Here is a 72,089-nt window from a genome sequence, read left to right on the forward strand (position 1 = left end):
ACAGTCTACATTGTACCGACAGTCTATATTATTATTTTAGTTAGTTTTTGCGCCAATATCATTGGACGTTGAGACCCCACGTGACCATCCTTAAAACAGTGATCGACCGATAAAAGTTGATTGAAAAAGTTGATTGACCGATCCATCTATAAATAGATCGGGAAAAAACCGCGGCAGAGCATCAGAGCATGTTAGTCATTTGAGCGTTTGATTCAGAAGGGCACTGAAATAAACAGTCAAGCGTCTAGCGTGATCTTGATTGTAAACAATCGCAGACGAGACGAGTCGAAATGGCTGACAGGTTTGCTTCTCTGTCAGTGGATGAAAAAGACAGAATCTTTAACAATGCAGATGCGGCAAACACGAAACACAAAACCAAGAAAAATAATAAAACAGTTATAGCCTTTAGATTTCGGTCGATGCATGGTTTTATTGACCGAAGAAAAATTATCAACCTCGGACTTCGTCCTCGGTCGATAATTTTTCTTCGGTTAATAAAACCATGCATCGACCTCATCAAAAGGCTATAATTGTATATTGTACCGACAGTCTATATTGTACCGACAGTCTATATTGTACTGACAGTCTATACTGTACCGACAGTCTATATTGTACTGATAATCTATATTGTACTGACAGTCTATATTGTACCGACAGTCTATATTGTACCGACAGTCTATATTGTACCGACAGTCTATATTGTACTGACAGTCTATACTGTACCGACAGTCTATATTGTACTGACAGTCTATACTGTACCGACAGTCTATATTGTACTGACAGTCTATATTGTACTGACAGTCTATATTGTACCGACAGTCTATATTGTACCGACAGTCTATATTGTACTGACAGTCTATACTGTACCGACAGTCTATATTGTACTGACAGTCTATACTGTACCGACAGTCTATATTGTACTGATAATCTATATTGTACTGACAGTCCATATTGTACCGACAGTCTATATTGTACCGACAGTCTATATTGTACCGACAGTCTATATTGTACCGACATTCTATATTGTACCGACAGTCTATATTGTACCGACAGTCTATATTGTACCGACAATCTATATTGTACCGACAGTCTATATTGTACTGACAGTCTATATTGTACCGACAGTCTATATTGTACTGACAGTCTATATTGTACTGAGAGTCTACATTGTACCGACAGTCTATATTGTACCGACAGTCTATATTGTACCGACAATCTATATTGTACCGACAGTCTATATTGTACTGACAGTCTATATTGTACCGACAGTCTATATTGTACCGACAGTCTATATTGTACTGACAGTCTATATTGTACCGACAGTCTATTGTACTGACAGTCTATACTCTACTGACAGTCTATATTGTACCGACAGTCTATATTGTACCGACAGTATATATTGTACTGACAGTCTATATTGTACCGACAGTCTATATTGTACTGACAGTCTACATTGTACTGACAGTCTATATTGTACCGACAGTCTATATTGTACCGACAGTCTATATTGTACTGACAGTCTATATTGTACCGACATTCTTTATTGTACCGACAGTATATATTGTACTGACAGTCTATATTGTACCGACAGTCTATATTGTACTGACAGTCTATATTGTACTGACAGTCTATACTCTACTGACAGTCTATATTGTACTGACAGTCTATATTGTTCAGACAGTTTATATTGTACTGACAGTCTATATTGTACTGACAGTCTATATTGTACCGACAGTCTATATTGTACTGACAGTCTATATTGTACCGACAGTCTTTATTGTACTGACAGTCTACATTGTACCGACAGTCTTTATTGTACCGACAGTCTATATTGTACTGACAGTCTATATTGTACCGACAGTCTACTATTGTACCGACAGTCTATATTGTACTGACAGTCTATATTGTACCGACAGTCTATATTGTACTCACAGTCTATATTGTACCGACAGTCTATATTGTACTGACAGTCTATATTGTACTGACAGTCTACATTGTACCGACAGTCTATATTGTACCGACAGTCTATTGTACCGACAGTATATATTGTACTGACAGTCTATATTGTACTGACAGTCTATATTGTACAGACAGTCTATATTGTACTGACAGTCTATATTGTACTGACAGTCTACATTGTACCGACAGTCTATATTGTACTGACAGTCTATATTGTACAGACAGTCTATATTGTACTGACAGTCTATATTGTATTGACAGTCTATATTGTACTGACAGTCTATATTGTACCGACAGTCTATATTGTACTGACAGTCTACATTGTACTGACAGTCTATATTGTACCGACAGTCTATATTGTACCGACAGTCTGTTGTACCGACAGTCTATATTGTACCGACAGTCTATATTGTACCGACAGTCTATATTCTACCGACAGTCTATATTGTACCGACAGTCTATATTGTACTGACAGTCTATATTGTACCGACAGTCTATTGTACTGACAGTCTACATTGTACCGCAGTCTATATTGTACTGACAGTCTATATTGTACTAACAGTCTATATTGTACTGACAGTCTATATTGTACTGACAGTCTATTGTACCGACAGTCTATATTGTACTGACAATCTATATTGTACCGACAGTCTATATTGTACTGACAGTCTATATTGTACCGACAGTCTATATTGTACTGACAGTCTATATTGTACCGACAGTCTATATTGTACTGACAGTCTATATTGTACCGACAATCTACATTGTACTGACAGTCTATATTGTACCGACAGTCTATATTGTACTGACAGTCTATATTGTACCGACAGTCTATATTGTACTGACAGTCTACATTGTACCGACAGTCTATTGTACTGACAGTCTACATTGTACCGACAGTCTATATTGTACCGACAGTCTATATTGTACTGACAGTCTATTGTACAGACAGTCTATATTGTACCGACAGTCTATATTGTACCGACAGTCTATATTGTACTGACAGTCTATATTGTACCGACAGTCTATATTGTACCGACAGTCTATATTGTACCGACAGTCTATATTGTACTGACAGTCTATATTGTACTGACAGTCTATATTGTACTGACAGTCTACATTGTACCGACAGTCTATATTGTACCGACAGTCTATATTGTACTGACAGTCTATACTGTACCGACAGTCTATATTGTACTGATAATCTATATTGTACTGACAGTCTATATTGTACCGACAGTCTATATTGTACCGACAGTCTATATTGTACCGACAGTCTATATTGTACTGACAGTCTATATTGTACTGACAGTCTATATTGTACTGACAGTCTATATTGTACCGACAGTCTATATTGTACCGACAGTCTATATTGTACTGACAGTCTATACTGTACCGACAGTCTATATTGTACTGACAGTCTATACTGTACCGACAGTCTATATTGTACTGATAATCTATATTGTACTGACAGTCCATATTGTACCGACAGTCTATATTGTACCGACAGTCTATATTGTACCGACAGTCTATATTGTACCGACATTCTATATTGTACCGACAGTATATATTGTACAGACAGTCTATATTGTACCGACAGTCTATATTGTACCGACAGTCTATATTGTACCGACAGTCTATATTGTACCGACAGTCTATATTGTACTGACAGTCTATATTGTACCGACAGTCTATTGTACTGACAGTCTATACTCTACTGACAGTCTATATTGTACCGACAGTCTATATTGTACCGACAGTATATATTGTACTGACAGTCTATATTGTACCGACAGTCTATATTGTACCGACAGTCTATATTGTACCGACAGTCTATATTGTACTGACAGTCTATATTGTACTGACAGTCTATATTGTACTGACAGTCTACATTGTACCGACAGTCTATATTATTATTTTAGTTAGTTTTTGCGCCAATATCATTGGACGTTGAGACCCCACGTGACCATCCTTAAAACAGTGATCGACCGATAAAAGTTGATTGAAAAAGTTGATTGACCGATCCATCTATAAATAGATCGGGAAAAAACCGCGGCAGAGCATCAGAGCATGTTAGTCATTTGAGCGTTTGATTCAGAAGGGCACTGAAATAAACAGTCAAGCGTCTAGCGTGATCTTGATTGTAAACAATCGCAGACGAGACGAGTCGAAATGGCTGACAGGTTTGCTTCTCTGTCAGTGGATGAAAAAGACAGAATCTTTAACAATGCAGATGCGGCAAACACGAAAACACAAAACCAAGAAAAATAATAAAACAGTTATAGCCTTTAGATTTCGGTCGATGCATGGTTTTATTGACCGAAGAAAAATTATCAACCTCGGACTTCGTCCTCGGTCGATAATTTTTCTTCGGTTAATAAAACCATGCATCGACCTCATCAAAAGGCTATAATTGTATATTGTACCGACAGTCTATATTGTACCGACAGTCTATATTGTACTGACAGTCTATACTGTACCGACAGTCTATACTGTACCGACAGTCTATATTGTACTGACAGTCTATATTGTACTGACAGTCTATATTGTACCGACAGTCTATATTGTACCGACAGTCTATATTGTACTGACAGTCTATACTGTACCGACAGTCTATATTGTACTGACAGTCTATACTGTACCGACAGTCTATATTGTACTGATAATCTATATTGTACTGACAGTCCATATTGTACCGACAGTCTATATTGTACCGACAGTCTATATTGTACCGACAGTCTATATTGTACCGACATTCTATATTGTACCGACAGTCTATATTGTACCGACAGTCTATATTGTACCGACAATCTATATTGTACCGACAGTCTATATTGTACTGACAGTCTATATTGTACCGACAGTCTATATTGTACTGACAGTCTATATTGTACTGAGAGTCTACATTGTACCGACAGTCTATATTGTACCGACAGTCTATATTGTACCGACAATCTATATTGTACCGACAGTCTATATTGTACTGACAGTCTATATTGTACCGACAGTCTATATTGTACCGACAGTCTATATTGTACTGACAGTCTATATTGTACCGACAGTCTATTGTACTGACAGTCTATACTCTACTGACAGTCTATATTGTACCGACAGTCTATATTGTACCGACAGTATATATTGTACTGACAGTCTATATTGTACCGACAGTCTATATTGTACTGACAGTCTACATTGTACTGACAGTCTATATTGTACCGACAGTCTATATTGTACCGACAGTCTATATTGTACTGACAGTCTATATTGTACCGACATTCTTTATTGTACCGACAGTATATATTGTACTGACAGTCTATATTGTACCGACAGTCTATATTGTACTGACAGTCTATATTGTACTGACAGTCTATACTCTACTGACAGTCTATATTGTACTGACAGTCTATATTGTTCAGACAGTTTATATTGTACTGACAGTCTATATTGTACTGACAGTCTATATTGTACCGACAGTCTATATTGTACTGACAGTCTATATTGTACCGACAGTCTTTATTGTACTGACAGTCTACATTGTACCGACAGTCTTTATTGTACCGACAGTCTATATTGTACTGACAGTCTATATTGTACCGACAGTCTACTATTGTACCGACAGTCTATATTGTACTGACAGTCTATATTGTACCGACAGTCTATATTGTACTCACAGTCTATATTGTACCGACAGTCTATATTGTACTGACAGTCTATATTGTACTGACAGTCTACATTGTACCGACAGTCTATATTGTACCGACAGTCTATTGTACCGACAGTATATATTGTACTGACAGTCTATATTGTACTGACAGTCTATATTGTACAGACAGTCTATATTGTACTGACAGTCTATATTGTACTGACAGTCTACATTGTACCGACAGTCTATATTGTACTGACAGTCTATATTGTACAGACAGTCTATATTGTACTGACAGTCTATATTGTATTGACAGTCTATATTGTACTGACAGTCTATATTGTACCGACAGTCTATATTGTACTGACAGTCTACATTGTACTGACAGTCTATATTGTACCGACAGTCTATATTGTACCGACAGTCTGTTGTACCGACAGTCTATATTGTACCGACAGTCTATATTGTACCGACAGTCTATATTCTACCGACAGTCTATATTGTACCGACAGTCTATATTGTACCGACAGTCTATATTCTACCGACAGTCTATATTGTACCGACAGTCTATATTGTACCGACAGTCTATATTGTACCGACAGTCTATATTGTACTGACAGTCTACATTGTACCAACAGTCTATATTGTACAGACAGTCTATATTGTACCGACAGTCTATATTGTACTGACAGTCTACATTGTACCGACAGTCTATTGTACTGACAGTCTACATTGTACCGACAGTCTATATTGTACCGACAGTCTATATTGTACTGACAGTCTATTGTACAGACAGTCTATATTGTACCGACAGTCTATATTGTACTGACAGTCTATATTGCACCGACAGTCTATTGTACTGACAGTCTACATTGTACCGCAGTCTATATTGTACTGACAGTCTATATTGTACTGACAGTCTATATTGTACCGACAGTCTACATTGTACAGACAGTCTATATTGTACTGACAGTATATATTGTACCGACAGTCTATATTGTACTGACAGTATATATTGTACCGACAGTCTATATTGTACCGACAGTCTATATTGTACCGACAGTCTATATTGTACTGACAGTATATATTGTACCGACAGTCTATATTGTACTGACAGTATATATTGTACCGACAGTCTATATTATACCGACAGTCTATATTGTACCGACAGTCTATATTGTACAGACAGTTTACATTGTACCGACAGTATATATTGTACCGACAGTCTATATTATACTGATAATCTATATTGTACTGACAGTCTATATTGTACAGACAGTCTATATAGTACCGACAGTATATATTGTACCGACAGTCTATATTGTACCGACAGTATATATTGTACCGACAGTCTATATTGTACCGACAGTCTTTATTGTACCGACAGTCTATATTGTACAGACAGTCTATATTGTACGGACAGTATATATTGTACCGACAGTCTATATTGTACCGACAGTCTATATTGTACCAACAGTCTATATTGTACTGACAGTCTATATTGTACCGACAGTCTATATTGTACTGATGACCTATGTTGTACCGACAGTCTACATTGTACTGACAGTCTATATTGTACCGAGAGTCTATATTGTACCGACAGTCTATATTGTACCAACAGTCTATATTGTACCGACAGTCTATATTGTACCGACAGTCTATATTGTACCGACAGTCTATATTGTACTGACAGTCTATATTGTACCGACAGTCTATATTGTACCGACAGTCTATATTGTACTGATAGTCTATATTGTACCGACAGTCTATATTGTACCGACAGTCTATATTGTACTGACAGTCTATTGTACAGACAGTCTATATTGTACCGACAGTCTATATTGTACCGACAGTCTATATTGTACTGACAGTCTATATTGTACCGACAGTCTATTGTACTGACAGTCTACATTGTACCGCAGTCTATATTGTACTGACAGTCTATATTGTACTAACAGTCTATATTGTACTGACAGTCTATATTGTACTGACAGTCTATTGTACCGACAGTCTATATTGTACTGACAATCTATATTGTACCGACAGTCTATATTGTACTGACAGTCTATATTGTACCGACAGTCTATATTGTACTGACAGTCTATATTGTACCGACAGTCTATATTGTACTGACAGTCTATATTGTACCGACAATCTACATTGTACTGACAGTCTATATTGTACCGACAGTCTATATTGTACTGACAGTCTATATTGTACCGACAGTCTATATTGTACTGACAGTCTACATTGTACCGACAGTCTATTGTACTGACAGTCTACATTGTACCGACAGTCTATATTGTACCGACAGTCTATATTGTACTGACAGTCTATTGTACAGACAGTCTATATTGTACCGACAGTCTATATTGTACCGACAGTCTATATTGTACTGACAGTCTATATTGTACCGACAGTCTATATTGTACCGACAGTCTATATTGTACCGACAGTCTATATTGTACTGACAGTCTATATTGTACTGACAGTCTATATTGTACTGACAGTCTACATTGTACCGACAGTCTATATTGTACCGACAGTCTATATTGTACTGACAGTCTATACTGTACCGACAGTCTATATTGTACTGATAATCTATATTGTACTGACAGTCTATATTGTACCGACAGTCTATATTGTACCGACAGTCTATATTGTACCGACAGTCTATATTGTACTGACAGTCTATATTGTACTGACAGTCTATATTGTACTGACAGTCTATATTGTACCGACAGTCTATATTGTACCGACAGTCTATATTGTACTGACAGTCTATACTGTACCGACAGTCTATATTGTACTGACAGTCTATACTGTACCGACAGTCTATATTGTACTGATAATCTATATTGTACTGACAGTCCATATTGTACCGACAGTCTATATTGTACCGACAGTCTATATTGTACCGACAGTCTATATTGTACCGACATTCTATATTGTACCGACAGTATATATTGTACAGACAGTCTATATTGTACCGACAGTCTATATTGTACCGACAGTCTATATTGTACCGACAGTCTATATTGTACCGACAGTCTATATTGTACTGACAGTCTATATTGTACCGACAGTCTATTGTACTGACAGTCTATACTCTACTGACAGTCTATATTGTACCGACAGTCTATATTGTACCGACAGTATATATTGTACTGACAGTCTATATTGTACCGACAGTCTATATTGTACCGACAGTCTATATTGTACCGACAGTCTATATTGTACTGACAGTCTATATTGTACTGACAGTCTATATTGTACTGACAGTCTACATTGTACCGACAGTCTATATTATTATTTTAGTTAGTTTTTGCGCCAATATCATTGGACGTTGAGACCCCACGTGACCATCCTTAAAACAGTGATCGACCGATAAAAGTTGATTGAAAAAGTTGATTGACCGATCCATCTATAAATAGATCGGGAAAAAACCGCGGCAGAGCATCAGAGCATGTTAGTCATTTGAGCGTTTGATTCAGAAGGGCACTGAAATAAACAGTCAAGCGTCTAGCGTGATCTTGATTGTAAACAATCGCAGACGAGACGAGTCGAAATGGCTGACAGGTTTGCTTCTCTGTCAGTGGATGAAAAAGACAGAATCTTTAACAATGCAGATGCGGCAAACACGAAAACACAAAACCAAGAAAAATAATAAAACAGTTATAGCCTTTAGATTTCGGTCGATGCATGGTTTTATTGACCGAAGAAAAATTATCAACCTCGGACTTCGTCCTCGGTCGATAATTTTTCTTCGGTTAATAAAACCATGCATCGACCTCATCAAAAGGCTATAATTGTATATTGTACCGACAGTCTATATTGTACCGACAGTCTATATTGTACTGACAGTCTATACTGTACCGACAGTCTATATTGTACTGATAATCTATATTGTACTGACAGTCTATATTGTACCGACAGTCTATATTGTACCGACAGTCTATATTGTACCGACAGTCTATATTGTACTGACAGTCTATACTGTACCGACAGTCTATATTGTACTGACAGTCTATACTGTACCGACAGTCTATATTGTACTGACAGTCTATATTGTACTGACAGTCTATATTGTACCGACAGTCTATATTGTACCGACAGTCTATATTGTACTGACAGTCTATACTGTACCGACAGTCTATATTGTACTGACAGTCTATACTGTACCGACAGTCTATATTGTACTGATAATCTATATTGTACTGACAGTCCATATTGTACCGACAGTCTATATTGTACCGACAGTCTATATTGTACCGACAGTCTATATTGTACCGACATTCTATATTGTACCGACAGTCTATATTGTACCGACAGTCTATATTGTACCGACAATCTATATTGTACCGACAGTCTATATTGTACTGACAGTCTATATTGTACCGACAGTCTATATTGTACTGACAGTCTATATTGTACTGAGAGTCTACATTGTACCGACAGTCTATATTGTACCGACAGTCTATATTGTACCGACAATCTATATTGTACCGACAGTCTATATTGTACTGACAGTCTATATTGTACCGACAGTCTATATTGTACCGACAGTCTATATTGTACTGACAGTCTATATTGTACCGACAGTCTATTGTACTGACAGTCTATACTCTACTGACAGTCTATATTGTACCGACAGTCTATATTGTACCGACAGTATATATTGTACTGACAGTCTATATTGTACCGACAGTCTATATTGTACTGACAGTCTACATTGTACTGACAGTCTATATTGTACCGACAGTCTATATTGTACCGACAGTCTATATTGTACCGACAGTCTATATTGTACTGACAGTCTATATTGTACCGACATTCTTTATTGTACCGACAGTATATATTGTACTGACAGTCTATATTGTACCGACAGTCTATATTGTACTGACAGTCTATATTGTACTGACAGTCTATACTCTACTGACAGTCTATATTGTACTGACAGTCTATATTGTTCAGACAGTTTATATTGTACTGACAGTCTATATTGTACATACAGTCCATATTTGACAAAGAGAACAATAGGTACTCGTACAGGAAATCTATTTGGTAGAGATAACAATGGGTACTTGTACAGACAGTCTATATTTGGTAGAGATAACAATGGGTACTTGTACAGACCGTCTATATATGGTGGAGATAACAATGGGTACTTGTACAGTCTATATTTAGTAGAGATAACAATAAGTACTTTAGACAGTCTATATTTGGTAGATATAACAATGGGTACTTGTACAGACAGTCTATATTTGGTAGAGATAACAATGGGTACTTGTACAGACAGTCTATATTTAGTAGAGATAACAATGGGTACTTGTACAGTCTATATTTGGTAGAGATAACAATGGGTACTTGTACAGTCTATATTTGGTAGAGATAACAATGGGTACTTGTACAGACAGTCTATATTTGGTAGAGATAACAATGGGTACTTTAGACAGTCTATATTTGGTAGAGATAACAATGGGTACTTTAGACAGTCTATATTTGGTAGAGATAACAATGGGTACTTGTACAGTCTATATTTGGTAGATATAACAATGGGTACTTGTACAGACAGTCTATATTTAGTAGAGATAACAATGGGTACTTGTACAGTCTATATTTGGTAGAGATAACAATGGGTACTTGTACAGTCTATATTTGGTAGAGATAACAATGGGTACTTGTACAGACAGTCTATATTTGGTAGAGATAACAATGGGTACTTGTACAGACAGTCTATATTTAGTAGAGATAACAATGGGTACTTTAGACAGTCTATATTTGGTAGATATAACAATGGGTACTTGTACAGACAGTCTATATTTGGTAGAGATAACAATGGGTACTTGTACAGACAGTCTATATTTGGTTGAGATAACAATGGGTACTTGCACAGTCTATATTTGGTAGAGTTAGCAATGGGTACTTGTACAGACAGTCTATATTTGGTTGAGATAACAATGGGTACTTGTACAGTCTATATTTGGTAGAGATAACAATGGGTACTTGTACAGTCTATATTTGGTAGAGATAACAATGGGTACTTGTACAGACAGTCTATATTTGGTGGAGATAACAATGGGTACTTGTACAGACAGTCTATATTTGGTAGAGATAACAATGGGTACTTGTACAGACAGTCTATATTTGGTGGAGATAACAATGGGTACTTGTACAGACAGTCTATATTTGGTAGAGATAACAATGGGTACTTGTACAGACAGTCTATATTTGGTAGAGATAACAATGGGTACTTGTACAGTCTATATTTGGTAGAGATAACAATGGGTACTTGTACAGTCTATATTTGGTAGAGATAACAATGGGTACTTGTACAGACAGTCTGTATTTGGTAGAGATAACAATGGGTACTTGTACAGACAGTCTATATTTGGTAGAGATAACAATGGGTACTTGTACAGTCTATATTTGGTGGAGATAACAATGGGTACTTGTACAGACAGTCTATATTTGGTAGGGATAACAATGGGTACTTGTACAGACAGTCTATATTTGGTAGAGATAACAATGGGTACTTGTACAGACAGTCTATATTTGGCGGAGATAACAATGGGTACTTGTACAGACAGTCTATATTTGGTAGAGATAACAATGGGTACTTGTACAGACAGTCTATATTTGGTAGAGATAACAATGGGTACTTGTACAGACAGTCTATATTTGGTAGAGATAACAATGGTTACTTGTAGAGACAGTCTATATTTGGTAGAGATAACAATGGGTACTTGTACAGATAGTCTATATTTGGTGGAGATAACAATGGGTAGTGTTACAGACAGTCTATATTTGGTGGAGATAACAATGGGTACTTGTACAGACACTCTATATTTGGTAGAGATAACAATGGGTACTTGTACAGTCTATATTTGGTGGAGATAACAATGGGTACTTGTACAGACAGTCTATATTTGGTAGGGATAACAATGGGTACTTGTACAGACAGTCTATATTTGGTAGAGATAACAATGGGTACTTGTACAGACAGTCTATATTTGGCGGAGATAACAATGGGTACTTGTACAGACAGTCTATATTTGGTAGGGATAACAATGGGTACTTGTACAGACAGTCTATATTTGGTACAATCTAATTAAAATTAGATTTGTAATTTCCGTTCCTCTACGATACACTGCAATACAAGATTTGCAGTCATTTCGATCGCGGATTTTGCTGTATATGTTGCATAATTCGTAGATTGGGGAATAATTTGGTCATACCCGCCTACACTGTGGGCGAATTAGCAAAAAATGAGAAGTGTTTTTCCCGTCAGTTATCCTTGCAAGTTATAGCCAATTTATCATATTGTTCCGTGGTCGGGTTATTTTCCTTGAAGGACAGCATTATCATATCAAAAAAGAAAAAACATAGCTCAACCGTTCTTCCGATCCCGTCTTCGGCGTTCATTTTCTATAGAAATTATCGTTGTCCGAGTGGAAAATTCATCGACGCCCAGGTGTAAGCATCGGCGCCCGGTCAGTACGATTGAACCCGGTGTATACATTGTACCCGTGCACGTGGAAAACCTTACCTAGGCACTGCCTACGTGAGTGCAACCCACAGCGGCATAGACCCTGCATGACTAGACACGTCATGCATTTCCTTGACCCGTAATGTGCTTTACAGCCACAGTACTCAAAGGTAAGTTTATTTAACTAAAAATTATATCAATAAAGTATTTAATATCTTTAAACTATTTACTATAAATACAATACATGTACATTAAATTAATATAATAGTATTTTGAATATATTGCCAGTAACATACACGTGTCCAGGTTCTACGTCTGAACCAGGCGTAGTTCATAGTAAACGTGCTTGTAACAGCTTCAAATTGGAAAGACATTTTGTCAGAAAGAACAGATGCTCAGAAATATAACTTACAGAAAATTTCATCGCGAAAATCTGTAATTCAAACACAATTGTCTGTTCAGTTGGACATTTGTACTTTTAATCGCCGCGCTACAAGTTTTGCTAGTAACTTGGGCCGTTTTCGTTTTTGCGGTCCAAACCGGTTGGACCAGTTGGACCGGTGTTGTTCGTTTATGAAATAAGGACGGACCTGGTGATTTTATCTTGTTTTCAGACTAGTCTTGACAAAGACTTCCTAGGCCTGTATTAACATTTGCCGGCCCGTAAAGATATATGTTATGAAATATTACATTTAATAAACGAACAGGCCCCTTATGTTACAATACCGGACGTATTGCATCAATTTTTTGTACTTTCCAACGAGGAAATACTTTTTCTTTTTGCATTTGTATGATGTTTCATGACTAAATCAATGCGTCTTGGACGAAAATATTTTTTTAGAGTTAACTTCAGAGTGATTCTGGCTATTTTAAGTAACAAAACTATACTTCAGTTGGCGTATACTATGCAAGTTGGTGGTTTCTAAACCTGTTTATCAACGCCTCCTTCACATGTTAATAAAGCTTAATATGATACAATGTGATTTTCTTAAGATGTTCCGTCTTTCAAATTAAAAATGAGAAATTAATTATATACTTAAGATCAAACTTACCTTATCATTCAACTACTGATATCAAACTACGATAAGACCCTGACAGGGAAGTGTTAATCTAGTCCATATCTCGCTAGCAACCGTTCAATTACCCCTTTCGTAGATTAACGATGTGTAGAACTCTTTACCGACGTATGTGGAATTTATTCTTCCTTACAACGGTGGCATATCATTGTCGATTTATTATGCCACGCCATGAAAAGGTGGGGAGGGGGACTTACCCATGTCCGTCCCGTCCCGTCCCCGTCCCGTCCCGTCCCGTCCCCGTCCCCGTCCCCGCAACTAGCTAATCTCTGGAAATACTGTTGCGATCCTCACCAAACTGTAAAACTGTGTTTCTGGGTGTCAAGTGGTAGCGGGGCATTTATGTCTTCCAGACATTTTCTAAATGTTTTCCCTGTTTCGGGCTCATATACATATAACGTATTTGTAACATATAAAGAAATTACCGACAACTTAACGTATTAAACACACAATTGTAGAATTTTATAACAAAATGCATAATAATAAATTGCAAAATACTGTATACCTTTCAAGGCTAAACCTCGATATTCTAGGCTTTTTTTGGTAACGACATTCATTTTTTTATACACAACCTAATACATATCCTTGACTCCTGGAGTCTATGTAGTCTTCAAAACATTATTATGCACTATTCATACAAATTTTCGCCACTGAACTTCATCTCTCCCAGAATGCAATGCGATTCAATCGAGAAAAGATTTTTTTTTTTCCAGACATTTTTGCTTTGTCAGAATCAGGGAACTTTCGTCACATCTGTAATTTGATGAAGACCCTATCATCACTTTCTATTAAGGATAGAACTAGACGATAAAATGATATAATTTTATTATCTTAAAATCATGGGGAATTTACAATCGGGAACCGTCGGCACTTTCCGTAAACGAGAAAATACCCCGAGGTATGGCGTATCGGGGAATGAATGCCGTTGTCATGTCTGTTAGTTTCCCTTTAAAACGTTCACTTTGCTCATTTTCAAGTAAATAAAACATACTATCGTTTATCAGTGTGAGACTCGTTATCAGGAACCAGGGCGGAAGTAGGAGGGGCGGGTCGGGTCAGAGACACCGGAAGTAGCGAGTTGTGAACATTACTCCCGGATGTACGGGGCAGGGCTCGGTTATATTATTTACAGATGTTTTTTTAGAGTTGTAGTTGTAAGACCCCACTAGATTGTTACATCATAAATAAACTTACTAGTATTAATTGTTGGAGCAAATTAATATCTTATCATAGGTTTATAATAAAATAAAAAGTGCCGGAAGGACAACTCCGACATGACTCCGTCCGATGTCTATGCAGCAAAGGCCCAGAAAACCGAGTGGAGTCAGAAATCTTATTAACAGTAAATTCGACTTTCGAACAAAAATTAATTTCGGAAACCCACTGTGATCCACACACAGCGTATAAATAGATAATATAACAATACCAAGTTTTAGGGAATCGCGTGTAGTGAATCACAATTCAAACAAGGATTAAACAAACGAATGATATACTGTATATATATATATAACATACATGTATCACCTGGCTAGGCGATTGGGTGCCGTAGATCGTTAGTTCGAGGCCCGGTCAGGGCACGAGTCAAAAAGTTGTCTTCCTTCGTCATTTGTGTTGCTAAGTTAGATATATACATAACATAAGTATACTTTTACATGCATGCATTCGCGCGCGTACACACATACATGTATGAATAAACGAGCATCAGAAATGGGTATCGAGATTTAAACCCTAGAACAAATGTTCTGGACCAACCAGTACGAAATTTATAGGAAGTCAAGTTGTATCATTATCTCTAATAGGAAATAGCCTTGAAAAAATAAGAACTTCCCAGAGTTAGAAAATAGATGTAGTGATTTTGCGAAAGGATGTACTGGATTTGAGACAAGTGTATAAGAGTGCGCGATAGATTGTGCACCTCCCCCCCCCCCCCCCCCTTTTTTTTTTTTCAAATGTTAAGATTTTTTTTCTTCTTCAAATTGGTATAAAGCCAATTTTATTCCGGACCCTTACAACATAATTTAGATTTCGGAGGTAATTTCAGCACGGGTAACATCTAGAAGTGACGAGTGAAAATTCTATGGTGGCTTATAAGAAATTCACACTCCAACATACATCGTATAGACCACAATATCTACTCTGTAAAAAGATATTTTTTCTGGGTGACTAATCGAAAAAAAAAATGCACGTTTCTCAAATAAATCGTTCCGCTCATTGACATCGGGTTAAGATTTGGATCACGGCGCTGACGACAGCTCGAATGCGCGTGATGAGAGCGAGTTTGACGGAGCCTATTGGTTATCTATGGTTAGCGATGATGGATGCGTGATATGTAAACACATAGATATAGATGGTAGCCGCTGTATCCCCTCCGCCTCTCAGTTCGCAGAGCGGGACTGTAACTGATGCTGAGCCTCCGGTTTACCAGATACCCAGTACCAGAATTTATACACACTGTAAATAAGTGTTTCTTTATGCGTTCCTGACATGGCGACTATTGCTAGATTGTGACATGGCAAAATGGAAGTGATAGTTGTGGTGGTTTTCTTTGTTCTACTACAAACTGAAGGTAAGTTTATCGATATTAACACCTGCCGATATTATCGGAACTATAAGGACACCAGAGTTCATATGATATGACTTGATGCAAATGTTCACCATGGCGACTGGACACAAAGTTCCCCGTGATGTATCGGTTTAGACATGATTTAATGTATAGACAGACTACACATATTTGAATTGGTGACACCATTTCAATAATTGATGACGTTTATGTGCATAATTGAATTTATGACGTCACGTATAAAATCAAATTCCTACCGTAACGCTTGATGTCACATACATAATGGAATTGATGATATCGTATATAATGAGTTGATGACATCATGAACATATTTGACTAATTCAAGATCATCAAATTTGGTGATATCACGTATTTAATTGATCGATGACGTCACATATATAACTGGTGACGTCACGTACAGACTAATTTGACCCAATTGTCATTTTCGCCTTGTAGTAACCAACGCGGAATGTGAGGGGTGTACATACGGATGTTGTAGGACAGACCGAGGGGACGAGGAATGCTGTACGGCCATAGTCCCCGTGTTCGGTGTCATCGCTGCTGTGATGTCATGTGGTGTCGTCATAGCTATTGTCGCCATCGTCTGCTGCTGTCGACGTCAACGACCGGACGTCTCCAAGAAAGGGTCACAACCGTCTCCTGACGGACCAGCGTCCAGGACAGCACTAGGTACTGGTATGATGTGGTCAGAGATTCGTCATGAAATTGAATTTTATTTTATTCATAAGTAAATAATGTCTTAGCGATGAGAAATATACGGTCGGAGGCGAAGATCGTCTCTGTTAAAGGCAAATTAACTTGATGCCATGAATTTGATTTAAGTGATATACAGATGATCTGACATATGTTTAAAAAAACGAGTGTCATACCAAATCTTATCAATCAAGTTTGAAATGGACACAGGTAGGATCACCTGTATATAGACAACGTAAAGAATAATATAATAAAAAAGTTGTGGGTAAATGTATTAAATGTACATATATATATATATATACAGTATATATGTAAATGTAACTTGAAAGTTTGGCGTTAACTTTCAATTTAATTTATTTGATTCTTTTTACAAAAAAAATAGCATATAAAAGAGAACATATTATACAACATTCAACACAATATTTATTGTGTCAATAAGTATAAGACTCTTTTGAACAAAACTTTATAAATTTCCACAGATTATGTAAAATTTTGATATTAGTAATATTCATTAGCTCTTAAAACTTAAGAATATTTGGCCATGTATCATAATATTTTTTTTCTATAAATGACTTTCTTTCAATCATAAAAAAATGATATGGTAGCATATAGTAAAATAAATTCGTCACCATTTTTCACGAGTATCACAGCATGGACATATTCTATTTTGATGTTCCACATTTTCCAACTAGACAATAATGATCATCATCATTAAAATTTCAATTTTTTTTTCAAAATTTAAATAATTTTTTATAACTTCTATATAGCACTGTTAAAATGTTCATACTAATGAAATGAATGATTTTTTTTATATCTGATGAGAAGTTAGAAATATATCGCATCACTCGACATACTAGTCAGAAACTAACATCACTGCAAAGCGCGTGGACTACACGTGAGGACATCTAAATGGCAACCATTCACGTGGTAATTGAATACCTAAATAAAGCCGCACGTGAGCCACACGTTTTTCCATAGTTGTGATTGCTGTAATAAGTTCACCACAAAATCTGGATCTAGTTTGGTGTGAACCGAACGGTCGTAAATGAGGGAGCGGACTTTCTCTCGAACCAGATGGCCCGCTTTATGTAAACACAAATCCGATCGACCCAGTCGTTATTATACTGGGCCCCGAGATAAAAGGGAGAGTATATACATTCCTCGTGGCTATTACTGGTGTCCGGTGTCATCAGTAGTTAGCGATGTATATATTTCATGGACAATGAAAAACAAATTTTATCTCGGCAGCCGCTCTGATTACTTTCATATGAGGAAGTTGTGCTGATTTCTTATAAATACAGTATACTATATCAAAACGTTTGTTTTGTGGTAATAGCTTTGTTCAAATAAAACTGTCGGCTTATATTTACTGAAATATTAATAATTCATTTATATTCTTATTTATATAATTGTGATTTAAATCGAAGATAATTATTTTACAAAATCAAAACTGTTTTAGTTTTAAACTAGATTAATTGAAATTAAAATGATTGTTTTGATTTATGTGCACGAAGAAATATGTCACTCAAAAAAGTCTTTTTCGGGGTAAATCAACAGATAGATTTATTATCTAAATAATTCCAATTAGATACGATAGAATGTTAGAGCACTTGCCACGTAACCTCAGTTGAAGGTCAGGGGTGTGTGGTTCGACTCTCCATGCCCGTGTCGGTTTGAGTTTCTCAGGAAGCTGAGAAACGGGCCGGTCTGTGCTGTCGTGACTGTAACCTTGGGCAAGACATTTTACCCTAATTGCTCTGTATGGTTTGCGACGTGCCTCCGGTATGTTGTTCAGTGAGGTAGTCACCAACTACTACAAGGAGATATCGTCGCAAAATGACCCGGACTGTTTACGGGGCCGCGGCGATATACCCACCAAACAAACAAACAAACAAAACTGTGTCTCGAAAGCATAAATAGGCGTTGTCTAATTGTGTTGTTGCTTACTTTGATTGACAGGTACAGCCAGCCAGAGGTACCCCCTGATGCCCCTCAGAGACTGTGATGGTAGAGTTACCCACTCTTCACCATGGACAGACATCGAGGGTCGCGACAGCTGGTCCATGGGGATAGCTCCAGGACACACCCTCGTCCCCACACCCACGGGGTCAACGTACAGCATCAGAACTAGCACAGTAGTCGACTTACCCTCCTATCAACAAAACTTCTCCGTCTTCTAAACTCTTCTACAACTGGTTTTAACCTAGCCCGATTTTTCTCTGGCCCTGACACCATATGTACACCAGACATGGTGTCAGGACCAGAGGAAACTCGGGCTACACCAGACATGGTGTCAGGACCAGAGGAAACTCGGGCTACACCAGACATGGTGTCAGGGCCAGAGGAAACTCGGGCTACACCAGACATTGTTCCAGGACCAGAGGAAACTCGGGCTACACCAGACATGGTGTCAGGGCCAGATGAAACTCGGGCTAGTCGTAACCACGAGCCGCAAAACTCGCATTGGTGGACTGTTCAAAACCATATTAAGCGGAATTTTGGCTAAACTCTCCAGGTCACGAGGAACCATTTACTTGTACATTGATCAATTGTATGATTGATCTTAACATAACATTAGACTTTCATTATTCGGTGCATCAATTGCAATTGGTTATAATGGGAATTGTGTGTCATCAGTAAGAGGAAAATCTGCCAATTGTTAAGTCTTCATTTTTGGAAAACCTTTTCCCTAGTTCCGTTGAACGTGTATGAAAATGTCGAATGCATAAAATCGTGTAGGTTACCGCTAGTGTGAATGTGAGTAAAACTGATGAAGATATCACGGACATTCTCTGTAGAAAAATCACCAATAAGTGGGCGTAAGTTATTTCCTTATTTCATCAATAAGCATATCATTTCATAAGTATAGTAATATATTTGGGTAAAAAGAACAAGTTAGAAGCATATACCCTTAAATCATATTGAGTCATTGCCTTAGTCAAATAGCATTAAACGTGTATTTATTTAGTATCTTATCTGGTCTAGTGACCAACGTATGGAACCTGTGTTGTAACGAGTCTAGTGACCAATGTGCTGAGCCTGTGTTGTAGCTTGTCTAATGACCAACGTATGGAGCCTGTGTTGTAACGAGTCTAGTGACCAATGTGCTGAACCTGTGTTGTAGCTTGTCTAATGACCAACGTATGGAACCTGTGTTGTAACGAGTCTAGTGACCAATGTGCTGAGCCTGTGTTGTAGCTTGTCTAATGACCAACGTATGGAGCCTGTGTTGTAACGAGTCTAGTGACCAATGTGCTGAGCCTGTGTTGTAGCTTGTCTAATGACCAACGTATGGAGCCTGTGTTGTAGTCAACGTATCGAGTCTTTGTTGTAACGTGTCAAATGGCTAATGTACTGAATCTGTGTTGCAACTAGTCTAATCACCAACGTATGGAGCCTGTATTGTAATGTGTCAAATGGCTAATGTACTTTGTTGTAGCTATAGTCTAATCACCAACTATGTAGCCTGTGTTGTAACGAGTCTATTGACCAACGTGTGGAGCCTGTGTTGTAACGAGTCTATTGACCAACGTATGGAGCCTGTGTTGTAATGTGTCTTATCACCAAGGTATGGAGCCTGTGTTTTGGCTTGTCTAAAGACCAACGTACAGAGCCTGTGTTTAGGCTGATCTAAAGACCGACGTATAGAGCCTGTGTTTAGGCTGGTCAAATGACCAACGTACAGAGACTGTGTTGTAACGAGTCTATTGACCAACGTACAGAGCCTGTGTTGTAATGAGTCTATTGACCAACGTGTGGAGACTGTGTTGTAACGAGTCTATTGACCAACGTGTGGAGCCTGTGTTGTAATGAGTCTATTGACCAATGTATAGAGCCTGTGTTGTAACTAGTCTATTGACCAACGTGTGGAGCCTGTGTTGTAACGAGTCTATTGACCAACGTATGGAACCTATGTTTTGGCTGATCTATTGACCAACGTATTGGGCCTGTGTTTTGGGTGCTCTAACAACTTATGTATGGGGCCTGTGTTTTAGCTTGTCTAATGACCAACGTATAGAGCCTGTGTTTTAGCTTGTCTAAAGACCAACGTATAGAGCCTGTGTTTTGGCTGATCTATTGACCAACGTATTGGGCCTGTGTTTTGGCTGATCTATTGAACAACGTATTGGGCCTGTGTTTTGGGTGATCTAACAACTTAAGTATGGGGCCTGTGTTTTGACTGGTCTAATGACCAACGTACAGAGCCTGTGTTTTGACTGGTCTAATGACCAACGTACAGAGCCTGTGTTTTGGCTGGTCTAATGACCAACGTACAGAGCCTGTGTTTTGACTGGTCTAATGACCAACGTACAGAGCCTGTGTTTTGACTGGTCTAATGACCAACGTACAGAGCCTGTGTTTTGGCTGGTGTAATGACCAACGTACAGAGCCTGTGTTTTGACTGGTCTAATGACCAACGTTCAGAGGCTGTGTTTTGACTGGTCTGATGACCAACGTACAGAGGCTGTGTTTTGACTGGTCTAATGACCAACGTACAGAGCGCCTGTGTTTAGACTGGTCTAATGACCAACGTACAAAGGCTGTGTTTTAACTGGTCTAATGACAAACGTATTGAGCCTCTGTTTTGACTGGTCTAATGACCAACGTACAGAGGCTGTGTTTTGACTGGTCTAATGACCAACGTACAGAGGCTGTGTTTTGACTGGTCTAATGACCAACGTACAGAGCCTGTGTTTTGACTGGTCTAATGACCAACGTACAGAGGCTGTGTTTTGACTGGTCTAATGACCAACGTACAGAGCGCCTGTGTTTAGACTGGTCTAATGACCAACGTACAGAGGCTGTGTTTTGACTGGTCTAATGACAAACGTATTGAGCCTGTGTTTTGACTGGTCTAATGACAAACGTACAGAGCCTGTGTTTACACTGGTCTAATGACCAACGTACAGAGCCTGTGTTTAGGCTGGAGTAACCACCAACGCGTGGAGTCTGTTGTAGCGACGCTATAATTACTAATACACTAGCCTTTTTAACTTTTGCATCCCCCATTTTTAAAGCAGATAACTTATCAAAATATTTCACAAGCCTTGGCTAAATATCAAATCTCTTGTACGATTAAACATCATTTCACAAGCACAAAGAGTCCAGTCTACTATACCTGCAGGGAGTTAGGCGCGCATTTGATGATAAACTTGGCCTTTTGATTAAAGCTTTAATCATCATAATTCATCATTTAAGTTCCGTTGAAATATTGAATGGACGACAAGAAAATGACTTCTCTATATGAGAATATTTCTGTATGAAACAAGTTTTTTGGAGATTGACATACAAATACCATATGCATATGAATTGTATTACTAATGTTAATATATAGTATTTATCTCAATCAATGCGTGTATGAGGACAAAGGTACGCATGTAAAGTATGTTAGCGTGGAGCCGAGCGTATGTGTAGTTTGTGGATGAATGTAGGAAATATTTTATTTATAATGAATCAATTTTCATGCATAGTTCAAATGATTATGAAAATATATTTTCAACATTAACAAAATGATGTTTGTTTTTTTGTCTTTTATAAACACGCAGTGTGGTATCTAACTACGATTCATTCAGTGGTATATGACCACAATTCATTCACTGTGGTATCTGACCACGACTCATTCACTGTGGTATCTGACCACAAGTCATTCACTGTGGTATATGACCACAATTCATTCACTGTGGTATCTGACCACGACTCATTCACCGTGGTATCTGACCACGATTCATTCACTGTGGTATCTGACCACGATTCATTCACTGTGGTATCTGACCACGATTCATTCACTGTGGTATCTGACCACGATTCATTCACTGTGGTATCTGACCACGATTCATTTCACTGTGGTATCTGACCACGATTCATTCACCGTGATATCTGACCACAATTCATTCAATGTGGTATCTGACCACGATTTATTCACTGTGGTATCTGACCACGATTTATTCACTGTGGTACTGACCAACGTTTCATTCCCACTGTGGTAACTGGTACCAACAATCATCCACTGTGGTATCTGACCCACGTTTCATCCACTGTGGTAATCGGACCACGAACTCATCCTGTGGTATATGACATATTCATTCACCGTGGTATCTACCCACGAATTCATTCACAGGCTGGTCTAATGACAAACGTACGATGGCCGACAAGAGCCTGGCAAAATGAAATGAAAAAACTGTAACACTTTTTTTCATGGTACATTTTTTTCACATCTTTTTGTACCATTGTATGGTACAGAAAGATGTGAAAGCGAAGCTGAAATGAGTCTGTCGCTTTTGTATCTTTTTGTACCAAAAAGCGGCCGAAAACAGCCATGGTACAGAAACATATGAAACGGCCAGACATAAGGGTGACTGAGTTTGACAAATGACTCCCAGATAAAACTGTCATCACATAGCCGGAATGTCTGGCTACTAAATGATCCAATCGTCATTTATATTGATGTGGGCCTGCAAAATGGTCAATTTTCTATTTTAACTTTTAAATGACTTTTCATTTTAAAAATAACGTGTTTAATATTTTTTCCAGTGAGGAATTATCCGTACTTACATTGTCAATGTATCCAATCTGCCTCAACTTCTCGAGTACAAGAAACTATAAACACCGATGGGGTCCGTTTTGGGGAAATGGGACCGTCAATTTTATTACGTAATAAAAACTTCTCGAGTAAAAGAAACAGTAGACACCGATGGGTTTCGTTATTACGCTTTTAGCAGTGAAATATCGAAAATTAATCATTCTATAAAAGTGGAAAATGGAAAAAGTTAAAAGATGATCCGGTATATTTTGCTATGAAAATGTAATAAACAGCATATATAACAGCATCTTCAATAATACCAAATGTATTTCACTCATGTAACTAATATTTTGATATTTTTCACGAATGCACAAATATCAAAATATTAGCCCCACTCGTAAAATATAGTTGTTTTACTGAAGACATCGAGGAATATATATATATATTGTAAGACCATTAGAGAAATGCTGTAATGTTTTTTTCAATCGTTCAATTGTTTATCTCTAAAATGGAAATGATAACATTATACAAGTTTAATTTAATAATTCTTAGCCCCAAGGTACACCCCAATACACTATACTTTCGACTCGATTTGTGTCCTCTGAAGTGATTTATACACTTTTCGGCTTGTTGTGACGGTGTTATCAAACCTTTGCTATTCGGGGTCAGCCCTGGTCATGGTGTTGGATGACGACATTCCCGATGTTCTGATGGTACAGTTTTTTCACATCTTTTTGTACCACGAATGGTACAAAAAGATATGAAAAAACTGTAACGTTTTTTTCTTGGTACACTTTTTTCATATCTTTTTTTACCAAAAATGGTACAAAAAGAAATGAACAAAGTGTAACGCGGTACAAAACCTTTCACATCATTTTGCCGGCTGATACCGGCTATTGGTACATAAACATGTGAATGTAAGCTGTGTTTTTTCCTGAGTAGTTTGTAATCTTTCTGTAACACATATAGTACAAAATGATTTGAATTTTCACATCTTTTTGTACCATGGTACACTTTTCTATGGTACAAAAAGATATGAAAAAAACTGTACCATTGAAAAAAATGTTACAGTTTTTTTCATTTCATTTTGCCAGGCTCTTGTCGGCCATCATACAAACGTATAGAGTCTGTGTTTTGGCTGGTGTAATGGTCTAATGACCAGCGTACAGAGGCTGTGTTTAGGCTGGTCTAATGACCAACGTATAGAGCCTGTGTTTAGGCTGGAGTAACCACCAACGCGTGGAGTCTGTGTTGTAGCGACGCTATAATTACTAATACACTAGCCTTTTTAACTTTTGCATCCCTCATTTTTAAAGCAGATAACTTATCAAAATATTTCACAAGCCTTGGCTAAATATCAAATCTCTTGTACGATTAAACATCATTTCACAAGCACAAAGAGTCCAGTCTACTATACCTACAGGGAGTTAGGCGCGCATTAGATGATAAACTTTGCCTTTTGATTAAAGCTTTAATCATCATAATTTATCATTTAAATTCCGTTGAAATATTGAATGGGCGACAAGAAAATGACTTCTCTATATGAGTGTATTTTTGTATGAAACAAGTTTTTTTGAAGATTGACATACAAATACCATATCCACATGAATTGTATTACTAATGTTAATATATAGTATTTATCTCGATCAATGCGTGTATGAGGACAAAGGTACGCATGTAAAGTATGTTAGCGTGGAGACGAGCGTATGTGTAGTTTGTGGATGAATGTAGGAAATATTTTATTTATAATGATATCAATTTTCATGCATATTTCAAATGATTATGAAAATATATTTTCAACATTAACAAAATGCTGTTTGTTTTTTGTCTTTTATAAACAAGCAGTGTGGTATCTAACTACGATTCATTCACTGTGATACCTGACCACGATTCATTCACTGTGGTATCTGACCACGATTCATTCAGTGGTATCTGACCACGATTCATTAACTGTGGTATCTGACCACGATTCATTCAATGTGGTATCTGACCACGATTCATTCACTGTTGAATCTGACCACGACTCATTCACTGTGGTATCTGACCACAATTCATTCACTGTTGAATCTGACCACGATTCATTCACAGTGGTATCTGACCACGATTCATTCACTGTGGTATCTGACCACGATTTATTCACCGTGATATCTGACCACGATTCATTCACTGTGATATCCGACCATGATTCATCCACTGTGGTATCTGACCACAATTCATTCACCTTGGTATCTGACCACGATTCATTCACTGTGGTATCTGACCACGATTCATCACTGTGGTATCTGACCACGATTCATTCAGTGATATCTGACCACGATTCATTCACTGTGGTATCTGACCACGATTCATTCACTGTGGTATCTGACCACGATTCATTCACTGTTGAATCTGACCACGATTCATTCACTGTGGTATCTGACCACGATTCATTCACTGTGGTATCTGACCACGATTCATTCACTGTTGAATCTGACCACGATTCATTCACTGTTGAATCTGACCACGATTCATTCACTGTGGTATCTGACCACGATTCATTCACTGTGGTATCTGACCACGATTTATTCACTGTTGAATCTGACCACGATTCATTCACTGTGGTATCTGACCACGATTCATTCACTGTGGTATCTGACCACGATTCATTCACTGTTGAATCTGACCACGATTCATTCACTGTGGTATCTGACCACGATTCATTCACTGTGGTATCTGACCACAATTCATTCACCGTGGTATCTGACCACGATTCATTCACTGTGGTATTTGACCACGATTCATTCACTGTGTACCTGACCACGATTCATTCACCGTGGTATCTGACCACGATTCATTCACTGTGGTATCTGACCACGATTCATTCACTGTGGTATCTGACCACAATTCATTCACTGTGGTTACTGACCACGATTCATTCACTGTGTACCTGACCTCGATTTATTCACTGTGGTATGTGACCACGATTTATTCACTGTGGTATGTGACCACGATTTATTCACTTGTATCTGACCACGATTCATTCACCGTGGTATCTGACCACAATTCATTCACTGCGTTTTCTGACCACGATTCATTCACTGTGGTATCTGACCACGATTCATTCACTGTGGTATCTGACCACGATTCATTCACTGTGATATCTGACCACGATTCATTTACTGAGGTATCTGACCACGATTCATTCACCGTGGTATCTTACCACAATTCATTCACTGTGGTTACTGACCTCGATTTATTCACTGTGGTATGTGACCACGATTTATTCACTGTGGTATGTGACCACGATTTATTCACTGTGGTATCTGATGACGATTTATTCACCTTGGTGTGTGACGACGATTCATTAACTGTGGTATCTGACCACGATTCATTCACTGTGGTATCTGACCACGATTCATTCACTGTGGTATCTGACCACGATTCATTCACCGTGGTATCTGACCACGATTCATTCACTGTGGAGTCTGACCATGATTCATTCACTGTGGTATCTGACCACGATTTATTCACTGAGGTACAAACTCGTATTTAGCAAGAATATGATGGTACTTTTTTCAGTGGCAATGATGGCGACCATAATGAAATTGACATCTTGACATGGTCTTCATTTGCGGAATTTAGTTGATGGTCCAATGACTGGGATGTTGGTTATATGGACGTTAAAGTTTTGTGTTTAGCTCAGTTCTTCAAAAAAGTATCAATTGAGGGTTAAAGGGTGCTATGTTAATTTCCAAGTTTTTGTGATTTCAATATTTGAGGTTGCCGATTGGAATAACTTTTGTGTGTATAGTCAGAGAATTAATATCAAATACAGTTATGATACTATATATATGCAGTCTCTATCAATCAATGCTTCATTCCAATTGAAGTCTGGAATTGCTATATTTCTACAAAAAATACAATAACACCATTTGTCAGGGATCAATTGTCCTAAACATGAGACAAAAGCTGCCACTTGAAGATATAACACCATTTGGTACTAAAGTTATTTTATTTCATAACTTATATTTATTTGGTTAAATATTGCATTTGAATCTCACTCTGTAATGTGTAAGCAAAAATTCAGATATAGTCATCTAAATACTAGATAATATTCAAATTAGCTGAATTTTGATATGTTCAGTTGATTCAAACTGAATCATAAAACTATAAAATATGATTTTAATAACTCCTTACGCCCCAATAAAATTTTATAGGGGGAGGGGTGTCTGTTTGTCCGTCTGTGATTGTGTACACGGTATATCATGAGCTCCAAGACAGATTAAGTTGATATTTCACACCAGGAAACCACACACACATTCAGCTTCTACACCTGGTTAGATTTCAGCGGTCATCGGTCAAGTTTGACAGTACAAGTTTTTAGTATAACATGATATTGACCTCATCAACGATTATTTATTGATAAATACTTCCGCAGAAAATTAAAGAACAACAACTTCTAGAGTGATATTATGAATTTATTTACAATGCAATGAAACTGATTCAGGATTATGACAGCAAATGTTGTCCTGTAATTAAACAGATCAACTCATGTACATTACTAACCCAAGTTTCCTCTGGCCCTGGCACCACATCTGGTGTAGGCTATACCAGATACAGTGTCAGGGTCAGAGGAAACTCTGGCTATACTAGACATGGTGTCAGGGTCAGAGGAAACTCTGGCTATACTAGACATGGTGTCAGGGTCAGAGGAAACTCTGGTTATACTAGACATGGTGTCAGGACCAGAGGAAACTCGGGCTATACCAGACATGGTGTCAGGGTCAGAGGAAACTCTGGCTACACCAGACATGGTGTCAGGGTCAGAGGAAACTCAGGCTAGTACATTATGTACCTGAAGAGATCTGATATTTGGTGCCAAAAAAAAGAGAAAAGATTCTAAAAACAATATATATATGCATACATGTACTATATAATATATAGCATACATATATCTATATTGTTTTTCTTCCTTTTCTCTAGTATCATATTCCTATGGCTCAACATACTGTACAAAACCTCAACTATACCATGTATAACCGTCTGTCTCTTATTCTCGGCCGATCGGCTGTGTAGCTATCATTATTCCACTGACTGAATAAAATGAAGGGAGGTAACTATGATAGATCAGAATGTCTCTCTCTAAAAGTACCTTCAGCAGAATATGTCCCTGTGCGATTTTTTGTGTGTTATCACACTGAAGGTCTGACAGTGGTCAAACAGATTGGTGTTTATATACAGGTAAATTTGTAATTGTTGTGGAATAGGTTGTTCAGACAAATATTCATACTTCGAGACAAGTGGTTTAAATTCCCTTCTTTTCTTTTTAAATTTTTCCCTTGTTTTATTAATTTTCCTTTTGGTTTAAATAATAAAATCCTGATGTTACAATAATACATGTCATAATCAAGTATTTTAAAACAAAAGAATTTCTTTGTCAAATAAAAATGTCTGACGGAGGTTTATTAATGTGTAGTTTCTGCAATTTAAAAAACTTGAATTGAGTTTCCTAGGTGATGCAACTGATTCACCCACCAGTTTACATACGGTGTATTGTCTAGTCCTCCTGATCTGTATTACACCTGTTTTATAAATAGCATTCTCTCATTCTGAATCTAAATATAGATATATTTGTCTCTGTTTCTTGTCTGCTGCTTATTCCTTTGGCATTCCTTGGTTCCTGCGCAGAATTTCCCCAGGGCTAGGGTAGGGACGCTGTTGGAACAGAGGTCCGGATGCTGTGATGTCTGCACCAGTTTTAGCTTCTCCTCGTCTGTCAAGTCCAGTCGACCATGTTCCTCTGTGGAGGCAAAACAATTTGTTACAGATAACTTGTGAAGCAGTAGCAACCTTGAATGTATTTATATAAACGTCCACAAAAAAACTCATAATAAACCAAGATAAGTGAATTACAGTCCACCATGGAATGTGAAATTATATAGCATTCTGTTCTCATTCATAATATTAACTATTTTTATATGACACTACCTCACCTAGTTGGAATTGGTGCCATTCCCCAAATATGAAGTTCCAGTGACAAGTAGTGTAGGAGATAGAGCTCAGAAAAGTTTTTTCTTTGATGTAGGTCAAAGGTATAAAACAAACCAGGTCACAGTGACCTACTTTTGCTACATGACACCCACCTCAGAACATTATGTAATTGCAGTAACAAGTGGTGTAGGAGGTAAAGTTCGAACATGATAAAGTGTGGAAGGATGGATGGACAGGTGGACATAATACAAACCCCAGTTACCATGGAGACATAAAAACATATTCTTTTCCAAAGTGACCAATTTATCTACCTACCACCTCTTACTGAACTATTATTATATGTACTGCTTCTTTCTCATATTTTTTGTTTGTAATTAGCACTCATTATTTCAATTAGGAATTAGAATTCTGGTTTTGTTATTATGTCGGTATCATTTCTTTCCAGGCTTTTACTGGTTTTGATGACAGTACAAACTTACAAGAAAATTTATCTTTTCAACAAAATCATACCTGGGAACCTCAGAATATGAGGCTGGGTCCATTGGATCAAGCTCCTCCTTTTGTCTGCGCCCACCTCTTCCACGACCTCGACCTTGGTCCCGCTGACCTCGACTTCTCGACTGCTTTTCTTCCATCTCCTCCTCATCCTCAGAATCCGAGTCACTAGATGACGGGCTCTGTGAGAACAAAACACACTTGTGCTACAAATGGACTAGAATCTGAACACACATTGCTACAACTTTGTATCAGAACATGTATTTCAGATCTCAAAATTAAGTCTGGGTTAATAAATTGATTGCCTTTAAATTATTAAAGTAATATTCTAACTCATTAAAAGCAGTATGCCTACTAAGAGATAAATTTTGATTAAAATTGTACATAAGAACTGTATCTTTAGGTTCAGAAATAAAATCTGGTACATGTATATAAATTGCCTTTTAAAAGCAGTTACTTTTTTTTTAAATTGATCATTTCAAGTACATTTCTAGACTCGCTGAACTGTGTTACTGTACTGGTTGCTACCTTGATGTGTGAAGCACAAGGGTGTAAGCTACCTCACTGTTTAAGAACAACTTAAGGGTGTATGCTGCCTAAATGTTTTAAGTACATCTTAAGGGTGCATGCTACCTCACTGTTTTGAGACCAACTTAGGTGTGTATACTACTTCACTGTTTGAAGTACAACTTAAGGGTGTATGCTACCTCACTATTTGAGATACAAATAAAAAATGTAGGCTATTACTATTTAAAGATAACTTAAAGATGTATGCTACCTAAATGTTTTGTTGTACTTTGATTATAATGAAAGGAGCTTATTACACCACTGATCAATGTGATCATAATGATTGTGTTAATATCCTGCAGCAACATGAATAGGAGAGTATCGTATTGAACACCCTTGGCTAGCGAAGTTGCTCTAGCATTAGACGGGTTAAAGTTAATATAATAAAGCAAGCTTTAATATATACCAAATCACTCTCCGATTTTGTCTCCATATCCTCCTCACTGTCATAACCATCCAGACGAGTAGAAATGTCCATCGATACATCTAAAAAAAAAAGAAAATAGAATCTGAATTAATCTTAATACAATATACCTAGATTGTGTAAGGGAAACAAAATATCATCGAGGAGAATGTTATTAGAAAAATCGCTTCATGCGTCGTCAGCAATATTTGAAAATAATTAGCCAATCAGGCATATGCAGTTCTATTTTACCATTTTTTGAAAAAAAAAGAAAATAAAAATTCTTGTGGAAAAAATAATGACAAAACAGTTAAATATTATGTGATGAAAGTAAAATTCCTTTAAATGTTTAAAGTTTAATTCTTATTACAGAGGTCAATACTTATTGTATTTATTTCAAAGCTTCTGGCTGATATTGAACCTGGGACCTCTGGCTAACTAATCTTACACTCAACGGATCAATCTAAAGAGGAGTTCTCTCTAGATCAATAGGTAGCTGGCTAGCTGAGTTGGCAGGAAGCAGCTAGTATCTTACCAGGGTGATATTGCAAGATGTCAATAACTGTGTATCTCTACGAGTGTTGAAAACTTACTTTTAAGTTTCTGTGCCGAAACTGTGATGTTTGCTGAGGGATGAGCAGGTGAGAGCCAGGACACTTCGTCAGTGAGCACATTCCAGTAATAGTACCTGTTACTGAGGACCACACAAACAACAGTCATAAGTATCGGTTTCATTTCAGAATCCATATATATTATCAATCATAATCAGTTTTCTAAATCAAGCACAAAATTGCACTTTTGTATAAAATTTATGTACATCTCAAGTACATTTATTACATGTCTTAGCCTTTGTTATCAAGATCTTTAATACAGAACACAAACAAAACATTTAACAGTTTTTAATGTTTAAATCTCCTTAAACACTTATATCAGTAAAATATAAGATCAACTACTTCTTGGTTCACTAACATTACAAAAATACACAGAGCCGAGGATTTCCAATTAATTACCTTTTCAAATCATCATCAATGATCAGTTTTTATTATTATTTTTTTTTATTTTACTGATTTTCAATCATTCTCAAACATCGACCCACTGGGGTCACATACATAATTTGAATGTTCAAAACACTGTAACCAAAGTAATGCACATCATACTATTTGTGTGTACATGTATTTATTAAGCAGGACTGCAGTACTTATTGAACATACAAGTCTATAAAAGTATGCCATTGCAATAAAATGGATATCAACTAATCAGATGTTTGAAAATAAATACTTTGAGGAAAATCTTACGTTCCAGCATCTGCTACCTCTTCCCATCCCTCAGAGAGAGGATACTGACGAAGCATTCGATCTCGTTTCCGAAGCATATCCTCATTTGCCTCAAATGTTTTCATTCCCCATCGTTCGTGGCAGTATGCTACACATTTATGGTAAGGGTTGTCCACATTGGGACATGCTGAATCTTCCCAGACTAGGGGCCCAACATTTTCAGGTTCAGGGATAATAGCAGGGCTTTCTTGTTCCTCCAAGTGTGAGTTCAGATCTTTTGTAGGATCATCATAATCCTCAGCAAAAACCTCTTCAACTGGCTCTGAACTTGACACTGGGACTATTGCTGGGGCAACTACAAAATAAGACAATGTCAGTAATGCAATGGGGCTGCAGATCTCTTTTGGTCACTTCAATGTCCCCTAAATATAAGACATATATGGAAGAAAATCACTAACGTTTAAAAAAAATAATGAATGAGTTTTGTTGCAAGAGTTGATATGGCCAACTGTGGCAACACAGAAACTGAGCCCTTGACAGGATTGATCAGGCTACCAGGAAACTGAATATATGTATGTGTGTGTGAGGGTGTATGCATGCTTATCGGAATATTTACACATGTATAAGAGTATTTATGGTTTTATATGTACATGTACTTCTCATTCTAGTTTAATTGATGATGATAATGATGATACTAATGATGATGAGGATGAGTATGATGATGATGAAAGATCTTGGTCATGACGATGGTGAAGATGATATTATGATAATTGTAAACCATAAATATTGCAAGTGATGTGTGTTTGTGTGTGTGGTTCTTATGTATTTATGCATTTAAAATGTAGAACTATTTAAAATTAAAAAAAAAATATTTAAAAAAATCAATGAGTTTTGTTTTCTTCAGGAATACTATATACATTCAAAGTAAGAAAATATGATAACATTTAACCAAATGTTACCTGGTCACAACATCCATTATGACTGAGTTAGCAAAAGCTAGGTATAACATGATAATTATTGAAATACACATTCAATCATGGGCAAACAACTCTGTAACGTGGAAGCAACGCACCTGGTATTTCTTCTTTCTCTTTAACAAGTCCTCTCTTCTGCAGACGCGCCAACAACGCCGCTGGGAGGGGCATGGTGTTTTGTTATCTACAAGCTTAAGCTTATTTAAGTAAAATTAATACCAAAGCATGACAAAACACTCCGATACTAAAGAAAGCATTGGAACCATTCGGAAACTAATCGGAACCCCTCATTATTTTCTACGAAACTGCAGGGACGTAGACGAGGTGTTCCAATGGTTCGGAACCACTCTGGGTACATACTAAAATCAGGATGATAGAACTATGATCATACAGGAATTTATAGAGTCGCGTTTGTAACAATACAACTTTAGCTCATTAGAGTTATTCCTACGACTGTATATAACAATTGAAAGTAATAGTGACAACAAAATATCGAATGGCAGGAAGTATCACAAATAGCGGAAATAAATAATAAATTAGCACGGAATGATTAAAGATATACAGCAAAATGCATATTATAAATCAATTCCAAATACGTCAGTATAATGTATATGATATGCAAATGCGACAAAAAAAAAAAAAAAAAAAAAATGACAGAATTCATGCTGATATAGTATAATCTAAAACAACAACACAAGATTTAATAAACAAAGTTAAGAATTTGCTGTTACTACCAACACAAAAGACAAAAGGAAATTAAACACATGGGGAAGGACTTGAAATAAATTTAAAAAAAAAAAAAATAAATAAAATATTAGGCTGGAATTATGAGCAAACTACAAATGTATCAACATGAAACAAAAGCTAACACTCACAGGCAATCAGGCAATACTGCTTGTTAGTAACCACGCGTGTTACAGCGGTATACATGTCAAGTCTAAATAAAAAAAAAGAAGAAAAAGAATGCAGCCTTTCTATACATCAATGTACCAGGTTTGTTAGGTCGAGCCCCAGGGACACGTTGCAATAATAATGTATGTATAAAATATATGGGGGTCGATATAAACATAACACCTACACCAGCAGATTCTTTGCTGTCCAGCTTGCTTATAGCTTTGGAGAGTTCCGTTGGCTCTACAGGAGAATTGGAAAACAGAATTGATATATATGTGCCCTGTCTGTTTAATTTTCTCAAATGCCAGCGTGATTAGATCAATCTTCGCTGTCATTGAGGTCAGCCCTAATACCACCTAATACAGCACTCTCGAAATGTGAGTTAAATATTTTCGCACACTAGAGTTTGGTTAGTGATCGATCACATTGTCATCCTCGCGCAACTGAGACTGCGGTGTTTTCTGAGCAACCTTTATTGGATAGCAACGGCCTGATCGTGGACCAGAAGTCTTTGGACTCTGCCCCACCGCTACCACTTTAAAATATACTCACGTGCCCAGTAAACATCAATATCATCAAGGGCATGTGTAGGCGATACGGAATTGCAAAAAAGAAAGGTCATTTTAAAAATTCTCCTCATTGAAATTCCTAAATTGTCTAAGCTCCTAATTAAGCTTCCCATGCTCTCTCCTTTATATATAGGTGATACGATATTCAGTAAAATGATACCTCTCGGTGTTCATTATAAAGTCATTTTACTTAAGTTTTATCTAGGCCCCCAATTACACACAGACTGTGACGAATTCTCAGGTCCCTATGGTATACGCGGTCGGATATCGGACAATGACTCCAATCCGTAGCTCTGGGAACATCCATCCTAGAACCAACCAGGGATCGAACCAGAAACCTCTGGATTGACAGTGATATAGGATTGACTCTCTGAGAACACGCTGTAAAATTTTGCATGGAACTGAAATCAAGCCGATTGGTTGATGGTTTTGATGTTTCAGAGTTGGAGTCTTTTTTGAAGATTAAGTGTCGTTAGATATTTGCTAATCATTAAGGAGACTCTCATCAAAGGGTTTCCTGAATATTATTTCGACTGGCTTAGCTATTGCATCACAAGTTTGAACCTTGAATGAGAGTGGATGTTTAATAGCTCTTATTACCCTTTCTTCTGTAATGTTGATGGTATCTACTGCCTCTTTTGTTTCTGTCTCTGGAGTCTAATATCGAGTTATTATCATCATGCAAGAAGACACTTTGAAATTGAGCATTGAAAACATTGGTAGTATCTTTGTCGTTTGCTGTTAGATGACCAATGCGATTTTTGAGTAATTTGGGACTACTTTTGACTTTTTTTTTCTATATACCCTTTTCGTAGGCGTATGTTAAACTCCTTGAGTTTCCAGTTTCTTGTTTGGCATACAGATTCCTTGCTAGACTTCTTGTAGGCTGCAAAGTTTTGATCTGATTTACAATGAAGGTTCTTTATCAACCCACGCACATTGTCTTTCCTAGCTCCTTTTGTTACTTGATTCAGGCAGGTCATTGGTGTAACATCGTTGTTTCTAACCTTACATACGGGTATATTTTTTCAACAAGTGTATGAAGGACGAGTTTACCCATACCGGGTTGTCATCCTTTATACATGTAGTTTGACTAAGCGTGCTAGATATTCAAGTAATTCACATTGAAAAATGACTTATTCAACTGCAAGTCTTTGCCACTGTGGATGACAATTCCTCGTCGATCAAGTTGTCTGAACAGCATATTGTTTCTTTTTTATATTGTAGTTTTTTTAACTGATTGAGTTTTTGCAGAGACATGTATATCTGATATACACGTCTCTGCTTTTTGGTAGGAATTCCGTCAAACATATCAAATATTTTAGTTCGATTTTCATGTTCGACATCAGTCTGTCAGTATTTGTGTAACAGCATTTCACAGTTCCAGAGATACTGGAGTCATTCTCTTTAACTTTTTTCAAAACAAGGAACCTATACAGTTATATGGTGGTTTCTTTCTCGTCGCCGACTACATACATTTACATTGTATTTGACGTTGTGTCTTTAAACCTATACATGTACATCAATGTTCAATCACCACCTCCCGATCCTTCCAGCTCCGAGTATTATTGAATGGGCCTGGGCTGTATAATAAGTCCGTCTTGGCAGGTTTCTGCCTGCTTTCCTTGACATGGGCCCGGACTACTCGGACCTTTTTGGATTCTTACCTGGTTAACATTGGACAATGTTCAATTCTTGACCAAATCTGACGGTTTGTGATTGGAGGGAAAGCTGTGGTTGGACAATCCCCAAACCTCACCTGGTCCTCCATCGAAGGCCTGATCAGAGTGGAAACATACTCTTTTTCTTAAAGTTTTGCTAATTTCGCCAAAAATGATCTTTTGGAGAAATTGTATGGGCGTGAGAAGGGTTAATATACAGTAATTTTGTGGTCTCAGGTCCGCCATTTACTGGGAATTCCTCTCTCGTTTCTCGTTATAATCTTTGGCCTAACTGGTGGTGGTGTTGAGTTTGGGACACTTCGTGGGTTTTCCTCATCTCTAGCTATGCGTTTCCTTTTCCTTTCACAGAGACTTGTTGAGAACTATAAATCGGCAAAAGTTCCGGCCTATCACAAGGAGACTTAAAGGGACATCACGGTAAAAACGTTGTAATTTTCATTGAATATACGTGTTTTGTTCCTTTCCAGTTATGTTTCTGTGCTGTCCAAATGTTTACAGTCGATCCCTATGACCAGCTTGACCACTTGATTTAGTTGGGAATCCCCCTCTAAATTTAGCGCGGAAATTATTTTTAGATCATCACGTGACTGTTTTGAAATCGCGGCAACACAAACACTCGATAGTTTACAAGGCGAAATATTCCATCTGGGATAACGATATTATACAGTGGTTTAAATGTTAAATAACACGTTCTGTATATATTCCGGCACACATGTTTATGTGTAAATAAGTGTAAACACTGTACATATAGTATAGTGACAGTAGCGATGTTCTGGTACAGACTGTATAAATATTACTGAGTTTATGTAACTATTACCGAGATTGTCATGACCTACTATCCAGCAATCAAGCAGAATACGAGCAGCGTCCGTATTACTGCTGTTTTCATGTTTGAACTGTATTGTACTGCTTCCCCAGTTTAATTCTAGGATTATGTTTGATCCATTTTCCCATTATTCTCTTCATTGCGGAAGCTGTTATCGTTTCCAACCGCAGTCGATTCACATTGGAAGCCATTTTTGTTTCCATGTGTTTTAGTTTGTTGTGCGCATGCGTTTATCGTATATGTCACAAAATTAGCATATTCAGACTATTGATCAACGAATTGTGATAACCTTTTTATAATTAATAATTGATGTTTTTTATGTACATATATCATCAAATTCGAATGGTTACTGTTCATAAGGATATTTGTTTTAAAGATATACCCAATAATATGAAAAAATACAAAATAAAAATTGGTTTACCGTGATGTCCCTTTAACACGAATATACCGCAGCCTCCCAAAACACGCATACGCACTCACCACACGCATGCATGTCGCACGCACGGGAGGCCGTCCTTAAATGACCTTAGCTGTTAATATGACGTTAAACAAAATAAACCAAACCAAACCCTCGACTCCTAATGCTTTTAACTAATGAGCGAATATTTTAATCTTTTCTTTTCCTTAAAAATCTACATTTTTTTTTCTGGTACTCTGAACAAGACGAGCTCCACATTATCCTGATCCCAAGTGGCTATGTTCGTTCATTGAAATCTTCTGGTGATTCATGAGCTTTTTCTATTTATATAACTACAGAACACAGGTCTAGTCTTATATTAAAAAAACAGCCAGAAATATATTATATATACTATATATTAAGAGCTATTTTTAATATAAGACTAGATATGGATTGAACTACCAGTATCTCTTAGAAGATAATGGTACATTTGGCTGTCTCTTAGGAGTTGAATGCTGTCATCAATTTCTGATTTGAAATTCAAACCATCAGATGAGGATTGTTTATTAAAAATTTGGCATTCACTCCAAGTAATCAAATACCCTGGCCTTGATACAGGTTACTTAGACTAGACATAACATCATTTGGTGAGGTGACCATACTTATCATGTTTGATGAAATATTTTGTCAAAATTATTAATTAAACTAAAAGAGCTTTTGAATGAATACAACACAATATCAGACTACATATATTTTATTTTATTTAAACTTCACTTAGAGTTTGAATAAATACAACGTAATATCAAATTATTTTGCCTGATTGCCTGTTGAAGATTTTACAGATACTACATATCTAAATGAAAGCTTGTGAGCTGTTGCTTGTTAACACTATTGAGGCCGTCCTGAAAATCACAAGGAGGCAATCATTTGAGTTAAGAAAAAAAATGGCTGAAAGTTTAAATACAAGTATTTTACAATCAAAATAAGGTATATGTAGTTGTGCAAAAAAACTTTTGTTTCAAAATTTGAATCCATTTTTGAGAAGAAACATGCAATGTCCATGTACCTGTACTCCAACAATGGAAAAGACAGTGCCCATGTGAAATAGAATAGATTCTTTTAAAATTTACCCAAAATTCTAACAGATCTATATCCAAAATATTCCCTAAAAAAAACGACCTTGTTACACGTATACCTAAGTGTCATTGGGCTACAAATGTAGTACATTTTTGTTTCATTTAACTGTATTTGTTGTACGTACCCTTGACCTACAAACGGAATGCATGTCACCAGTCACGTTTGATTCGTTTTTACAATATTTGTAATATGTATATATGATTATATCATTGTATCTGATATTCTAGATCTACCACTCACTTGCTGTCTAAGGACTGTAAAGATACCTTACCTGATTAGGGCAACTTGTTCAAGTGAGATCGCATGTGTGCAGAGTGTGTGGCTCACGATCGACTCAGATTAATCCATGTAACTACCGATAGATACACAAATTTATAGAAATTAAACACCAAAATAACTATTTATTTCCTTGATTATTTGTTAAATATTTACTTACTAAATGCTTTATTTATCAAGTATTAAACCATAATCCTGCTGTCAAGAGAAACGATTACATTGATGCATCTGACCGGCAAAGGCTCGTTCCTGCATATAGTGCGCAGTGGATTTTTTCACTTGTCATTTTTTTGAAAAAAATTGTGCACTATATACGTGAATATTAACAGTATATTGTACTGATTTCATCGGTTTTTCTAGGTCTGTATTGTAAAGTACTACACATAAATAAAAACTTGAAGATACATGCTACTTCGGATTACGTCCTCCTTTCTACAACACACACAAACACCAGAATCTAAAGTGACTTGAAAGTTTGTATCCAGTTTCCATGGTAACAGTCTGAAACACAACGTCCATGATAACAAGTTAAGACACAGTATCCATGGTAACAGACCAAGACACAGTATCCATGGTAACAGAATAACACACAGTATCCATGGTAACAGACCAATTAAAGACACAGTATCCATGGTAACAGACCAAGACACAGTATCCATGGTAACAGACTTAGCCACAATACCCATCGTAACAGACTGAACCACAGTATCCATGGTAACAGACCAGGACACAGTATCCATGTTAACAGACTTAAACACAGTATCCATGGTAACAGGCTTAGATACAGTATCAATGGTAACAGACTGAGCCACAATACCCATGGTAACAGACTGAAACACAGTATCCATGGTAACAGACTTAGCCACAGTATCCATGGTTACAGACCAGGACACAGTATCCATGTTAACAGACTGAAACACAGTATCCATGGTAACAGAACAAGAAACAATATCCATGGTGACAGACCCAGATACAGTACCCATTGTAACAGACCAAGACACAGTTTCCATGGTAACAGACTGTGCTACAGTATCCATGGTAACAGACTGTGCCACAGTATCAATGGTAACAGACCCAGATCTAAAAACAGTATCCATGGTAACAGACCCAGATCTAAAAACAGTATCCATGATGACAGACCCAGACACAGTATCCATGGTAACAGAACACAGTATCCATGGTAACAGACTGAGCCACAGTATCCATGGTTACAGACCCAGATCTAGACACAGTACCCATGGTAACAAACTGAAACATAGAACTGTACTCCCTTACAATACATATTTATTGCTAGGTGCATACAATTATCTAAATAATGCCAATGTTTTAACTTTTAAACTTTTTGAAATGTTTTTGTTGTGATCTAGGTTTGTTGTCTTGTGTTTTCTGAAAGCGTTCTGGAACATGTCTCAATGCCCTCCTCCAATTGTCAGTGTCTTTCAAATCGTAAAGTACATTGCAAACTTGATTCAACGTTAGGAGACTGGTTGTTGTATTTCTGCAAAAAAAATAAATTAAAATATACATCAGACAAAATTCATATTAAGAGGACAACAGTATGATTCTACAATAATCATATTAACAGAACAACAGACAGATTCTACAATAATCCACAAGAGTTTCCAGAGGGAGTCCCTGGACCTTGGAGCTCAACAATGTACATGTCTATTATTGGTTCTTAAGTCCAATAAAGTTAATAAAAGAAGGAAAGGACATCTGAAAGCTAAATGTATTATTCATTGTGGAATTTAATGTTTTCCCCCTAATATCTTATTTCCTGGGTGATGATCACCACCTTTAAGTTATATTACATGAGGCCCACAGGGCCTGCATTGCTCATCTGGTTATTTCAGTACTTAAAGCAAAATACTCTTAGTTTTGTTTCCAATATTTTCCTACTTTTGAACAGCCTCTCCAATCAATGGTTCCAATCCTATTATTCTCAAAAAGAAAAAGGTTTTTCTTCAGTATATTTCCCCTATTGGGCCCCCTTTCTACTACCCAAAGAGTGTAACATCCTCCGTTTATACAACATTACATCAAAGTTAGCCAATAATCCTCCAGACCAGATTTCATCAAAATCCATTTACCTTAATTTCCCTTATTGGACCCCAACATCCCTCTCCAGGGGAGCCACACCCTGTTTACACAAGGTTTGATCTCCTTAGCTCAATGATGGTCAAACCCAAATTTCATCAAAATCCATTTGGGTGTTAAGGACAAGTAGGGATTTTTAAGAATTTACCTTAATTTCCCTTACTGGGCCCCACCCCTCTTCTCCAGGGGAGTAACCCCTTCTGCTTACACTAGATCTGATCTCCTTTGCTCAATGATGCTCAAACCTAAACTTCATCAAAATCCGTTAGGGATTTAAAGAATTTTCTTCAATTTACCCTGTTGTGCCCTGCTCCTTTGGCCCCTGAGGAGCCACACCCCTTGTTTATACATTTGACCTCCTTTGCCCAATAATGTTCCATACCCAATTTCATCAAAATCCATTCAGGCGTTCAGGACTAGTAGGGATTTATAGGAACTGTTAACAGATGCTGGACGGACGGATGACGGATGCTGCCCATATGACATAAGCTCACCAGCCCTTCAGGCCAGTTGAGCTAACAAATGCTTTTCCCTCTGTTTTGGATCTACTATCTAGTACCATGCATTGCTGTCAATTACTCCTTTCCTCAAAGATGTTTCAGACCCTCGGACCAGGTTAGCTTACCAGCAATGGAAAGATCAAACACTGATCAGAGATATTCTACAACTTACCCCAAGTATCTTTTGATAGGGAATTTCTTATGTTTGATTCCATGCTTTTGTGCCTTTAGCTTTGTGAAAGGCTTCGTTTCCAGATCTGTAATACAACCGACAATGTACACATGATTGTGGTTGAAAGTTTCCAGTTCCTCTGGCGAATCTGGAGATAGGTACACCAGTTCACACCTGTCAAACATGTCCAAGTACCCACGGTCTGTGATGGTTATTGGAACGTCGGCAGCCACTTCTTCCAGCATGCTGCGACTTCTCTCATTTACATTACAGAAGACTAAGTGAAATGGGAATCTCTTTTTTGAGTTAGTGTGTATTGTCTCCATAAGTTGCCTTCTGATACGCGACTCTTCCCTGAAGATGTGAGAAGGAGAGGCGTCCGACTTAAATCCGAGGTCGTACACAAGCTCTGGTCCATACTCCATCGATCTGTAGGTGTTCAGAATAGTATAGGTCTTTCTTACTTTTTCCTTAGGTACACTTATTCCATGCACTGTGTTCTCGTCCCGTGCTTTTGGTTCTTTATTTTCTTTTTTCAAACGTTTTCTTTCTGTCCGATGGTGTATCCCTGATAATATTTTCCCTATATTCTTTTTCCCTGATCCCAGGAGCTTTTTCCAGTTTGCATCTGTCATAGCAGCAGGTACCTGGAAAATAGATTTTTTAAATGTAATTAGTTTTTACAGTTTTATCACATAACTGGCATTTTCTGTCACATCATACAGCCATACTATATTGTAAGATATATTGGCTTTATGCTCTTACCACAAAAAGTTCTTCTGTATAGGAACAAGTGTTTCCTGAACCTCCCTTCATTACACTTTGGTTGATTGACATGGCGTTTGACAGCCTACCCCTTCTCTGGGTACAGGCGCCAGCCCATCTTAGGTGTTTGACCTAGTGGCGCAGACAGCGACCTGGTCAAGGATCAAAAGGTGGTCAAAAGTTTGTAATGTAAGTAAATCCCGAACAATTACACTAGGAAGACACGGCCTAACAAGTAAACAAACTTCCTGAATACAACAGGCCCGTTGCAATGTATGAGAAAGTCCAAATAAGTCCAAATAAAGTGTGGAAAAAGACGTCAAAAGTGAATTCAAACTCAAGTACTGAACCACATGACCTCTTTTTCAACTCAAGGAATCCCTTAGCATGTTCATTTGAGAAAATACTATTGTGACATTATAAATACCTGGTAAATGATGTTGTGAACCACAGTCATATGACAAATGATTGTTTCCATGGTGGAAAACTTACCGGTTGAGTTAAAGTTAGTCAGTCTTGTAGGAAAATAAATTTGAAAATGTTTGCAATTTTTATGTATACATGAATTAATAAGTGATAAACAGAATCTTGCACTGGTGTGAATGCAATATGATTGATTAAACTCAGTAAATAATTTCATATTTTACTCACCTAAAGGTTCATCAAATCATGACATATCATGATCAAAGCATTACAATATATAGCAGTCAAGCAAGATCCTCTAGCTAGCTATTTCTCAGCGTTCAGATAAAATATGAAATAAATGTATGATAATCATGTTTATATATATGATATGGTGCCTGAACTATATAAACTACAATCTGTGTAAGTGTAAAAGTGGAGAGTATAAGGTCACCTTGCTAGCTTAGACTAGTGGGAACTTCCCTTTGGCTCAATTGGTAGAGCAGTGGACGACTAAGCGAGGGTCCGAGTTTGATCCCTGGTAGAGGAACACTACCCTCTTTCCTTTTACATTTCATGCTATTGACCACTACATGTGAAAGCTACAGGAAATTGAGAGGCTTCCATGGAGCTAAGAAACCTGGGTTGTGTTTGTCTTTGGGGAAGAAGACTGATTAAATTTGTGAAAGAAGATCTAGATTTGTGTAAAAGTGGAGATTAGCTCATGATCAGACTATCTTGAATTTTCCTTTAGCCTAGTGGAAGGATGTTTGCCTTGAGAGCATTAAGTCATCACTGGTTCAAGCAGGCAGGATATTTTTCATTTCTCTTCCTATTACAGATTTAGTGCTGTTGACCATTTATTAGTGAAAGCTATAACAGATTGAGAGATTGAGAGAACCTGGGTTGTGGTTGTATTCAGGGTCAGGGACTTTGTAAAAGAGAGAGAAGTTTAAAAGTGGAGAGTATAAGGTAACTTCACTCACCATTATATCTTTAAATCTCCAGTGATTTTCATATGCATATACAATATCCTTGTAATGTTTCATCTGGGCATCACTTAAACTGTCTAGTAATTCCTTTGATGGTGGAGGCAATGACACAGGGTGTGAATTATCTTTGAAGCTCTCCTGGTCAACTCTACCATTTTCCTCTTCGTTAGTGACGACCTTAAGTGCCTCTGGTGACCTCTGGCTGGAATAATTTTGATATAAACTGACACGAACTGGTGTTGTTTTCACATTATACCACATAATGCTGGAACTTTCCAAAGTTTTTTACCCCCCATCAGCCCCTGGGGAGCCACACCCTCCGTTTATACAACATTTGACCTATTTTGTCCAATAATGATCTAGACAAAATTTCCTCAAAATCCATTCAGGCGTTCAGGACTAGTAGGGATTTAAAGGATTTACCTATTTCCCTTATTGGGCCCTGGCCCTGCAACCCCAGGGGAGCCACACCCTCTGTTTATACAATGTTTGACCTCCTTTGTCCAATAATGTTCCATACCCAATTTCATCAAAATCCATTCAGGCGTTCAGGACTAGTAGGGATTAAAAGGAACTGTTGACAGATGCTGGACGGACGGATGACGGATGCTGCCCCATATGAGATAAGCTCACCAGCCCTTCAGGCCAGTTGAGCTAACAAATGCTTTTCCCTCTGTTTTGGATCTACTATTTAGTACCATGCATTGCTGTCAATTACTCCTTTCCTCAAAGATGTTTCAGACCCTCGGACCAGGTTAGCTAACCAGCAATGGAAAGATCAAACACTGATCAGATATATTCTACAACTTACCCCAAGTATCTTTTGATAGGGAATTTCTTATGTTTGATTCCATGCTTTTGTGCCTTTAGCTTTGTGAAAGGCTTCGTTTCCAGATCTGTAATACAACCGACAATGTACACATGATTGTGGTCGAAAGTTTCGAGTTCCTCTGGCGAATCTGGAGATAGGTACACCAGTTCACACCTGTCAAACATGTCCAAGTACCCACGGTCTGTGATGGTTATTGGAACGTCGGCAGCCACTTCTTCCAGCATGCTGCGACTTCTCTCATTTACATTACAGAAGACTAAGTGAAATGGGAATCTCTGTTTTGAGTTAGTGTGTATTGTCTCCATAAGCTGCCTTCTGATACGCGATTCTTCCCTGAAGATGTGAGAAGGAGAGGCGTCCGACTTAAATCCGAGGTCGTACACAAGCTCTGGTCCATATTCCATCGATCTGTAAGTGTTTAGAATGGTATAGGTCTTTCTTATTTTCTCCTTAGGTACACTTATTCCATGCACTGTGTTCTCGTCCCGTGCTTTTGGTTCTTTATTTTCTTTTTTCAAACGTTTTCTTTCTGTCCGATGGTGTATCCCTGATAATATTTTCCCTATATTCTTTTTCCCTGATCCCAGGAGCTTTTTCCAGTTTGCATCTGTCATAGCAGCAGGTACCTGGAAAATAGATTTTTTAAATGTAATTAGTTTTTACAGTTTTATCACATAACTGGCATGTTCTGTCACATCATACAGCCATACTATATTGTAAGATATATTGGCTTTATGCTCTAACCACAAAAAGTTCTTCTGTATAGGAACAGGTGTTTCCTGAACCTCTGTTCATTACACTTTGGTCAATTGACATGGCGTTTGACAGCCTACCCCTTCTCTGGGTACAGGCGCCAGCCCATCTCAGGTGTTTGACCTAGTGGCGCAGACAGCGACCTGGTCAAGGATCAAAAGGTGGTCAAAAGTTTGTGGTCAAAAGTTTGTAAGTAAATCCCGAACAATAACACTGGGAAGACACAGCCTAACAAGTAAACAAACTTCCTGAATACAACAGGCCCGTTGCAATGTATGAGAAAGTCCTAATAAGTCCAAATAAAAGTGTGGAAAAAGACGTCAAAGTGAATTCAAACTCAAGTACTGAACCACATGACCTCTTTGTCATATCAAGGAATCCCTAAGCATGTTCATTTGAGAAAAAACTATTGTGACATTATAAATACCTGGTAAATGATGTTGTGAATCACAGTCATATGACAAATGATTGTTTCCATGGTGGAAAACTTACCGGTTGATTCAAAGTTAACCAGCCTTGTAGGAAAATAAATTTGAAAATGTTTGCAATTTTTATGTATACATGAATTAATAAGTGATAAACAAAATCTCGCACTGGTGTGAATGCAATACGATTTATTAAACTCAGTAAATAATTTCATATTTTACTCACCTAAAGGTTCATCAAATCATGACATATCATGATCAAAGCATTACAATATATAGCAGTCAAGCAAGATCCTCTAGCTAGCTATTTCTCAGTGTTCAGATAAAATATGAAATAAATGTATGATAATCATGTTTATATATATGATATGGTGCCTGAACTATATAAACTACAATCTGTGTAAGTGTAAAAGTGGAGAGTATAAGGTCACCTAGCTAGCTTAGACTAGTGGGAATTTCCCTTTGGCTCAGTTGGTAGAGCGGTGGACGACTAAGCGAGGGTCTGAGTTTGATCCCTGGTAGAGGAACACTACCCTCTTTCCTTTTACATTTCATGCTATTGACCACTACATGTGAAAGCTACAGGAAATTGAGAGGCTTCCATGGAGCTAAGAAACCTGGGTTGTGTTTGTCTTTGGGGAAGAAGACTGATTAAATTTGTGAAAGAAGATCTAGATTTGTGTAAAAGTGGAGATTAGCTAATGATCAGACTATTTTGAATTTTCCTTTAGCCTAGTGGAAGGATGTTTGCCTTGAGACCATTAAGTCATCACTGGTTCAAGCAGGCAGGATATTTTTCATTTCTCTTCCTATTACAGATTTAGTGCTGTTGACCATTTATTAGTGAAAGCTATAACAGATTGAGAGATTGAGAGAACCTGGGTTGTGGTTGTATTCAGGGTCAGGGACTTTGTAAAAGAGAGAGAAGTTAAAAAGTTGAGAGTATAAGGTAACTTCACTCACCATTATATCTTTAAATCTCCAGTGATTTTCATATGCATATACAATATCCTTGTAATGTTTCATCTGGGCATCACTTAAACTGTCTAGTAATTCCTTTGATGGTGGAGGCAATGACACAGGGTGTGAATTATCTTTGAAGCTCTCCTGGTCAACTCTACCATTTTCCTCTTCGTTAGTGACGACCTTAAGTGCCTCTGGTGACCTCTGGCTGGAATAATTTTGATATAAACTGACACGAACTGGTGTTGTTTTCACATTATACCCGATAGCATGATTAACTGCTGGGAAACATTTCCATATGCTTGAAACAGGACGAATGAAACAGCGTAGACCGACAATGAGGGGCATCTTTGCTGATGGTACTGGTCACTATTTCCTGTCAATTGAATAATAAACATTGTGATTATAAAGGTTTCATTCTGATAATTAAAAGGATTCTCAAATTATTTTATAGACAATACGGGGGTACAGATAGGCAGAATTTCCTTTGGCTAAAATACCAGACGTCAGACATTTAGACAGACAAACACCTGAGACACCTGTGTGTCAAAATGTCCAAGGTGTTCAAGAACAGAGGAAGCTTGGGCTTAAATGGGCTAAAGTATTGATTCTAGTGGTGTAACAATTCACAAATGCATCGATGTATTGGATCGCAGTGTGGTGCATCGATGCATCGTCTATCCTAGATTTGCATTGCGATACTTGAAAATGTGTAGTTATCTCCCTTGATCAACGTTAGCTTACGTTTTGTAGTAAGTGGCTTATGCTGCCTGTTGGAGTTCATTCAAATCCAAATTATCTAAATTCAAAAACGCTTTGTTGGACTCTAATATTCCAGAAATACCACAAACAAAACATGACTACAGTACGATGGAATATCAGATATCTGATAGGTCATCAGTTTCTCATATATCGCGATACGTATTGTATCATGACCCCTGTATTGCGATACGAATCGTATCACTACCCACCTTGCATTGCGATACACAGCTCTAATCATAATTGATACAGATTTATATTCTGTAATAGGAAAATTGAATAAAATTAGTATTTTCCATCACAGCTCAGTAGTACAGATGGCACAATGAGATTTATATAAAGGCACACATCATGTACATATAACTTTCCACATCTATTAAGTCTAAATTAAAGCAGGCATTGTCCCATTGTCTAATTGCAAATTGTTTTTTATCAAACTTTAAAATAATATGATAATTTGTATTTGATGAGTTATGAAAAACACAAAGGCTATAATTTCTTTTGGGATTGATATATTCTAAGGTAGGCTACTGTATACAAAATACATTCCTGCCTTTAGTGTGCCCCCGAATTACATCCAGTTCCCATAAAAATCTAAATAATTTGTCTGATCCAACTACGTAACAGCCTCTAAATGTTTAAATGAATAGTAGTCATACTAAATACTTTAACAGTATAATCGGTAGACGAATACCGTTTACCATATTAATACAGAAATGCATTACGTACATACGCACATGGTTACTTAACCTCCACAGATCCACAAGTCATTATCAACGGGACGCTTGGCGGGGACCTTTCTTTTACGCAGGTCGACCCAGGATGCGTTGAAATTCAGGTTGGATTTAGTACTTAAAATATATTAATAACTAGAAATATTAATGCATCCATTTCTATTCTTCTGTTAAATTGACTGTGAGGCACATTATAAAGTAAGAAAGTCCTTTTAAAAATTCTTATCGTCCAAATAAAAAATAAAGTATAATCGGTCGAGTCTTTAAAAGGCAATTGCTCAAGTAACTTAAGCATCCAAAGAACCATGATTTTGGTTTCAGTTTCAATTTGACTTGGGACCAGAATCAATGACAATCTATTCCAAGAACGATGTCTCGTGGTTTTTCATCATTGTACTTTTATAACTGGGCTTCTCAATGACTTCGGAGAAAGGACCAACAGCTCAACACAATAACTCGAACTATGTTATTTCTTTACGGTAAGATTTGCACCTCAACCACAGGGCACTTCCAGTCATAGCCAGACATACCAAGTCTTTATTTTTCTGACTGTTTTTGACTTTATATACATGTATATGTATTTAAATATTTCCGTATTTCATATGTATTTGTTTCAACTTATATGCATTTGTTGATTTTTCTTATTATTTCATTATTGCCATTTGATATAATCTATGTTATTGTTTGTTCCTGTTTTCAGCTATTGACTGTTTTCGTCATTGTACTGTATACTAATCACCATGGAGTGGTGTGAAATGTAGATGTAAAACAGTACATCTTTGGACTGGAAAAATAACATCAGAAGACCACTAATAGTATATCTGTGGACCAATAATAGTACATTTGTGGGCCACTTATAGTAGTTAGAGTTATGGAACTAACTAAGCCAATCTACAAAAATGGAAAATTTGAAAATCCTTGGGAAACATGGCATAAACCTTCCTTGTGGAATTTAGTAAAGTTCAAGATCCGAGACGTTGATCACAGTAATATACCGAACCGAGAGGTAATATATATTTTTTAATTATATTTTATGGACCTTTGTTTAGGACAAACCATTCATGTAAGATTCACATAAAATATGCATGGAAGAAGACTTAATGTACATGTATTAAAGTGTAATTAAAGTTCCTTCATATTGCAACACAAAATTGATTTATTTTCTTACTAACCACATATTTATAAAAAGAAACTGATCTTGTATTGATGATGCTAATTTATCAATGAATGGATTAACCAGTTATTTAGTGAAAACATTATACAATTATAGCCTTTTGATAAGGTCAATATATGGTTTTATTAACCTGAAGAAAACATTAACCGAGGACAATTTTTTTAGGTTAATAAAACTATGTACTGTATTGACCTTATCAAAAGGCTTTTACTTTATAGTGTCTATGTTCTCTACTTAAAACCTTATTTACTGAGAAATATATTGTAGGTATTTTCAGAGTTTCTCTAGAAACATGGTTATAGGAATGAGTAATGAGAAATACTCTGCCTGGGCTGGGATTCCAACTAGTGACCTTTAATTCACTCTTCTAGTAAACTTCTTATAGCTACCCCCAGGCAAAAGGGAATTAAATGTCACTTGCCTGAGCTACATTGTAGATGAACTTATTCTCTCCACTTTTACACATAAATAGGTCCAGTACTATTTGCTGGTTGAATAGATACAACCCTGACAAACTGTATACTGGAGACATGACACTGATAATAACTTAGCATTAACAATACATTGTATTTTTGAAACTTAAGAAGATATAAGAAAATTGCAACTTGGAAAATATATTATCAGTTACATTATAAGGTAATCATAAAATAATTTCAATGAATTGTTGATGTAAAATGAATATAAAAATAACATATGTAAGCTTTTTATAGCCAAGTACATTACTCTAGGATGTTTTTTCGGTGAGAGTTTGTTTTGGTTTTGTTATACATATTTTAAAAAAAAAATTGCATAGAGTATATATCTTAAGGTGAGTTATGATATTTTTGAACCATCTAATGCAAGTTTCTGCCAATGATCCAGTTACACATTTTTTGATTTTATGCTAATTTTGTCTTTTTAAGGAGCTAGATGTGACCCTGCCACTGATAAAACTTGACCAGGATAGACTGAAGAACCCTGACCCTTCCTGTGTCCATTTGGTGTGGATTGGTCATGCCACTGTGCTTGTCCAACTGGACGGTCTAACCATCCTGGCTGACCCCATTTTTAGTGAGCGCTGTTCATTTTCACAGCATATGGGTCCAAAGAGATACAGGGCACCACCCTGTACCATACAGGAGTTACCTCCCCTTGACATTGTACTTATCAGTCATAACCACTATGACCATCTCGACTTGGAATCGGTGAAACAATTGATTAGCAAGTATGGCTCAAGTATCCATTGGTTTGTACCATTAGGACTAAAGGGCTGGATGACAAATGTGGGATGCCTGAATGTAACAGAGTTGTCCTGGTGGGAAGAGGAGAAAGTTGTTGGAAAACAGGGGGAGGTAACTGTAGCCTTCACACCAACTCAACACTGGTCCAGAAGATCATGGAATGATGAAAATAAAGTAAGTATTTATGACTAATGTAAATATCCTCAGTGATGATAATAGTTACAATGTAGATAAAAATCCTGATTTTCTAAACGGGGACGTCGACATTATGCCCAGGAAAACATTTCAGACTAAAGATAAATGTCATTTTGGAGGCATTAATTAAAAAATAAAGGTATTATAAAGGTATTAAAATCAATATATTCTAGACTTGTAGTCTCTGTATGAGATTTGAGTTATGTTTATGATTATAATTTGTTTGATGAATGAATATTAAGGGTGTATGTCACTAGATCATATTTTGTTCATTGTGTTTTTAGATGTATATTGGATCCATGTTAGCACTGTAGTTAATCTATGATACAGTATATTTTAAAGGTGTACATAAAGAGCACTAAAGAATTAAAATTGTTATCTATTTAGTATTTATCAGATTTTTTTTCAAATGTTCCATGGGAGATAACTCTATCACAAGCTTATATCTGTATATAGTACATATATAGCATACATTCTGTGCTACAGATAACTATCTAACACATATCACAGGCATACTGTACTGTCACATACCATTTTATCATTAAGGGAGATAACTCTTACACTTAAAAATACTATTATGTGTCATACACCCTTAATGTGTTGAAGAATTACATGATTTACATTTCAGTCTCTGTGGGGAAGCTGGGTTGTGAAAGGACCTAATCACAGCTTGTTCTTCGCTGGAGACACTGGTTACTGTGATGGGTTTAAACAGATTGGACAGAAGTATGGTCCTTTCTCCTTAGCTGCCATACCAATAGGTTCATATGAACCAAGGTAAGTACTTTATATATTGGAACCATTTTTGAGATGTTTTGTATTTGATTTTTCCAAATTTATTCATTAAATCATCTGGCACTTTTTTCTCACCCTTATGTGATGTAGAAGTAGGTAGATAGCTACTTATCTTAGCCTGGCTTGATATCCACAATCTTACTAGAGCAAGATTCTCTTAGTGTACCCTAGGGTTGAGACAAACTACAGACTAACTATGCTCTTCTGACATTCTCAACATTTGTATGATGTCACTGCAAATATACAGTGACATCATGTTGACAATTCAATCACTTTCCATTTGTGTAAGATTCTTACACTGCCAAACACATAGCATGCCTTGGCAACTTCAGAATATTTCCCCTCTGGTTGAGATCCTCCTGTCTAACCTCCAAAGGGTTAAAGATTCTATAAGTATCTATTCAAAGGTAAAATTTTGAAAAGTTGAAGCCAAGTTCTAAACTTAATCTTAAAATGTTTGCTGGGTTTATCCCTCTGTGAACAGCCAGGGTCATTTAGAGGTGGGATCATATTGTAGTAGTTGGTGACTACCTCACTGAACAACAGACAGGAGACCCATCACATGCCCTCAAGAGCAAAGGGTAAAGTGTCTTGCCCATGGACACAACCCAAACAACACAGACCAGCCCGTTTCTTAGCATCCTAAGGATCCTTGTAATATTCAAGATGGGCATGTAGTTGCCATCTTGAAAATCTTGGTATAAATCTCTTTAGTAAGACATTGTCTATACAGTAGTCTGTCCTGTACAAAATTTTAGTCCGTGTGAAGGTTGGTAGTATTGTTTAAACTTTGTAGCAGAAAACACTTACTACAATCCTCTCTGTAGACAGTCCACCAGACCCTAAAATGTATGTTTTCCTAATAAGTTGCCAACTGAATTCTGATACTACATCCTGTCCCCCTATTTCAAAATATTAAGGCTATGGTTTGACAGATCTCTATTATAGGAGATAAAAACCATAAATCATACTTTTTTTTGTAATTTTATATTCTATATACACACGGGAAAGTCTATACTCAGAGGTCTCTCATCACATGGTCAAGGTCACAGGTCAAAGGTGAAATCACTGCAATGCTTTGTCTTGGATGTAGCTATTGAAATAAGGATTTTGTATTGTTTGCTGAAATTTTAAGGATTTGTATTTTTTTTTTTGAAATTTTAAGGATTTGTATTGTTTTATGAAATTTTTAGGATTTGCTTTTTTTTTTTTTTTATTTTACAGATTTTTTTTATTGATTTTTTAAAATTTTACTGATTTAAACAGTTTTTTTTTTAATTTTAAGGATTTTTTATTTATGATTTTTTTCAAGGTGGTTCATGTATCCTCAACATGTAAATCCAGAGGAAGCCGTTCAGATCCACATCGACACAAAATCTCAAAATTCTGTTGGAATCCACTGGGGTACATTCAAACAACTAGGTTGTTTTGAGGTAAGTAAAAACTACACAAACTTGATATGTCACAGAGGGACAAGAATCCTCCCTGCCAACATGTCTATTCTGTAATCTGACCATTCTGTAACCCGACCATTCTGTAACCCAACCATTCTGTAATCCGACCATTCTGTAATCCGACCATTCTGTAATCCAACCATTCTGTAATCCAACCATTCTGTAATCCAACCATGTTTCAAGGTTCCAGGACCCCGTCTATTCTGTAATACGGTCATGTTTAATGTTCCAGGACTCTGTCTATTCTGTAATCCGATCGTGTTTCAGGGTCCAATTCTTTCGTTACCCTACCCAATTTAAACTGTCATTGGTTTCTGTCTTGTCTAGAAATCGCATAAACAAAAAATGAAAAAAATGACCAGTGTCTTCCACCTTTTGATGAAATGAAAAGGGTGAAAAATAAGTTGATCATTTTAAGATGAAGGAAAGGTTTATTAAAAGGAAAATACAAATGTATGTGACTTAATTTTTCTTGCACATAATTTTGACATGGTAAAAGTTGTTTTAATTCCTATGAAATATGTTTTTGAAAGCTGAAGTTCTGGTATGTACATATCAAGAGACATTAGTACACAATTTCATCACCTGTGTTATTTTTGCAGCATTATTTGGAGCCAAGAGAAAAGGTTGAAGCAGAACTTAAAAGACGAGGCTTGTTAGAAGGATCTTTCTTTACCCTCAAGCATGGCGAGGTCAAATGTATCACAGATTGAGAATAATGAATATGTATAAGTAGACTTAGAATAATGAATATGCATTGGTAGACTGAGGGTAATGAATATGTATTAGTAGACTGAAAATAATGAATATGTATTAGAAAACTAAGGATAATGAATATGTATAAACGGAGTGAGAATAATGAATATGTATAAACAGACTGAAAATAATGAATATGTATTAGTACACTGAGAATAATGAATATGTATAAACAGACTGAGAATAATGAATATGTATTAGTACACTGAGAATAGAATAATGAATATGTATTAGTATCTTTAACAAGGAATGAACACATCATATTTCAGGTTTATTGTTGAAAAATGAATGAATGTTGAACTTAAACAAAGATGAAAACTGCCCAATATTTGGATTGGTTTGTGTATTGGAAATTTGCAGTTTCTCAGTTTGCTGCATCAATGGATTCACTTGATTCTTATTTCCACACGGGAAGTTCCTGGTTCAACCTCCTTTATAAAGTTATAGCAGGGAAAGTATTAGGACTATGTCCAATCTACTGTACAATGTAAAGTGTCTCTATACAATGTTATGTTCTATGTAATTTCATATCAATAAATTTATTTATCAATTTTTTTTTATTAAATCAGCAATATGTCTTATTAATTTTCTTGAAAGGAAGTTGAATATCACCCATATAGATGGGTAGATTATGACCATAAATTCTTCTTTACTGATTGGTTGATTATGTCGCCTCCACAGGGGCCTGTAAGGTGCTGTGACTGTAACGTGTCCTATACAAGTACCTCTCAACGGTACATTGTATGTCGCTACCACAGGGGACTGTAGCCTGTCATATACAAGTACCTCTCAACAGTATGTCGCTACCATAGGGGACTGTAGCCTGTCCTATACAAGTTCCTCTCAACAGTTATCACTACCACAGGGGACTGTAAGGTGCCCTATACAAGTACCTCTCAACAGTATGTCGCCACACAGGGGACTGTAGCCTGCCCTATACAAGTACCTCTCAACAGTATATCGCTACCACAGGGGACTGTAGCATGCCCTATACAAGTTCCTCTCAGCAGTATGTCGCCACACAGGGGACTGTAGCCTGCCCTATACAAGTTCCTCTCAACAGTATGTCACTACCACAGGGGACTGTAGCCTGTTCTATACAAGTACCTCTCAACAGTATGTCACTACCACAGGGGACTGTTACGTGTCCTATACAAATACCTCTCAACAGTATGTCACTACCACAGGGGACTGTCTCCCTTCCCCTATATTTCTCTGTTAAGATACTATGATAGAATTATTGTATGCCGTTTATCATTAGGCCATTGCTAATAGTTTTGCATATGTATAATTGTATTACGGAAAGGATATTGATAAGTTGTAAAAATGTCTAATCCTTTAGTGCAATAAAATTGATTTGAATTAATTAAAAATGGATTAAAAAGCTGCGTAATGACGAAAAACAGTTTAATATACATACAAGCAGTAGCTTAACGTTGGATGTGACGAACATTAGAAAGCAGAAGGACTTGTGTGCTAGAAAAGCAGTCTACCTACGTCGACAAGACCAGATAAACCAAATACATGTTTTTTTATCTGACAGAACTCCACATTCTGTTTTCGTTGGTGTTCCTTATCTGTTCTGCCCCTTTCTATCTTTATTCCCGTCTTAGTTAAAATACAATATAAGTTAAAATAATCTGTTGCGTGACAAATTTTGTATCTATTCCCTTGTTACGGAAAGAACGTAAGTAAGTTGTACAACTTTTGTCCAATCCATTTCCTTTTATCTGCAATAAAATTGATTTAATCTAAACGATGCATACAAATAGCACCGTAAAAAAACTTAAAACACACCAATGAAGCAAAACAAAAACAAAAAAACTACATGTACAGTCAGTCATACGTCAAAACTGAAGAAGCAGCAAAAACACTTGAAACGTTCTAAAGCAGCGTAAGAAAAACAAAAACACACACACACACAAAACAAAACACAAGGCAAAATGAAATTGTTCCACATACGAAAGGTCTCATATGAAAGAGATTTGAGTCCGTGCCTTGTACAGTAATGCGAACCCGTTGTTATAAGATAAATTTTATTTAAGTGTGACAAATTTTAAATACATAAAAGTACATCAATCACATACACATAATACATTAAATTTGTCCAGCCTTTTCAGACTTACGAGACACTATAAACATTAACATGGCCAATATCAAAAACAATATATACATAAAAAACACTGAAATCGTCTTTCACTGGACATGATATTTATGTAGTAAAGCACTGGGACCCTTTCTTAATTATAAAGTGTTAATATAACTCTATATATAGATCTATATATTTTTAGAGTGTTTACATATGTATACTGTACTTGAAAATCACTTTAAGTCTCAATTTGCCATGGTCATCGTCAATAAGGTATTACGGAATTGCCCCTTGGTGCAAGGTTGCACTTTGCAGGACTTTATATTGCTATATTATAGCTGTATGTTCCTGTCTGCAGTTACGATTCGATACTTTTTAATGTAACCAAATATTAGATGAAGCACACAGAAATTGTCCTAACTATTTTATAGACTTCATCTATGTCTGTCACACGTCGTACATGTGGTGAGTCAGAGTTCTGAATTGAGATTTCAAACCAAGATGAGAAATCGCTTTATACACAACATATCGATCTATACTGTGTTTTTTTCTCACTTCATTTGAATTTGCAAAAATGCCAAACAAAAGAACAATGACTAAGGCTTGAAATGATGAAAGAGTTCCGCAGGTGAACAAATACCTATTCGTTTTAGCACGGATAATTGCCTCGGGGGCCTTTCTACAAAGCTCTGAGAAGTGAGAGATAAGAAAGTAAGAAAATAATCAAATTCTACACCTAGCAATGTGACATTTTTTCATAATTAAGTTATCGAACTTTAAAAAATGTCAATTTTACCCGAAGTTCGCTTTCCAATGCTAATATGGCTGAAAATTGTCAGAATTAGCATTCATACCATTTTTACTAAAGCAGCCAAACTGTGGTTTTATCGTATTAGTATAACAAATTATTTTGTTTTATTTTTCATTGCTTATTTTTTTCGTGTGAAGAAAATTAAAGTAATTTACATTTACTTCAATAACATATATAGCAATCGTCATTTTTTTTACAAGAGTAGAGGGCCAAATTTCTGTTCCGCCCCTACCTCACCTCTGCAATGTGATTTGGTATCGAATATGCTATCTTTATTATCTTAATCTCTTAACAAGGAAGCAATTTGCAAGGTGGTGACCAATATCTCACAAAGTCGACAATGTTTTATTTTGTCAGAGTAGCCTTATCGCAACTTTCTATTACGTAACATGTACACAACACGTAATCTAATGACGTAATGCTTTCTGTGTAATGTGAAAGGCTATCGGTCAATTCGCTGACAGCACGAGTAAGTTGTTATAATCAATGAACGATGACCGATACAGGTGAGTCGCTATCAGAGCGAAATACCTGTGTACACCAACACACGGCTGTGTAATAGTACAGGTGTATGGATGTGCATAGCTATAATGTATCGTATGTAGGACAAGGGATTTCTACCAACGTCAGACTTTGGTAAGTACAAATCATTGATATATTAATTCATTAATAGATGATGTGGGCGAATTTGTCAAATCGTATATGTCCCTGCTACATTAGTGTATACATAGTGGCTGTCAATAACAATTGTCTACAATGGTCCAGCAGGTGGTAATAATGTACTTCATATAATAATAATGCATCCCATTAACCATCACATGTAAAGGTAAAGCCATTTGGAAATGTATATACATGTATAATAATTGTATATAGAAATGTACATACAGTACAGTTACATACACACTGCACATACAGTACAGTTACATACACGTACAGTACAGTTACGTACACGAACCGTACAGTTACATACACGTACAGTACAGTTACGTACACCAACCGTACAGTTACATACACCTACAGTACAGTTACATACACATACAGTACAGTTACATACACGAACCGTACAGTTACATACACGTACAGTACAGTTACATACACCTACAGTACAGTTACATACACATACAGTACAGTTACATACACGAACCGTACAGTTACATACACGTACAGTACAGTTACATACACCTACAGTACAGTTACATACACGTACAGTACAGTTACATACACGTACAGTACAGTTACATACACACTGCACGTACAGTACAGTTACGTACACGTACAGTACAGTTACGTACACGAACCGTACAGTTACATACACCTACAGTACAGTTACATACACCTACAGTACAGTTACATACACCTACAGTACAGTTACATACACGAACAGTACAGTTACATACACGTACAGTATAGTTACGTACACGAACCGTACAGTTACATACACCTACAGTACAGTTACATACACCTACAGTACAGTTACATACACACTGCACGTACAGTACAGTTACATACACACTGCACGTACAGTACAGTTACATACACACTGCACGTACAGTACAGTTACATACACGTACAGTACAGTTACATACACACTGCACGTACAGTACAGTTACATACACACTGCACGTACAGTACAGTTACATACACACTGCACGTACAGTACAGTTACATACACACTGCACATACAGTACAGTTACATACACACTGCACATACAGTACAGTTACATACACACTGCACGTACAGTACAGTTACATACACACTGCACGTACAGTAGTTACATACATACTGTACGTACAGTACAGTTACATACACCTATAGTACAGTTACATACACGTACAGTACAGTTACATACACCTATAGTACAGTTACATACATACTGCACGTACAGTACAGTTACATACACCTATAGTACAGTTACATACACGTACAGTACAGTTACATACACCTATAGTACAGTTACATACACTTACAGTATAGTTACATACACCTATAGTACAGTTACATACACACTGCACGTACAGTACAGTTACATACACGTACAGTAGTTACATACACGTACAGTACAGTTACATACACGTACAGTACAGTTACATACACGTACAGTACAGTTACTTACACGTACAGTATAGTTACATACATGTACAGTACAGTTACATATACGTACAGTACAGTTACATACACGTACAGTACAGTTACGTACACGTACAGTACAGTTACATACACACTGCACGTACAGTACAGTTACATACACATACAGTAGTTACGTACACGTACAGTACAGTTACATACACCTACAGTATAGTTACATACATGTACAGTACAGTTACATATACGTACAGTACAGTTACATACACGTACAGTACAGTTACGTACACGTACAGTACAGTTACATACACACTGCACGTACAGTACAGTTACATACACATACAGTAGTTACGTACACGTACAGTACAGTTACATACACGTACAGTACAGTTACATATACGTACAGTACAGTTACATACACGTACAGTACAGTTACATACACACTGCACGTACAGTACAGTTACATACACATACAGTAGTTACATACACGTACAGTACAGTTACATACACATACAGTAGTTACATACACGTACAGTACAGTTACATACACGTATAGTACAGTTACATACACTTACAGTATAGTTACATACACGTACAGTACAGTTACATACACATACAGTAGTTACATACACGTACAGTACAGTTACATACACATACAGTAGTTACATACACGTACAGTACAGTTACATACACGTATAGTACAGTTACATACACTTACAGTATAGTTACATACACGTACAGTACAGTTACATACACCTATAGTACAGTACATACACACTGCACGTACAGTACAGTTACATACACACTGCACGTACAGTAGTTACATACATACTGCACGTACAGTACAGTTACATACACGAACAGTACAGTTACATACACCTACAGTTACATACACTTACAGTATAGTTACATACACGTACAGTATAGTTACATACACGTACAGTACATACACACTGCACGTACAGTACAGTTACGTACACGAACAGTACACAAGCCAGGGTCCTATTGCACAAACAGTAGTTATATACACACTGCACGTACATGTACAGTACAGTTACATGCACAAACCTCTCGCGAGACAGAGTCCTAGAGTGGCTATGTAAAATTTAATAGGCCTAGCTATATCGACTTTTTGTTTGTAATAGCTGAACTGTGTTGCACAAAAACCCTGGTAATGTAGACTGCGAAAAGCATGCAAATATATGATTACATTCATGTATACTGACATTTTGATATGAACCCCGTATTCGGCTTTGCTATCTCTATGCATAGGTCTGTTTGCGGTGCCCCTTTCAAAGACATTCTGATCTATCATGACATTTAGCGATAAGTTTGACAGCATGTGGGGCCGATAATGAGCAAATATTGAGACACAGAATTCGCTAATATTGACCCCTGGTCAATTTTAAATGTACTTGCGATAAAAATTAGGCCAATCACCACCACACGTGACAGACTACGCCGAAACACCAACACAGACGTGTCACGTGGTTGGTCTTAATTTAACCTGTTATGTTATCAGATTCTGATGTAAAAAAGGTGAGAAAAAATGCTGTAATGACCAGTGATGACCTATGGTCAGTTAGACCCGGTGATCTCACCGGCGAGAGTAAAGGTCATTCTCTATAGGTTGACCTGTTAAAAGTTAACGCTCAAATCTTTACAGTAAACAATATAAGATATCACGAGAGGTCTGATTAGGGGAGATAATCCTGTAATAAAAGAGTCTGAGACTGCAGACATGTGTTGTAGCGCTATTTATCTGTGCCAGCAAATTCAGAACACCTAATATATTAACCAGCTCTAATGAGCTGTAAACTTACAACTTACTTGGAACTTCCAAGTTGAAAGTGATTCCATGGACAGTCTAATGATAAATCCCGAGGTGTTAGGAACATCAAGTTTGAAACAACAAGCGGTTGTCTAGTCTACTCCTGCCAATCCTGTACTGGTGGTTAACCGATGAGGTTGTCTATGGACCACTCATCTCGATTCAGGACGAGTTCAGGGTGGCTTTCCATGTCTGCATTAACCAACTTACGAGCTGTTAGCTCAGCGAAACTTAAATTTATCCCTCGATCAGTCTAATCATAAACTCTAAAGGTGCTACAAATCTCAAAATTGAAAGACAGCAGGCGAACGTTCAATGTGGACTCTGATCTGTTCCTTCCAAACCCATCACTCGATTACTAACCTTACCAATCTGCATCACTGATAAAGGAATCTAGTAACCCCCTCGTTTCGATTCAGGACGAGCTCCAGACGGATTCGTTCCTCTGCCATATGAACGTGATGGATGTTTTGTCTATCACATGTGAAATTTTCCAGTCGATAACACCAATCGCTCTATGATAAACTCATTAACTACTAATTACCGATATATTGATCTTGGACGTACATGTAATCTCATTCTTGTGGATTTATTTTGTTCGTAAGTTTCCGTGTGTTTCCGGTAGTCACCGAGTCTGACACCGATGCGCATTCCAGGCTCGATGTAAAATTAATTCACCAAATTCTTTAATCTGTCTGAGGCATCCAGCCCGAGACGTTTCCTTTGTGTTTTATAGAACAATGAAAGAAAGGGATAGACTAGGAAATGTGCTCTGGGAGAAAAGCTGAATGAAAGGTCAGGTATTCATTCTTTGGACATAATATTTATTTAAAATTATCTGCCATTACACTGTGGACGATACCGCGGTACGTGATCCTCTTCTAAACACTATTGTCACGTTCTAGGTGTAAAACATTCAATGCATGAAACTGTCATTCCACACACATTTGGTACAAATGTAGCAAACCCTTGAAGTATAGAGTCCAATCGACCCGTATACGACATTGTCATCTTGTACGCTTCCCTGGTGAAATCACATCAAAGACTTTAAAATCCGTACACAAAAGTGCCCACGCACAAGCGCACCCGCACGCACGTACGCCCGCACCCGCACCCGCACCCACACCCACACTCACACCCGCACAAAAGCAAATCGGAACAGCTGTATTTGTATCATCCGGGTCGCTGAGAATGTATTTGTCCAGTGAACCACTAATTAGATTCACACCTTCCTAATGAGGGCATAGTTATATGCTGTACAATATATATTGGCTACCGATGGTACACATGCATGTGTCCTCCATAAATAGGTCAGATATGGACTGGTACCGTACCACAGATACACAGAGAACGCTTGTTCTGTGAAAACAAATGCCAAGAGGAAAGTTAAATGACCAGTGAAATTTAATATTACCTAAGGTTTGGTTTGGTTTATTTTGTTTAACGTCAGTTTGAGATTGGGTGATATGTGCGACGAATGCTTTTCAAAATAGATACATCGGTATTGAAAATAGTTTAAATGCGGTGCCATTCATATGTAATCCGGAGTCATGTTGCTCTGAAGACCCGTCAATCCGAAAACCTGTTAATCCGAAGACTCATTGCTCCGAATATCCGTTATTCCGAAAAATAGTGAAATCGCACCTGCATTGTGATGTTAACATACATACGATATTTTTTCACTATTTTTTCTTATATTGTTTTTGATTGTTTTAGTTCGACTTTCCCTTTTGTTTTTGTTTGTGTTATTATTATTATTATTATTTTTGCTCTTTCTTTACTCGTTTTTAGATCATGTATTTTTTTTAAATTATTAAAAATAGATCATCGCGTTCCACTGACCCTAGTTTCTTCCTTGTTCTGACGTGTGTTATAAATATCAATAAGAATCAATAGCGACATGCATATGACCCAAAGCTGTTGTACATTGTGTCACAGTAATATAAATATATTGTGTCTTCCGGCTAGCATACACACTTAACTCATCGATCTGACAAACATCTTCCGGATCTCGTTCTTGTCTCGCCGGCGGCACGTGACCGAATTGTTACGGTATTTAATGTTTGTATAAACACTAAACAAAGATCAATGATAAAAATTGAATTAGTTTTGTTCATTATTTATGATCCAACTGACACCTCATTAATCCGGACATACATGTACAATGTACGGTGTAACGAGTCGGTCAACCAGGTCGGTCAACCAGATCGGTCAACCGATCATCAACCAGTTCGGTCATTGAAATAGTACGTTTGATACATCTATACATGTATATACTTCATTTAAGTAATGAACAGTGGTTTTAATGTTGTTATATTCGATATGGCAGCAAGATGTATGGTAGGCAAATGGCATGGGAACCCGTCAGGGTTTCCATGCTACATTTGCCCACCATACATCTTGCTGCCATATCGACTATAACAATATTAAAACCACTGTTCAATACTTATATTTACATTGTCTTACTATTTGCGTCAACTTCGAAAAAAACTAAACCAACACAAAAAAAAAAATCCCGCCTTTTTTAATGTCACATGACCCATTAGGTGTTATAGCCTGAGGCACTGGGTGTTATAGGCGTATGGTGGCAACTGCCTCTTAGCTTTAATTTGTGTCAATGGGGAAATGCGGAGCAAATGTAAATATAATGTAATTGAATCTACCAGGTCGATATAACGCCATATTGACCTGACCATAGGTCCATAATAGACGAGAATATGCCTTATTTAGATTTTGTCGTATTAATAAAACCTATTGACAATCTTGAAATGAACCAATTATTTTGTGTTTGTAGAAAACGTGAAATTAGAAATATGTTTTTTGATATTATGATAGACAAAATTTAGACAGAGTCCTCCAGCATTGTAAAGCAAAAACCACGCACAAATACAATCAGAAGATATTTGTAAGAGATATTTTACAGTATTCTGTGCTACATTTGCTATTAGGATTTGTCAACGTTTAAATGTATACATGTACATAGAAAAAAAAAAGATATTAGTTTGTGCATTATTTTTCATGGTCTAGAAGCAAATGCAAAGATGACATAACATATCTAATTATGTATGCAAATTTAAATGTGGGTGGTTCTACACTCCATACACGTGTCGGTTTGTGTTTCTCGGGATGTTGGGAAACGGACCGGTCCGTGTTGTCGTTGTTGTGTCCTTGAGCAAGACACTTTTGGCCACAGTTGTAATTGTTTCCGTTTACCAACCAGCATGGTAATACAACAACACACACACAAACCAAATACAATCAGAAGATATTTAACTGTACTCCGTGCTCCATTTTAAATATGTATGTGATTGGGTGAAAAACATAATTGTTTAGCTTAAGCGCCTTCAAAAACCTATTTCAAACCGCTAGATATAAATGTAGTTATTTTAGTAAGTGTTCTGGTCGAACGGAGGTTCCTATGGATACAGTTTGATTTCGTGATTTTACTGACTTTTTTTTCTACTAAATTATGAAAATCGTTTGAAAATCTACCAACACGCGACGCAAAACAGAAAAAAATATGTGGACTTGCCCTAATTGCGCTGCTTGGTATGCGACACGCTTTCCGTATGTTGTTCAGTGAGGTAGTCACCAACTACTACAAGGAGATCGTCCTCAAGGGACCGCTGGGGCCGAGTGGTTAAGGTGTCCCGACACTTTATCACTAGTCCTCCACCTCTGGGTCGCGAGTTCGAAACCCACGTGGGGCGCAGTTGCCTGGTACTGACTGCCGGCCGGTGGTTTTTCTCCGGGTACTCTGGCTTTCCTCCACCTCCAAAATCTGGCACGTCCTTGACCCTGGCTATTATTAGTACGTCAATAAAAATAAACCAAAATCCCACACGGAAATGACCCGGGATGTTGACTTGCGATAATCCCAGCAAACAGACAAGCAATGCATACACATTGCATGGAGAAGTGCTTATATTTCCATCAAGCGACAGTCAGACGGCGTGTTTATATAAGGAGCATTCATGTTTTCTGTACATGTGGTGCTAGTTAGTAATGTAATAATATTATGAGATATAACGACTCATCTAAATAGATCTGATCAAAGATTGACTGTCTGGAACAATGGGCGAAATGATGTCCCCGATATATCGATCACGTGACCATTTCGAAATGTCGCCTAGCAGTAATGAATGACATAAGGCCGATAAAAAACATCGATTGTGAAAACAAAGCGGTGTTCTGTCATAACAAAGGGTTCCCAAGTACAGTATTTTAATGACCCGAGCTCGTTTGCCGCTAATTACAAGCTTGTGTTTGTATAGACTTCCATTAAAAATCTACTCATTCTGTCGCCCAATGTTATATAAAATATGGGAGTTTCGCATTTGGACGCATTTTCGTTTGGATCGATACTCTAGCGTTCGCACAAAGGGTTATATATTCATATTGATTGAAATATATATTCCGTCGGGTAGATTTCAGAAAACATCAGTGTTTCAGCGTTCCGAATATTGATTTCTACGTCATATTGAGATATATCAATATTCTGATGGAGCCGATTTCTGACTTGACAAACCGCCGGTTTGTGTTTTGTAGAGAACAGATGGTCGGAGCTCACCATTCCCTGGGACAAATAGAGATTGTGATTTTCATACTTATTGTTATATTTCTCAACCAACATTGGATCATACGGGAAGCAATGGACTATTTATGTGGATTAGACGTTTAAAAGTGATGTGAACGCGGCACTCCATGAATATTGAGTTTATATTTTCCTGGCTATAAATTCCTACTCGTGTAACTATTACAATATGTCACAAGACGGTGTATTGTCGGTATGCTCTTGAAATCCGAATGTTTCCAAAGAAAGGAAAATTTCACATATCCGGATATTCTTTAATCCGAATTTCCGGATCGTAAAATGGAGCTTCGATAGTCCGGATATCATTGTGCAGTGCAACAATAAGCTTGTCTACAGTGTAGAAACTCTCAGTAGATTCAGAATTTCTGAGTAATTGTTGTCAAAATGATTTTATCAATTGAAAATTCAATTTTGTTATCAACTAAAATTTAGCTCATTCTCGCATATTATAAAGTATTTAGATCGCTGGTTAGACAGGAAAGTTTTTTTTATAGATGCAAGTCGACAAAGTGTTATAACCCATATGCAAATGTGTCACCAGATATTTTGTGTAGAAAGAATACGTGGGTGTATATATAGCTACAGTGTATATCTTGTTATGTACGAGGCTTGACCCACTTTCTGCTTAGCTGACGTCGACAAAATCTCAACAATATCATTATCAAGTTTGACTAACTGACTATCGCAGCATTCCTCCTGCCACAGAAAGATTCTAGTTGACTACAATTTACATAGGATGATTTTGGTTTTACTTGAATTGTGTACCAGGAACTTTAGAGATGGGCTCGGCCATGATATTATGTGGACGTCAAAATAGAGAACAGATTTTATTTGGGATATCATGTATCCATTTAACATCTAAAGATTTCGATTGTGCCTCGGGACAGTTTCGTTTTACTCGCACCATAATGTAAGTATTTTTGAGGGGCCTCAAACTAATGTAGGCCAAACGGCCCGAAACAATATAAGTTTACATACAAACTCTATACTTATGGTATATGTGTCATTAACTGTTTTTAACATAAAACACGTGCCCGTGTTTTTAATATTCTTGTTTCTGTGTGCGCAGTAACGTGGCTGTCATGTACGACCTTTAACCTCGGACACTGGCCTTGACTTTTGACCCTGACCTTCACGCGAGAGACAATGGCGTCGACGGTACCAGCACATCCGAAGAGAGTGAGAAAAGACATGCTGATCGGGTGCCTTGCTACGTTATTGGTGCTGGGGGAAAATGTTCATCTGACAGAGGGTAAGTGATATTGTCATTGTCAACCCGATACACAAATGAAACAGTTTAATGTATATGTTTATTTTCTGTAAGTACACAAAGTATATGGAATCATAACTTTTGATGATTATATAATTAGCTGACCTACATATTGTATTCCCTTCCATGATATGCCTGTTCTGTTAGCTGTCCTTATTTTTCCTTCTCTTCTTTCACATTTCTGTCCTATCATCATCGTCTCTTTCTTTCTTTTTCTCCTCCTTTTTCCTCCTAAAGCAATACAGTATTATTAATTACATAAAATGAAATATTAACTTTTTTCATGCAGTCATTAAGATTTTTTGTATAGCTTATATGGTTTGAGAGATATGAAAGACAAATTTAGTGTGTAAAAGGGTTAGTATTCAGTACGAATGAACTATTATTGTCACTGTATTGAAAAAAAAACCTTTTGAAAATGAAATAGATATAAAAATATCATGGAAGGGAATCAAAACTGACTTAATTTGGGATTAAATCACAAGATAGTTACTGAATAATAAAAATTTCAATAGTTGATGAAGAAGATGAAATATTTGTAATCGGTCGCGTCAGGTTTTGGGCAATATATGTCCATGATTTATGTTTTACATAGTAAACAACATACACAAACTGTTGACGTCTTAAGTTTTTCCTTAAAAAAAACTCTTTTAAACTCGCACCAATAACAACGATTTTTCTGTGTTTACAGCGGTGTGGCTTGATCTCACAAATATCACGTGTTCAGAACCGTCACACGTGGTGGAGGACGGAAGTTCTTCAGTGACGTCATATTCCCTGACGTGGGACGGGCGCGTGCTCCCACCCAACTGCAGGGTTGGATTTAATCTCACAGACATAGACCACTTTCAACTATGTGTCAAAGTTGAAACCTTTTCTTTGGAGACGTGTGCTTTCCATATGAAATATTTTGAAGGCCCATCTATGGACTTGAAGCAGGTAAAACCCGGGGGATTTTGAATAATTAAAGCTAACGAAGTTCATTAATAACTAATTTTAATGCTTATTAATTCTTATTTGATTATAGAAATACACAATGTAGATCTCAGAGGTTCACTTCAATTTCACCTATCAGTATTTTTTCATTTGGAGTTTATTAGCCTGTCATATCAGATGTCACAATTCGTTTTGCACTGGAATGTGAATACAGAAATTTTGATGTTTCGTACCCATAGTTTTGGTAATAACAAAAGAAATCCATCGTGGACCAGTTTTAATAGTAATTCTCTTTACATACACAGATAATCAACATTACAATACATATATTCATACAATAATGGTGTTCACAGTTGATGAAATAGATAATTCATTTATAAACTTATTTATGGAGGTCAAACAGTGGAAAATATAAATCGGATAGATTTTTACATTTTTTTAGCAAGTCAGTATGAAATATTTAAGGATTGGAATTTAATTACAATTATTCTCGAACATAAATAATCTCCTGAATAAATATTTATTTTACTGATAAATCTAGTACTACATTCTAACAAATAGTGAAACTCGTCACCAACCTTTCCATCATTACAATTGAAAATTCTATCTTCTCGGACAACATTATTCCACCTTCCCGTTTGAATTATAAATTTATGGTTTACAAAGTGTAATCCTGTCTCTATCACCTAGCTGTTGAAGATAATTTCCTAATTCTTTGGTTTCCTTGAATATCCTCTTACACAGAGACTAAGAAGAATTAGCCTATTCCGACCGGTTTTTTCCTGTTTTTATTTGCACTCGGTTTCCGCCTATTGTTATCGCCACCGGATATCGGTACAAATGGTATTGACACTATTGTAAATGGTAGCAGCGTGAAGGCAAGTTTTCGGTTCATTGTTTGTAATTCCAGGTCACATATGACTGTGAGATCTGACCGGCCACTCTTCAAATATTTGAATTTAAGTATACGTGAATTCAACGGGTGGACTAAAAGCGCCCCCCCCCCCCCGCCCCCCCCCCCCCCCCCCCCCCCCCCCCCCCCCCCCCCCCGTCGGTATTGTACGTATGGAAGTATTACTTAACGCCAAAATTTTGGATTTTGGATAAGCGGACTATAAATCTTGATACAGAGACGTTGAATTTGTTTATTTTTGTATTTTTTCCCGATACCAGGTGTGGTATAGACGAACTTCTCGTCGTCTTGGTATGTAAAAATAACGGACGTTTTGTGGCAAGTGACTTAGTAGTGGTTTTGGCTCTTACTAGGTTTACGTACACTTAGTGGCAATGTTGGCCATCGTGTCTGGTCCGAGTTCGGGTTATTATTCGGCCATCTTTGGAAATGGGTCGTGCTCAGCATGTATCGAGTGCTGTTATTGGTGGTGGCACCGGCGGCGAAGCCAGCGGCTGAGTCTTATCATAAGTATAAGTCGAGCATGTGTTTCACATTATGCCTTTCTGTCGGAGAATTGGTGAGTTGCAGATGGTTTCCGCAGCATTTGCTGACACTTTGAAAACAAAGTAACTCGGTGTTATGGAGCTACTTTAGACACTTGTGCTCTGAATAAAGAGCAGATGAATTCATACTTTTAGGCTCTCTTCGAACATGACACGCTTGGAAAGGCTCTCTTAAAACATGACATGCTTGGAAAATTGCGCTAATTCTTGGCATGTTTGCATTATCCACGTAGGTTTACTTCAGCTACGCTCTGAAAATGGAGCGGTGGATTGGAGGAATTAATTACAGTCAAGGACGTAGTGTTTGAATATTAGAACCGTTTGTCTCGACAATAATGTTGGTTCCGTACCGTAATATGTAAACTTTCCTCAGGGAATGAGGTTGGATATTAGGCCCGTCTCGTAGGCTCAGCTATTTGTTCTTTTTACTAGGGGGAGTAGAAACAGACTTGTCAAGTTACAAATTCAAGGGATAATGGCTGTTTTGGGTATTTCAAGGTCGTTTGGGAAGTACACGGTTGCTGTTCCTGTAACAATGTAAGCATATAGTTGAGTTTCCATTTTCAGGAGTTTAGCTTATTGATTTTTGTTAGTATTTTTTCAGTTAACAATATTTTCCTACTGGCTTTACACCTGATTTTTCCTTTGTTGAACCCTACTTTTCGTTAGCTTCTATCCGGAGAAAAACCGGAAGGTGATACAGGGAGTTGACTGTTGGCCATTGTTTAAGTTCTGTTTCGAAAGTTATTGTCTTGTACGACTGGTACATTAAAAACAAACACACACAAAAACGCACGCACGCACGCACGCACGCAACGCGAAGTCTTGGGTGAACAAGTCTCATCTCCTGACCTCGTCTAATATTTTGGAAACATGCAGCATATCTGAAAGGTTCCTGTGACTTATACTGTATATCAACGCTAAAAACATAAGCAATCGAAATATATGCTTGTCTCTGAAGTAAGTACCTTCAACTGTGACCCACCATGCCAAACCACCTTAGTGATACCTATATCCGGTGTCGCTAATACACAGCGATCTATTCTCGTTGAGCACTACATCCATATACTTTTAAATCGATGTCAACGACTGTTTCACGTTTTCTTTTACAGATAAATAATTGCGGAACTTTGAAGAAAGAATTCTGTGCTAATTCTAAAGAACTGTACATCAAGTTTACGGTTTCCCAGAAAACTTCTTCGAGAGTCGCCATCACAGTAACAGCTAACTCAAGAACTGATAAATGTGAGTTTACTGCGCATGCATATTACACAAACGTCCGGTTTATTTGAGAATTTGGGAAGGTCTATCGAGGGTCTTTGGTGGAGTTGTATTTTACATATACATTTTTTGTACTTAAATGAAAGAAAATGATTATCGAAGTACGTTATAATGTTACAAGATGTCTTTAGGTATATATAAAAAAAAAAAACATTGCTTGTTTCCTGTCGGTACGGATGGACTTTCCTATCTCAGTTCCATCAAGGCTAAGAAAGATGATCATCTTGTAAGGCTAGATCCAGCGGACACTTTACTGTTTTTCTGACATTCTTAATTTTCTTGCCTATTAAAAAAAAAGTTTTTTTTTTCGGGAACGCAGATTTAAAGTCATGATTACGAAGACAGATTATCGTCTTGTAAGGCTAGATCGAGCGGACACTTTATTGATTTCCTGACATTTCTAATTTTCGTGCCGTTTTAAAAAAGAATATTGCGATTTTCGGGAACGCAAATTTAAAGTCATGATTACGAAGAAAGATTATCATCTTGTTAGGCTAGATGTCGTGGATAATTTCCTGTTTTCCTGCCGTCCCAAATTTTATCGCCTATTCTAAAAAATAAAAAAAAAATAAAATAAAAAAAATTGTAATTTTCAGGAACACAGTTTTAAAGTCACGATAACCCTCCTATATAACATTGTAAAATATAACACCTACCTACTTACCTACTTACTTACTTTCATACCTACCTAAACAGCTACCTACACTTCTTTAAACATGCCAGGCGAAACACTTTATTCAATTTTGTTTGCCAATGTACCTGTCATTTAAAGCCGATATGGTCGGTATATGTATATGTCTACAAAATATTTATCAATATTTAATTTGGAACAGATTTTATTTGTCATATAAATATCAACATTATTTATTCAACAAACAAGTCAGCAACTTCCATCGCCGTTTTTGGCCCTGATGGAAAGTTTTGGCCGGTGTCATCCGTGTTTTGTTTGTTAGTTTGATTTTTGTTTGTGTTTTCTTTGTTTGTTTTTCTTGAAAAAAAAAACCCAACCTTTTTCTACACAGAAAACTATAATGATTTCAATATTTAAAGCTATAACTTTATCAATTCGAATATAAAAATGATCGTAAATCGTAAAATATGAAACTACATGTATTTTCTTAATTAAGACAGAATTAGTGACTTGTTTTAATGAATTAACCGATAATTTATTTTTGTTACTCCAGCAGTTTTGATTGCCATCGGGTGTGTGCTCAGTGCCGCAGCGTTTGGCGCCTTTTTTGTGACAATGTACGCGTTGAGGAGGAACGCCAACAACGAAGGGAAATCGTGTATAATATGGAAGTGTCTGGATGTTTGTTTGCC

The 72,089-nt window shown here is 37.0% G+C and overlaps 5 protein-coding genes across 9 annotated transcripts in view; 3 read left to right on the forward strand and 2 right to left on the reverse strand.

Annotated features, from left to right (window-relative positions):
- Nucleotides 1–16,211: 16,211 nt before the first annotated feature.
- LOC117330856 lies at nucleotides 16,212–19,756 on the forward strand. Its single transcript, XM_033889385.1, has 3 exons — nucleotides 16,212–16,733; nucleotides 17,184–17,417; nucleotides 19,401–19,756. Exons 1-3 carry the CDS (start codon nucleotides 16,685–16,687, stop codon nucleotides 19,619–19,621), a joined length of 504 nt encoding a protein of 167 aa, XP_033745276.1. The 5' UTR covers nucleotides 16,212–16,684; the 3' UTR covers nucleotides 19,622–19,756.
- Nucleotides 19,757–28,400: 8,644 nt separating this feature from the next.
- On the reverse strand, nucleotides 28,401–33,946 carry LOC117330858 (polyglutamine-binding protein 1-like). Its single transcript, XM_033889386.1, has 6 exons — nucleotides 33,743–33,946; nucleotides 32,692–33,025; nucleotides 31,990–32,090; nucleotides 31,400–31,479; nucleotides 30,442–30,608; nucleotides 28,401–29,740 (listed from the first exon to the last, which is right to left on the reverse strand). Exons 1-6 carry the CDS (start codon nucleotides 33,813–33,815, stop codon nucleotides 29,596–29,598), a joined length of 900 nt encoding a protein of 299 aa, XP_033745277.1. The 5' UTR covers nucleotides 33,816–33,946; the 3' UTR covers nucleotides 28,401–29,595.
- A 4,804-nt stretch (nucleotides 33,947–38,750) lies between these two features.
- Nucleotides 38,751–48,876, reverse strand: LOC117330859 (tRNA methyltransferase 10 homolog C-like). Of its 3 annotated transcripts, none has more exons than XM_033889388.1 (4): nucleotides 48,823–48,876; nucleotides 47,327–47,702; nucleotides 45,165–45,811; nucleotides 38,751–40,923 (listed from the first exon to the last, which is right to left on the reverse strand). In XM_033889388.1, exons 2-4 carry the CDS (start codon nucleotides 47,672–47,674, stop codon nucleotides 40,752–40,754), a joined length of 1,167 nt encoding a protein of 388 aa, XP_033745279.1. In that variant the 5' UTR covers nucleotides 47,675–47,702; nucleotides 48,823–48,876; the 3' UTR covers nucleotides 38,751–40,751. The 3 variants fall into 3 exon arrangements, with proteins under 3 accessions (XP_033745279.1, XP_033745280.1, XP_033745278.1); XM_033889389.1 differs by having other exon boundaries at nucleotides 48,819–48,876; XM_033889387.1 differs by having other exon boundaries at nucleotides 48,815–48,864.
- Nucleotides 48,877–49,112: 236 nt separating this feature from the next.
- LOC117330860 (N-acyl-phosphatidylethanolamine-hydrolyzing phospholipase D-like) lies at nucleotides 49,113–54,952 on the forward strand. The gene is made up of 6 exons (XM_033889391.1): nucleotides 49,113–49,298; nucleotides 49,520–49,825; nucleotides 50,896–51,387; nucleotides 52,037–52,185; nucleotides 53,516–53,636; nucleotides 54,260–54,952. Exons 2-6 carry the CDS (start codon nucleotides 49,691–49,693, stop codon nucleotides 54,368–54,370), a joined length of 1,008 nt encoding a protein of 335 aa, XP_033745282.1. The 5' UTR covers nucleotides 49,113–49,298; nucleotides 49,520–49,690; the 3' UTR covers nucleotides 54,371–54,952.
- A 2,837-nt stretch (nucleotides 54,953–57,789) lies between these two features.
- Nucleotides 57,790–72,089, forward strand: part of LOC117330861 — a 15,941-nt gene continuing 1,641 nt past the window's right edge. The window contains exons 1-5 of one of the 3 annotated variants that reach the window (XM_033889394.1): nucleotides 57,790–57,949; nucleotides 66,891–67,073; nucleotides 67,783–68,030; nucleotides 70,598–70,730; nucleotides 71,954–72,089. The exon at nucleotides 71,954–72,089 is cut by the window's right edge and continues 1,641 nt beyond it. In XM_033889394.1, coding sequence (XP_033745285.1) covers nucleotides 66,968–67,073; nucleotides 67,783–68,030; nucleotides 70,598–70,730; nucleotides 71,954–72,089 — 623 coding nt within the window. In that variant the 5' untranslated portion in view covers nucleotides 57,790–57,949; nucleotides 66,891–66,967. Of the gene's footprint in view, nucleotides 57,950–66,415; nucleotides 66,732–66,890; nucleotides 67,074–67,782; nucleotides 68,031–70,597; nucleotides 70,731–71,950 lie in introns of those variants that run through there. The other 2 variants (XM_033889392.1, XM_033889393.1) reach the window with 2 other exon arrangements.

Source organism: Pecten maximus, chromosome 7 (assembly GCF_902652985.1).
Source record: "Pecten maximus chromosome 7, xPecMax1.1, whole genome shotgun sequence".
Lineage (NCBI taxonomy): Eukaryota > Metazoa > Mollusca > Bivalvia > Pectinida > Pectinidae > Pecten > Pecten maximus.

Coding starts and splice junctions, on each gene's coding strand:
- LOC117330856 (XM_033889385.1), top strand. CDS start 16,685: ATGGAAGTGATAGTTGTGGTGGTTTTCTTTGTTCTACTACAAACTGAA. Junction 16,734..17,183: donor TGTTCTACTACAAACTGAAG/GTAAGTTTATCG, acceptor TTCGCCTTGTAG/TAACCAACGCGGAATGTGAG. Junction 17,418..19,400: donor AGCGTCCAGGACAGCACTAG/GTACTGGTATGA, acceptor TTTGATTGACAG/GTACAGCCAGCCAGAGGTAC.
- LOC117330858 (XM_033889386.1), bottom strand. CDS start 33,815: ATGCCCCTCCCAGCGGCGTTGTTGGCGCGTCTGCAGAAGAGAGGACTT. Junction 31,480..31,989: donor TTCGGCACAGAAACTTAAAA/GTAAGTTTTCAA, acceptor TTTTTTTTTTAG/ATGTATCGATGGACATTTCT. Junction 29,741..30,441: donor TCATATTCTGAGGTTCCCAG/GTATGATTTTGT, acceptor TTGCCTCCACAG/AGGAACATGGTCGACTGGAC.
- LOC117330859 (XM_033889388.1), bottom strand. CDS start 47,674: ATGCCCCTCATTGTCGGTCTACGCTGTTTCATTCGTCCTGTTTCAAGC. Junction 45,812..47,326: donor GGAGATTTAAAGATATAATG/GTGAGTGAAGTT, acceptor TCTATTTTCCAG/GTACCTGCTGCTATGACAGA. Junction 40,924..45,164: donor CCTATCAAAAGATACTTGGG/GTAAGTTGTAGA, acceptor TTTTTTTTGCAG/AAATACAACAACCAGTCTCC.
- LOC117330860 (XM_033889391.1), top strand. CDS start 49,691: ATGGAACTAACTAAGCCAATCTACAAAAATGGAAAATTTGAAAATCCT. Junction 49,826..50,895: donor GTAATATACCGAACCGAGAG/GTAATATATATT, acceptor TGTCTTTTTAAG/GAGCTAGATGTGACCCTGCC. Junction 51,388..52,036: donor CATGGAATGATGAAAATAAA/GTAAGTATTTAT, acceptor TTTACATTTCAG/TCTCTGTGGGGAAGCTGGGT.